The sequence below is a fragment of the Neophocaena asiaeorientalis genome, unplaced genomic scaffold (genome assembly GCF_003031525.2).
Source record: "Neophocaena asiaeorientalis asiaeorientalis breed wild unplaced genomic scaffold, Neophocaena_asiaeorientalis_V1.1 scaffold197, whole genome shotgun sequence".
In the NCBI taxonomy this organism is placed as follows: Eukaryota; Metazoa; Chordata; class Mammalia; order Artiodactyla; family Phocoenidae; genus Neophocaena; species Neophocaena asiaeorientalis.
This window is the reverse complement of record NW_020174703.1, coordinates 7,501,818-7,573,906: the sequence shown is the minus strand read 5'-3', so window position 1 is coordinate 7,573,906 and position 72,089 is coordinate 7,501,818. Positions and strand designations below refer to the sequence as shown.

General features: G+C 36.1%; 1 protein-coding gene and 1 pseudogene across 1 annotated transcript; both read right to left on the bottom strand.

Moving 5' to 3' along the window:
- Positions 1-4,867: 4,867 nt before the first annotated feature.
- Positions 4,868-8,561, bottom strand: LOC112409258 (elongin-B pseudogene; annotated as a pseudogene).
- Positions 8,562-12,484: 3,923 nt separating this feature from the next.
- On the bottom strand, positions 12,485-50,718 carry ZPLD1 (zona pellucida like domain containing 1). Its single transcript, XM_024759289.1, has 10 exons — positions 50,613-50,718; positions 35,324-35,544; positions 31,832-32,013; positions 30,349-30,421; positions 26,254-26,351; positions 23,505-23,585; positions 19,665-19,836; positions 18,497-18,605; positions 13,077-13,106; positions 12,485-12,660 (listed from the first exon to the last, which is right to left on the bottom strand). The coding sequence occupies exons 1-10, from the start codon at positions 50,716-50,718 to the stop codon at positions 12,485-12,487; spliced, it is 1,248 nt and encodes a 415-aa protein (XP_024615057.1).
- Between the last annotated feature and the right edge of the window lie 21,371 nt (positions 50,719-72,089).

Sequence of the window (72,089 nt, the reverse complement as noted above, 5' to 3'; positions counted from 1 at the left end):
GAACATAGCATGGATGAAATGAAATAGTTTCTAAATTTATATGACTTTTCAATAGTAGAAAAAGGTGGTTGTGAGGATTTGCATCTTACAGTATACAATGATGACAATTGGCATAAAATTAAAAGCTTTCAATTACAAGCAAAAGATGATTAGGTATTTTCTGTTTATGAGATCTTATTATTCTAGCATGTATATTTTATTCCATAAAGTCTGAAGATGGGAGTTTTAAAATATCAAATTATATTTATTGCTGGCTTAACCTAAGTCTTCACTGTTAGGCTTAACAGTTACTCTCTCCAAGCACAGACAACTTAAAGTTGCAATGCATATGTTTCCACATGTAATTATACTATTTTTATTAAAATGTTAATATATTAGTTTGATGCATGAAGCAGAAAAAATGCCAGTTACATTTCTTATAGGAAATTAATAAAGCACAACAATACGGAATCTAATGGAAGTTTAGAGAGATTACGATTTGCCAAAGTGAATGTCAGTCTCCCAGCTTCTTGTTCAACATTCTTTCTAACATAAAACCAATTTTTACTGCTTTGCATATTACCTGAGACCCTGGGTACAACTTACTTTGTTATTGACCACCAGATGTCCAGTGTTGTTGAGGATATTATGCACTGCAGCTGCATCTGTCAGATTCCATCTTGTTCCAGATGACCAGGGAGAGGGTTTTCAGGCCTCACTGGCCATATAAAATCTAGATCTCTGAACAAGGCTGTGAATTAAAATACACTGAGAGAGTAAGTACTAACAATAAAAGACAGATATGGGTTAAATCAACTTTTATTTTCTATTTCAATTAGCCTTCTTTTAAATTGAAATTGTTTTCTAATTAAGGATTCTTTTATTGGTTGTATTACATTTATATGTACAGCCCCCCACTCCTACCCCCACACACTTACATGCATTTTTAAGAACCTTAGTTTCCTGAGAATTTTGTGACTCAAGGAAATGAATGCTTCTCTCATAGTAAAAGGCTCAACCACCACATAGCATAATCACATGACTTGAAGGGAAATCATTATACCAAAGGAAAAAAAGTTCCAACAGAAAGAAGAAAACCTAGGTCTCTGTGCATTAGGTTTACTGAAATTACAGACAAGCAAATGCTCATGAAAGACGGTGTATTTATGTATTTTTCCCATAGAAAAATAATGTTGAAATTGAGAGCTGTGTTCTTGCAAAGAGACTTGGCATAAAAGTAAGGCTAGCTTAGGCCAATGATATCATTTTAAAAAAGCATAAAATTCTTCCATATATTTAATACTAAAATTCTGCTCAGAGTCCAATAAAATGAGCATAAATATCCTATACACACTGATTATACAAGAGGGCACTCTACTCTATAAAGGCTACACGCTGCACATAAATAAAACCGTGCTATACTATAAATCAAAACTACTTAAAATTAATATGCTAGTTATAATAAAGTTTAAACATTTAATTAACAATATTTTTGCTTGCCTTCTTAGAAATTTTATGATTTGAATGGACTGGGTCACTTAAATTGCTGTCTAGGGAAGTTTGAAATGACTCTTTTTCTCCTCACTGGATTCCCCGTCTTGACCCACATGATCCCGGCTGTAAGATTCTGAGACTGCTCAGCAGACTATAGCGTAAGAGAAGGAAGCACGGTTAAGAATCCACATGCACTGGCTCCCCTGGAGGAGGTCAACCAACTAAAATTAAAAATCAAACCTGGGTCAGACTTAGACATGATCTGGGCTGGTGTAAAATTCCACGGGGAGAAGAGACCCCAAAGAGGAATCTTCCAATACTGGTGACACCTTTGGTCAGGAGCACTGCAGCTCATAATTCTAGTTTATAGCAGGACAGGACCTGGTAGCAACTGATAGGAGTAGAGGCAGAGAAAAGCGCTGTGCAGGCTGTCAGCAAAGTGAAGAACAAGTCAGGGATTAGAACTGAAGTCCAGTCATGAGAGGTGACAACAGGAAAGAGTGCAGCCTGATGGACACACAGATGTCCAGTGAGTTCCCAGAGATCCAGAGGCAATGAGTCTGAGAAGTAGCAAGACAAACTTAAGACCCTACCATCATGACCCTGATGGAGAAGGGGTCCCTATTACTGCCAGGTTCCTTGGCTCCAAAATGGATCTGTAGTAACCTGCAGTTCAGCAGCCTGAACCTCTAATGTCACTCAGTGCTCAAAAATCGAGTTCTTGTTTTCAGAGTGTAATCTTGGTGGTAGATAAACATTCTTTCCAACAAATAAATTTGGTAATATACAACACATTTACAGTAGTGTCTAGAGCTTTAAGTTTTTGAAAAAGAGGAAAACCTTCTGAACTTGGTCCTTCTACTTACTTATTTCATACTTGTTAAATAGTTTGTTCTTCTCACTCATCTCATCCCACTAAGAGCATGAAGGCTGCTAAAGAAAATACATATAGGAAGCTGGGGGGTGTGTTTGGAAAGGAGGAGCAGTAGTCGTACTCCTCTACCTTGACTCTATGCTATTTGGGGAGCTGTTTATGGTTTGATTATATGTGTAAGGTCTTGAGGCTTCTCATTTCACTTTTTGGAATCTCATTTACTATCTCATTTTATTTACAACACTCTAACATGGATACAGAAAGAATTATTATTATCCCTGTTTTACAGATTAGGAAACTAACTTGGAGTAGAAGTGGTAAATGAAATCTGTCTTCAAAAACCTGAGGCAGAGATCTACCCGTGCTCAAGTCCTTTCACATAGTAGATCTTCAAACATATTTTCTGAATGAATGGGTGAATAGATGATTTTTTTCCACTAAAGTACTATTTTTAGGGCACAGGTAGGATAAGGAAGAAAAGTGAAGTTACAACAGGGCTGAGGAATGAGGTTAACAGTAATAGCTAACATTAATGGCGTGCTTACTCTCTGTCAGTCATTTAAGAAGCACCTTATACTCATTTATTCCTTAGAACAACTTGTGAAGGTAAGTAGTAGTATTTTTCACATTGAACACATGAGGAAAACACAAAATATATTTCAGAGCTGGGATTCAAACCCAGGTATGCTGACCCACAGTCCATGCTCTTAACCTCCCACACTATGTAGAAACAAAATTAAGTCAGAAATCACAATAACGGCCAAGAACAGGTGCAACAGTGAGGAAATGAGGATAAGTGGAAGCTCTAATATCTACCAAGTGCCAGGCCTTTCCATAGATTATCCCTAGTCCTCAAATTAACCTGAAAAGTTTGTATGAGAATCTTCACTTCATAGGCAAGGAAGCTGAAGTTCAAAGAAGCTAAATGACTTCCTCAAGGTCATACAGCTAACAAGTGACAACTGATTCAAATCAAGTCTTTTTGATTCCAAAGCACAGGGTTTTCTTCTATATAGAATATTTCTAGAGACCAAATCTACACAATCTAGACCACAGAAATCTTCCATGTCCTGGAGCATTCTCTGTCCTTAAGGAATATGGTACAGAGGAATTCAGGGATGTTCATGTCTTTGACCAAAGAACCATCTTTCTCGATCTGGAATGTTCATCCCTTCACTAAGCATATAAAATACTAAACATAGATAGTAAACAAGGAGAAATGAGGGAGAAAGTACACCACTGCCCAGCCAGGTCAGCTGAATCATCCCTGGTGATCATAAATGATGGATAAGTGTAACCATTTGGGTCAAAGTGCTATACATAATAGAGGATTTCATAATAGAGGTGTATTTCCAGCTCTAGACACTAGGTAGTATGGCTCCTTCTTTCTGTTTGGGGATATACAGATACTTCCATATATCTGTGGTGATCTCTTTTCAGCTTTCTGGAATTGCCTTCAGTCTTATTCCAGAGCAGTGGTTCTCAAACTTTAGCATGCAGCAGAATCAACTGGAGGGCTTGCTAAACAGAAAATAGGGGGCGCCACCCCCAGAGTTTCTGATTGAGTAGATCTGGACTGGGTTCTGAGAAACTGCATTTCTAACAAGTTACTGGGTAAGACTGATGGTGAGGGTCAGGGGATCATACAACTAGGACTAAGGTTCTAGAGTTATTGTAAGTTTCCAATTTATTTCTCTTTACTCCAAACCAATGCCGGCCATAAGATATCAGCTCTCAGGAATAAGCAATCTGTTTTACAAACAATGTGCTCAATTCCTTGACTTCAAGGCCCCCAGGAAGCTCTATGTACTGATTTGCAGAACTTCTGCATTTCAGAGTCAGTTCCACATTTTCCCAGAGCATAGAAAGCACAAATAAAGATGATATCTAAGATAAAAGTTAAAAACAATAATGCCTATACCTTTGCAATTTATGCACAGGTCCTCAAAACTCAATTTCATCCTACATGGTTTAGATTCCCCGGGCTAGCCCTGCATAATCAATATAATCTAGAAAGCTTCACCTAATCAATACTATAGAACTTGTTCATTTTTCTGCCAATATCAGATAGAAATAAGGTTTTGCTCATGTTTTACAAATGAGTTTTTAAAAAAATTATTTTCATAACTTCACTGTGAGCCTTAGACTTCTCGTTGTCAGAGCTCAGTTAGGGAAAGCTGTAACTGTTTCATTTGACAGCTCCTTTGGAACAATTATTTAATGTGAGCATTGTTTAAATGTGAGAGGAGAATGCATATATCTTGGTGTGGTTTTAAAATTTAGCCTCAACATCTTACCTTCCATTTACATTTAAAACAGCACATTATTCTTTGCTTCTTGGCTTCCATTTAGAGTTAGCACAGAGTTCAGATATTGGGGGAAGTCATTTAAACTGAAGAGCGAAAGATAACACATTTTTCTTTCTTCAGATGGGATTAAGAGAATAACCTCTCTTTTTTTTTCTTTTTTGGACACCCAAATATCTTTTAAGGGGGGGAGGGGCAGTGGGGGGAGGGTCTCTCACTGCACATCTTGTTCATTGCGGCTGCTTCCTGAGTCCTGCGGCTTCATCACATGCGGCAGCTCGGGTGGGCTGGAGAAGGGCTCGACGCGTAGGGCCTCAAATGCTTCATCTGCTCAGAAGGCTAGTCCCACAGTAGCTGGGGCCTGAGGCCCTGATGTCTGGCTGGTGAAGCCACACTCGCCATTCAATGTCTTACCGTCGTCCGGAAGCTTGTCGTCCTTGTACAGCCGCTCGCTGCTAGTCCAGCGGCCGCCTGAGGATGTCCTCGACGATGCGCTTCAGCTCGAACACGGTGCTTGACTCCTTGGTGTCCGTGAATATGACGGTCTTGCCAGGAACGCAGCCATCGCAGCGGCTACTTCTCCCTCTAGACGCTCCAGAGCAGCCGTGTTCCGCCCCCTTCCCAGCAACCCGGGCGCTGGACCCAGCATGACCCGCGCCAGGGCGGCCCCACCCCGCGCCCCCAGGGCTCCGTGATTCTCTTAATCCCATTTAAAGAAAGAAAAGTGTTGGTTTTAAACTGAGGCAAAATGTGATCCCTTTGAACTCTACAGCTGACAATTTAGGAAAAACCACACAGTCTTCAAGGCATTATTTCAAACCCTCTGGGTATGTACAAAGTTACTTACACTGGTTGCCATTTTGAGGAAAGATCCCTCTTTGAGGAAAAAATTTAACTGAAAAGAGTTCATAAATTAGCGCGGGAAAGCTGCTACAACCTTTCTCCTCAAACCTGCAGGAATTCGGACCTTATAGCTGTACTTACAATGGAGTCCTGGCCACCCTTTCCAGGGGATACTGAGTAGGGCATGGAGGGAATGCCAAGAGTCTCCAAAGCAATTATCACTGTTCTGATGAGGTGATGGGGTGAGACGAAAATGCACAGGAAATGGTTATTTGTTTACTTCAAAATATGAGTAGTGTTCAACTAAGGGGGCTAATCTGGAGAATTTCTGTATCTGTTTCATATGCCAGGCAGTGACATTATACTTACTATGTACAAATAGCATTCATTACATGCAGCTTTTGTCAACGCTAAAGGGCAAAGGAAAAACAGATTATTAGTAAAAAAAAAAAAAAAAAAAAAAAAAAACTGGTATGTATTTTTTTCCTCAGGGTGAGAGGGAAAATGCCTGGATGTTGTTTTCAAACACCCCAGCCATCAACTCCAGAGAGCATGGACGAACATAATTTTCACTGATGACAATAATGAAGATGATAATGCTTTTCAGCATTTCCCAGAGCATAAACTCGGTTTAATGTGAGCCTGGCTGTATGACCATAACGAATGCTAGTGATATGGGAAAAACAAATGCACAAATGAAAAACAGTGAGTCAGATAGCTCATTCATTTCTGTCAATAGAATCCAGAATTCCCCAAATCTGCTTAGTGTCTGCCATTGTATAATCTTAAGTGCATTGCACACCATTTGCATGTTGAATAAAATGTTAGAATTGCTTTGGAATAAATAAAGCAGTTGCATTCCACTGTCTCTCAGAAAGATTTAGATTTTTGATTTCTTCCTACATGCTCATTAGATTAAGTGCAAAGAATTTTTTTTTCAGTAGATGATGTAAAGTTGAGAATTGATGCAATTATGTCAATAATATAGACAAAACACTTTCCTCAACTTCCAAATTACCAGACCACTAAAATTACTTTCTCATTTAAATTATCTGGATACTTTCTCAAAAAAAAAAAAAAAAAAGGAAAAGAAAAAGGAAAACATTCTAGAGATTAGTAGTATAAGAAGATTAATATCAAAACCAATTATTTTTCCTAACTGACCATAGTTAACTTTTCTATCAGTTTCCTTCGTGTCTTTTTTCTGTGTGAGCTCATATTATGTATACAGTTCTGTATTCTGCTTTTTTCTTTTCATGTTATAGCATAAGCATTTTCCATTTGGGTAAAGTCTTTTTATAACTGATTTTAGTGTTTACATATCATTATAGCACAGCAAAGGACCATAATACATCTAAGAATTCTGTATTTGGAAACATTTAAGTGGCATCTAATATTTTTTATTAAAAATAATAGTGATAAACATCCTTGTACATAAATCAATGTATCTCATGTTTTAAAGCTGTGAGTAAATGATGACATGACTTGAGTAACATAGGTTTAAGTCAGATCCTCTGATGATAGCTGGGCACATGGACACCCACAGTACATTTCTGAGACACCTGTGCTGGTAGTGACTAAGTCTGGCAAGTTAAATAATGAGAGAAAGTTTCCTGTGGCAGCTTCCAGGAAATTTCCTTAAACTATTGACGATGTGTGTATGTCCTTTGCCTCTATTTTTGGACCTTTCTCCATTTTGGACCACAAGACAAGGGCTACAGACCAGGGATGGTGAAGTGTGAAATAAGAGAAATTCTCATTATGGATCCATTGACAAACTGGAAAGAAAGCATTAAAGTTTTGATAAATCTTTTAATGAGATAGTGAATCACCTGTGTTCCATATTGCGTTTTGAGAGTGAGGGTGATGCAAAAACTAATTGTGATTTATCTTTATAGAATTTAAGAGAAATCACTGGGTTCAGTTCTCTCTCAGTGGGCATTCTGCCATCTCATTTTATGAACAACAAAATATATGTTAGCAAAACAATAGCTTTTAAAATAAAATCAGTTCCAATTCCCAAGTGGTAAATAATTTCTAAAGTTAGAAAACTACACGCAAAGGGAGAAATGGCTTCACGACCTGTATAACTTTGAGTCAGAGTTGCGTGAAATTGTCAAACCAAAACTCTCCCAGGATCTTCCAGTGTTAGTTGATTAGCCAAATGAGCAGGATTATTCAGTAATAGATTGTGCTTAGGGCATTGCTAACACAGCTATGCTCCTGATGAAAACTAACCTCAACATTTGATCCAAGTTCCCTTTGACTAAACCTCCATATAATGATATAACTTCTCTTTTCAACACAGAAAATGAAAGGGAAAATTGAGATAATTATGTTGGCAATTTAAGTAAAACAAAAAATATCCAGATACTTGAGGTAAAAGGGAATTGGAGGTTTGAACTATGCAGATAACAATCTGAGTTCTCAATTTCACTTCGCCAAGAATACAAAGCATTTTTTAAATGAAGTTTATTGAACAGAGATTTCCAAATATTGTGTCTAGTACCCAAACCAATTCTCTCCTTGCTATCTCAGCAAAAAGTGGTATTAATCAAGGCAATTTTAGTTCTCCTATATTATTCAAATTTGTAAAGATCAGGCAAGATATTCTCACAAACATGAAAGTATAACTTATATTTATCCAGTTTCCACTTCCTTTGAGTTTCTGGAGGAGACAAGTCACCATCATGAGAAACATGGGTAACAGCTACCAGAGATTTGTTTTTGTCTTCTACCAATGAACTTATGTCCTCTGAGAAGCTGCCTCTCCTCCCAGGGTTCAACACTTTCCTTGTTGCATTTGCCCCCTATTATCTCTGCTTTGCTGTTTTATGCTTTTAACTGCTTCTGGCCTGTTGTCATTGCTGATGACATCACTCACTCCACTCCTTGGCCACCCGCCCCCTCAATACCAACCCTGCAGGATGTAGGTCCAATCAGTACTTTGATGCCAGGCCTCCTTCTGCCCTGTTTCTCATGATAAGGAGAGATAATTCAGCATAATTTCCAAGCACATCACTTCCCACCCACTCATAGCCCTGTCTTTTCTCTGTTTGATCCATATTTTTAGCTAATATGAAAGAGGACCCTCTGCTCACAAGCCCTTACCTCCAGACATTAAATATTTCAAAGTAATTTCAAGAGGAGATTATCAAATTTTGTAATATTTTTATTTATTCATTCCCTTAATATGGCTGGGTTCATTAGGACGTTTTATATTTTAGTAGTGTGACACATAATAATGGTGTGTTTGCAAGTTTACCAGCTGTGATGGTTCATTTTGTGTCAACTTGACTGGGCCACGGGTTGCCCAGACATTTGGTCAAACATTATTCTGGGTGTGTCTGTAGGATGTTTCTGGATGAGACCTAACATTTGAATACATGAGTAAAGCAGACTGCCCTCTCTAATGTGAGTGGACCCTATTTATTCAGTTGAAAATCAGAATAGAACAAGAAGTCTAACTCTCCCATGACTACAAGAAATTCCTCCTGCCTGACTGCCTTTCCAACCGGGACACTGGTTTAGTCCTTCCTTTGGACTAGAACTGAAATAAGAGCTCTACTGGGGCTTGCGCCTGCTGGCTTTCAGTCTGGAAACACATCACCAGCTCTCCTGTGTCTCCAGCTTGCCCACTGCAGATCTTGGGACTTGTCAGCCTCCATAATACTGAAAGCTAATTCCTTAAAATAAATCTCTTTATATGCATACATCCTATTAGTTCTTTTTCTCTGGGGAACCCTAATACACCAGCCAATCCTGGTACTTATTTTGTTTACTACCCAAGTATATACTTTTCTAAATTACAAATTTGGATTGTTTTGTATTAGATGTCTCCCCAACTCGTAAATAATTGAGGAACTTCATTTTCAAAAGCAATTGATCTATGGTCAGCTTCCTGTTTTCCTTATAAATATAAAATGAAAGCAAATGTGTGCTAGCCTAATAGCCTCTATCATCTTGACAGAAGGCTCTCCATCCTGTTACAGTTCTCTCCTGCCAAGTGCTCTGAGAATCCTTCAAACTACACCTTGTGTGTGTTCACAAGTGTCTCCCATATACTTCTTCTCCTGCTCTTTTCTCACTTCTAGAAGTTCACTGCCTTACATTTTCCACAGCTAACAATGCCCCTTCATGAACCATCATGTCTGTGATGCTCCCAAAGCTAAGTGCCAATACCTGAGGACCCAGACTAGTACTCAGTTCTGTAAGATTGGATTCTCCCTGAGCGAGGAAAAGGATTTCTCCTCAACTCTTTGTCGTATTCCAAAACAAGGGGTGGCAGTCAGACCCTGACGGAACTGTCATGAGAGACTATGCAACTCTGGGCAGAAGCTGAGCTCCTGTCTTTCCAGTTTTTACTTTCCCCTCAAAGTTTTAAAAATCATAGGCTCAGTTTTAGTCAGAGCTCAGACACAAGGTAAAGTACTTCTTTACCCTCAGCTGGTCTCATGAATATGCTCCCAACACAGGGCTGCGGAAGTTCAATGTGGAGAGGGCAGGCTTCATCTAGCCTAGAGCTACTGCCCTTCCCTGCATTAGGCAGCTTATTTTAAGTTTAACCTTTCTTAATGTTTGTGAAAGTAGGAATAGAATGGTGAGAGTAGGATGGAGATATATCTTAAAAACAAAATAAATTTTTAAAAAATCAGTTTTAAAGATATCACTTACAATTATTTTATTGAACAATGAACAATCATCTTTTACATGTCATCAGATCTTACCCCTGAAATGCAAAAAACAGTTTGAGGTATTAAAACTGAAGGAATATTTGCACATATTTTGTAAGGTTTTCACACTATAGTAACTGGAATATTCAGTATAACTAAATACTACATATAACTGCAGGTTTATAAGAACAAAGCTATTTAAAGCAAACCTGGTTTGTCTCATTATAGCTTTGGACATCCCACTTATGTTATAAAGGTGGCAAAAAATAATATGAGATTTAAGTTACTTGCAAACTGATATGTGCATTATTCAGTTTTAGAAAATGGTGTATAGAATTTAACGGGTTAATAGCTGAAACAGTAACTATCCCCAAAGCACAAAAATCAAACTGACAAACCAGTTTCAATGATATAATGTACTATTCACAGGATTTAATCCTTGGATCAATGGCAATTCACTTAAAGTATCTAAAATAGATTTACCAGAATATTTCAATACTATCCCTGTACATGGAGGGTCACATAAGTAGCATGGTCCATATTTTTTTCTGTAAGGTTTCCCCCTTTAAATCTGTAAATAAATTGCTAACACTGATAAAGTTCAGAATGGTCACTTCAAAGTTATTTTGAAGTAACATGAGGAAGAGGAGATTGGCTTTTTAAGTGTTTGTGACTCTGTTATATTGAAGAAATTATCAGGAGACTTTTCAAAACCTATTTCCCTCTGACTGTGTCTATACCTCGAAAGAGAAAGTTGAGGCAATTATATAGCTAATTAGAGTAATATAAATACTTTCTTCTGAACTATTCAGGCAAATTGGAGAAAAGGTATTTTTTTGATTTGATGATTGATTTAATTATTAACATCAGAGCATAGACACTTCATTTGAAACAAATCTAAGCTTGCATAGTGATTTGCATGTAGTATAGTAAAATTAAGTCCTGAATAATAGGTCACAAACGTTGAATAACAATTAGTCTCTACAGCAATTTCTACAGTTATAAACAGCACTTCTAGTAGCTGCACATGCTAGGTTCTGGTGTTTGTCATTGAATTGTTTTATTTGTTCCATTGTGTAGATAGATTGAACAAAGGGAAGCTTGATTTTTTGGTAAGAATATAAGCTTAAAACTTGGCTTTTTAAAATTTTTTGCAAAACTGATAAAAAATAAAATGCTTCTTGCAGTTTACTATTAAAGGAAAATACTGTTTCTTCCATGGCAATCATGATGCCTTAAAGGAGACACCTGCAAAAGTAGGCCTCCTCCAGACTATGTGTTTTGTCTACATCAGAAATTTGTAAGAAAAGCGACATTTTTTTCATGGAGACTCCAACAAAATTCTGCAAAAACATTTAACCTGTTTCCTCTTTGTTCTAGGGTAAAAAAATGGAACTTAGGTTTTTAAAAACCCACATAGGAACGCTATGCTTGTGTGTGGGGATGATGTCCTCTCCCACAACTACTGTTTGTTTTCCCATGTAATGGTTCCTGAATTAAGAATAATCTTTGCAGTCTGGAAGCACAGCTGCAGTAGCAGCTGAGTGGTTTACTTGGGAGCAGAGGGAACACGTGTTGATGTTCTCACTTGAACCAGGAGAAAACTGATCACAGATTCTTCTATCAAATGAATAACGACCTAGTGTCAGTATGCTTTAGAGGTTAACGACTATTTTTAGTGTTTGCTACACAAATGGATGCTCCCTCCAGGTTAGGATACAATACCCAAGATTTGTATTTTTGTTTTTCAAATGAATGTTTTCAGACACGGAAATCAGCCAAAAACATAGGAGGTCATAGAATGAGAAATTAAATCTCAGGTGTCCAAATTGGCTGGTCCAATTAAAACCTATCCCCAAGCTGCAATTATCTGGAATAAAACAAAAAGCAACTTTCATTTCGGGACCACATATGCAAATCTAATTGCCATCACAGTAGATTTTAATGCTTAGGGGATAAAATTGCAACAAATTTATTTTTTTCCCTATGGTCACCTTTTATCTATAAAACCAATAATCAAAAGAAAATTGAAATGAAATGAAACAATGATGGATCCTGTAAGATCTAAGTCCTGAATGTTGTTTGCTTATTTTCAGTATACCCACGGGTGCCATACAAACAGACCTGACCACAAACGTAAGTGACAAGAGCAATATTATCAAAATTCTCTCACTATTGTCATACTAACAAGCTACACTGAAGTCTATCAAACCTACAAATATCAAATGCTGGCTGGCATTCAATTCAGATAGAACACTGACTGCAGTCCTGTAGAGCCAGTGAAGCCTTCTCCCGAGAGCAGGGGCCTGTGACAGTCAGTCAAAGACTGGGTTTCGTATGCCGTTCAATACCAAACTGGTGGGTGCTTTCCTGTGTAGAAGGGCCAGTAAGCACAGGAGGAGGGAAAAGCTCATGACTCCCAGAATGACCATTCCTGATATCAGTGCACTGGTGATGGCGTTCAGCTGGAAATGAGGTTCGTTTGGAGAACCTGCAAGTAATAAACACACACAATGGGAAGGTCCAGTAACAGATTTAACTCACCTTATCCCAATTTAAACCTGCAAAGCATCTGTCATCAGTATCTTATAGAATAATGGCATGAGACAATTATGCTACAATTTATTTGACTATAATTCAATTCAATACCCAAAGGATTGTATGGTTTAGAGGCCTGGTATCCCCCAGGCAGCCAAAAAAAGTCATCTATAAAATGCTCTAAAAATTGACCAACAGGTTGCATATGAGTTCAGAAATCCTCAGTGAACTGTTATTTAAAATATAACAAGCTTGTTAAACCAGAGCTCATTATTTTTAGCTGATTACAGTTTTGTAACTGATCACCAAAAAATACTTAACATTTAAAAAAATTATACTTTAATTTTCAATATATGTTAATTATCTTACCAAGCTGTGAATTGTTGGTTGGAGTCTCATCTGGGGGGAAGAAAAGAAAAAGAAAAGCAATATTGTGTCTCCAAATATTTATCTATGTCTGTTATAATTCTATAATTACTTTTTACTTATATATCCCCTCACCTTCACCCACAAGCTCCCTGGGAAAGGCAATAACGGAAGTCCCGCTAAACCGTCTGCTTTCTCATTTCCTGTTCCATGTGTCCAGGATTTCATCATCTATCTATTCCTCCAAGCCCACACCCTGCCACTGCCCTGGGCATACAAATAAAGTCGTAAAACATACTGTGCTGTATTCTTTCCTGCTGACTTTGCTTCATCATTATCTCTCCAGTCAGGTTAGTGGGGGCAGTAATTGTTAACAGCTATTACATTTTTTAGAGCCCTATAACCTGCCACTTATTATTCTGTTATAGAGAAACATTCATTCTTTAGTGCCACTCTATTTTAAGTGATGCCAATTTGCCCATTATAATCTGCAAAAAACATCAAGTTCCAAGAAAATAAATTCATACTTAATAACTAAATGAAAAGAAAAATCACTCCTGAACTTGAGTTGCAGTTTTATTTGCATCTGTTAAGTAAAAAACTGAAGCCATTGATTTTTTACTTTTCCCTGACAAACATAATAGATGCAATGAACACATTCACTTGGTTTCCCAGTTTTTGTTACCCATTTTGTAATCATATAGCAATTAACCCTTGAGCATACACAATGGGTGGATATTTGTGTTTAAATACATGGGTGTATATGTGCCTGTGAGTGTTTGTTATTTGAACCATAAAATGTGTACAGTTGGCTTTTTGATTCTGGAGTATACATACTATTACAATTAATATGTGTGTAATTTCATACAGTTTACAAAGTGCTGTCTCATATGTTATCACATTTAATTCTCATAATTGCCATATGGTTTAGATATTATTGCTACTCCCATTTTACAGATGAAGAAACTTCCATCTGTCATAGCCTCCATGATAATGTAAACACAGGCTTAAATAAAAGGTCAGTTTCAGAGTCCCTTTTCTAAAATAATATAAACTAGCAAGTGTGGAAATATTTTTAGTAAAAGAGATAAATATCTCAAACTATAAAACTCCAGGATTAGTATTTGAAATAGTTGATGGGAGAACCTGGTGAGATATTTATAAAACATCTGATGCCATTTCTTTTCAGACATATGGGTCTTGGCAGAAATGATGGTTCTGCTGTTTGACCCTGAAGTATAATGTCCAAAATAAATAGAGCACTCATTCATAGGATTCTTTAGAATGGTGCAGTGCATTGCTATAAGACAAAAAGAAAAAAAAAATACAAATTTTCATTATAAGACATCCTTAGGAAAATCCTAACCTCCAACCAATATGATCCTACAAGGACAATAGCTTCTCATGGAAATAGACGGGATGTATGCACTGTGATTAATTCAACCAAAAGATCTGTGTGCCCCTTTCCCAAAACAAGCTGCCTCACTGGAACATGGAAGAGAATATATAATGCTATAAAATTCCCTTTTAAAAGTTATTCTTTGCTTAGGAATTACATTTATTTGCTCTTAAAAAAAAGGTTTCTATTAAAGAATAGAAAGTTTCCTCCTATGTATCCCAAATTAAGCAAAAGTTCTATGATTGTACGCCCCCACTATTTTCTGCAATTTCAGGTTAACAAAAGAAGTCAGAATATCCACTCCTCTCTTACATTACCAAAGTGCTATTGTAAGAACAACATCCCAGCTGTCATCTACAAGGACTTGGCTGTGGACAAAATCTCTGTGTGGGGACAAAGATGCCAAATGAGCCACATCAGCTGCAGGCTCCAGGACTCTGAAAAACTGAAAGCATCCTACCTTTGGTAGATGGCTGAAATCAGAGTGTGTAATATTTGAATATTGTTTGGAATTGTACTCGATACTGAATAAACTTAGAATAAATTTATCTGTTATCTTCTGTTTCTGGTATCCTGCAGTTAGGATCATTGCAATTAAAAGAAAATCAAAGAACTGTCTAGAAAAGGAGGTAGTGATTTTTCAGGAGCTTTTTGTCACCACACACTTCTGTTTTTCTCTCACACCGACTTGGTCTTATACACATGTACACTAAAAGAAACCTTATGGAATTCAAACAGATTGGAATTCTAAACTTGGTGAGCTCTTCAAAAAACATATAGCTAGTTGAGGACCCATAGGAGGAAAGTGACAGTAGCAATACCACAGCTATTTAAAAGCCAGAAGTGGAAGATAAATTGTCATTCTCTGCTTTTCTCTCAGATAAGTAGCTGAAATAAATGGAAAAGGTGAACATAAGTGCAAAGATATATGCAGAATGAATATTTTTCCTTTCTAAGCACAAACTATTTTTTTAAGTCTTCAATTTACCTATGTGGTAAAATGAACCACATATTTCAGGTTGAGAATCTCAAAACTTTTTACTCTCCACTGGGTCATGTTCGTTAATAGTCTCTCTCTACAGTTGAATTCTAAGATTCCCCAAGGGCAAAGACTGTGGCCTGTTCTCTATTTTATTCCCAGTTCCTAGCAGAGTGGCTGTCCCTGTAGGGGCTAAATAAATATGCTAGAATGAATTATTCAATGAAACTCAGTGACACTAGTTGGAGAAGAGTTTGGCTTGAACTTCTCCACATGAATTTTTGTAAAAAAAAAAAAAACTAGGTATTACTATTTTCCAGTGATCATACCTTTAAATTTCCAGGATTGTACCCCATGATAAGCATTTCCCTACCGAATAGTTTTAGCATTTCAGAGCTTAAAATAAGAACATTTCATGAATTTTGAATTCTGAGCATATGAATATTTTCCTAAGTCAACTAAAAAAAGGATTAACAATGTTGGGTAAAAATAACCACAACAGATTTGACTTCATTAAAGTAAAACAAAACAAGACAGAAGTTCTGAGGTTTAACAACTTATTAAACTTGATCCAAGCCAGATGTCTAGGGGAAGGTGTGGTTCAGTGAGTAAACAGAGCAAAAATTCCAAGTATCAGAGAGCTTTGAAGAGAGCAAATCAAGCCTGAAACTGGACTTGTCTATGAAAATCAGCCATAGGATCTGCAGAGATAAATTCTAGCTGAATTAAGGTAAAAAATAAAGTAAAACTAAGAGAAGAAGGTAGCCCTGGTCATTAAGCTGGACATTAAATTTACATAGAATTTGCCTGTGAATGACTATAGCTTGATTTCTGAGTTGTATTTGTATGGAATTTAAAATTAAAAAATTTTAAGGATATTATAGTAGTATTATGAAATCATTGTAATACATGGTCCTCTAGGCAGTGAGGCCACCATGATATCCAAAAATAAGGACCATTCTACTGCTATTTATCAAAGTTACAAAACAAAAATCCACAGAGAGTGAGAGAGAAATGAAGGAAGGTTAACCATTAATTATCCTTTGCGGGCTTTACTGGTGGAGAGACCAAGGTGACTAGGAGAGAACCTTAGTGCATTGGGAAATAAATGTCATCTTTGAGGTGGAAACAAGTCGAAATTGGAAAGGAAGAAATCCAGGCATGACATCAGAGGTATTGTTATCAAAGGCATTAGCTCTTTGAGGTTTTAACATATATATTTTGGATGACTAGATGTGATGTGAAAGAAACCTATAAACCTGGATAGCTGGTGAGCTACAGTAGGATTAGAAACTGCTCCTTGGTAATCTTTACTGGGATTTGGAGATCTTAATAATTTTGGTCTGTTTTAAAGTTATATTACACTAGTAAATTATTTAAAATTTGTAATATTTAAATTTGATTTCATCCAGGTAAGAAGGAAGCAAAGAAGTTAAAAAGGAGGAAAAGTCATCTACTCAACATGGACAGAGAAATGTCACTTTCAAGGTTCTTTTCTTATGGCAAACTGACTCCAGATACGCTCCATAGAAATAAGAATATTTTTTATTGTGCCTACCCCAAAGCATTCCTAATTATTGGCAGCAAGAGCTGAGTTTCCATGCAATGTAATTCTATGAGCTATTTCCGACAGCTAGATAGAGATAAGGACTGGGCCTCTGACAAACCACAAACTAGTCATTTTCAAACCATTCAAAACATACCAAACCCTCAGGGAGTACAGACTAAGTTTGAAATTTTATATTTAATAAATTTCTGTATTATTTAAAGGGTCTCTTAGGCTTTTTAAAAAAATACTAATATGTGTACACAAACACAAAGGAGTGAATAATTAAAGCAATTGTCTGTATTTTTTAGGTCAAAATGACTTTTGCTTAATCACCTCTTTCAGACAAAACTTTCTTTTCATTGTGGGACAGAAGGTGTGGGAGAAAAGGTAAAGATAATCTAATTGAAACATAATAATAGCCTATGGCTATTATAAAATAGAGAAAAATTATTAGCATATAGTCCAAATCAGAATTCTGCTTTCCGTTTTTAGACAAATTTAGAACCATAGAGTTAGAAAGAATCTGAAAGGCTACTTTTTCAAACCCTTTATTTTAAAAAGAAAGAAAGAAATGTTTGTCCAGAGAAGTGGAGGAAAATCCCAAGTTCCACAGTTCATTAGGACAAAAGCTGGAACTAGAACCAGTTTTTCAGACTTCAGTGTGTGTTGTTTACAATGCATGTCTGTTTTATCCAACTGATTCTGGATATCTCCAGGTTCACGCTTGTAAAGCAGTATCCCTTTGGAGAGTGTGTGTGTATGTGTATATGTATGTGTACAGACATGCATGTACAAATATTTGTATACATGAAAATGTATTGTATAAACAATTGTGTCCATTAGAGTCATGAGCACAAATGAGTGCACTGGTGGGTGTATTTACATACTACTACAATTCAGGATCCTGGGAGGGAGCAAATGTTATTCAAACTAGCAATTTAAGGAGATTTAATAGGACTATTTATAAAGATGGAGGGAGTTGACAAGAGAAAGTCAAGTTACCTAGGCTATAGGTTAAAGGGAGAGTTTCCAGAACTCTTGAGAGTAGTTGAATGGAGAGAGTTGTCTGGTGGGAGCTGTGTGGACTTCACACCCAACCTCTGACAGTGCCACCTATTGGCCAAGTCCAACCAGAAACTACTTGGCAAGGCAGCTAGGGGATGCAGTTCACAGAGACCAGTATTCAAGGTCAGAGAGAGGCTGGGAAGGGCAGAGTGGATCCGAATGGGCAAATGAAACATGTCCAGCACCATATACTTGTGTGTGTGTGTGTGTGTGTGTGTGTGTGTGTGTGAAGGGAAATGTGGTAAAGAATATTTTCCTAAGTAAGTTGAATAAACAGGAAACTACCATGAAATTAAAGTTGTCTAGCAGTTTATCTTGTTTCACAGTTAATTAGTGCTCTTTAAGAATCACTTTGAGTTCTCCTTAGAAGCCAAAGAACAAGCCATTTTGGAACCGTCTATTACTACACACAAAAGGAGGAGCACTCTTACCACTCCGAGTAATGATGGGCCCTGCAGAAAGGACAGCATTTCCAGAAGTGCTCTGGGGGCTCCAGGTGGTCCTCCTCCCCGCATCTCGCCTTTCTCTGTGGTCGCAAATCTAAGGAGTTAAGAAAACAAATGAAATTCCACACCAGCACAAAATTGTTTCTTTATGACCATTTGGAAAGCAGATTCTCTTAGAAGAGATACCACATGTTTAATTTTATTCATTTACTTCTGTGCATTTATTTAATTACTTTGCATATAACTGCTACAGTATTTCTTATCCTGGCTTGGGCCGCATTTCTTATTTCCTCCCATTGTAATTGTGCATTGCCTCATTAATTTACATAGCTCAATGGCTCCCCTGAAAAAGAGCTGTGTTTATCAAACTTTTCTACTTTTATTTCTCTCAAGGCTTTAATAAATCTTTCCCTGAAATGCTGGTCAGCACAGAGCCAAGGAAATGTGGAATCTCCATTTAACCCCAACTGATATAGTTACTTAGGACTAAAGCAACTAATGATTGTGAAGAAATGCATGAATTAGAGCACACATATAAACACATTAAAGCTATCTCAAATCAAAAAACATGACTGCATTTTTCTCAGGTTAATATTGCTGTAACACTAGGGGGCCTACTGTCTAGATATTCTACTCTACTCCATAGCCCTACTGAAGGACTGGAAGTTCCCTGGTTACTCTGTTTCATGTGTCTGTGACTTTGACCATCCTTTGGCATGGAATGTCTCTTACACTCTTGATTTTGCCTCTTTGGGGTTCATCTGTCTTCAAAGTCATATCTCTTCCACTGAGCCTCCCAGCCTCTCCTGTTTCATCTCTCTCACAACGATGAATAATGCCTTTTACTACAGCCCATATATATGCCTGCCTTTGCACCATAACATTTTGTCATATTTTATGCCATGATTATCTCATGATCCTAAAGGATAAGCTAACTGAATTCAGAACTCATTCATGCATCTCTGTATTACCAGCATAATGCTTGGCACAAGGCGGCATTCAATAGATCTTTCCTAGATGAATGAAAAAATTGTACTTCAAACTATTTGACCTGATGCATATCCACTTTCTATGTAGAAATTAGTTCCTAACACTTGATAACTTTCAGCTTAGATCAATTCAACAGTTCAGAATAAAGTTGCTAAAAACATACTGGCATAAGGAACGGGCAGTCATCAGCTCTGCAGAGCTTGGTAACACAGTGCAGGAAGACAGTGGACATTTTCTGATTCTTGTGTTTCACGAATCGGAACACTTCAAAGGAAAAGCGGCCCTGCTGGCTCCTGCCGTTTTCAATGACGGTGGTTTGAGGATCTTTGTCACAGCTACACGTTAGAGAATGTGAAAACGATATTATTGGAAAGTACCAACCTACCGTGACTTGTAAATTAATTTCTGCAGTATTAAGAGTACCCTATTACATTAAGAGCTAACAAAATTATGCCATGTTATCAATACTTAATAGGAGAATAAACTAACTCAACAGATATGTAAGTGACTTATATCACAATATTTAAGCAGACCAGTTTCTGATTATAATATTATTATCAAATTTTAGAGGAATTATACTTTCATATGGTTCAAAAATCCAAACACTATAAAATATATATAGTAAAAAGTCTCTCCCCACATCTCTGCCCTTGTCCATGCTCTCCCATGTCCACACACAAATCTGCCCGTGGTGACCTCACATGTTACTGCAGCCTCACAGGGCATATGCAAATAGAAGCAGAAGCAATACATTCTCAATGTTCCCCGCTTCTTAAACAAATGATAGCATACTCTCTATATTATTTTGTACCTTGCCTTTTTTTTAATTTAACAATGAATCTTAGAGACCTTTCCATATCAATATTTAGAGAGCCTCCTTCATCTTCTTCCACAGTTGTACACTATTTCATCATGCACACGTCAGAATTTATTTAACCTGTGTCCTATTTATGTACTCTTGCATTATTTTGAATCTTTTGCATTTTTACAAAGTAATAATGAATAGTCTTAATACATCATTTTGAACATGTGCTGGGTTATCTATATATCTGTAGGATCATTCAGCAGATTTTGCCACATCTATAAATATTGTTGCATTTTGTACTGCCCCAGTAATGTATAAAAAATACTTATTTCCCTCAGAGCTACATCAACAAAGTATATGTATGAAATTCTGGATTATTCCCTATTTGGTAGGAACAATAAACTATCACCATATAATATCAATTCACCTTTTTCTTAGTGTGAATGGATGTGTGCATTTTTCATATATATTAGAGTCATTTGTGTTTCTTTATCTGAAAATTGTTTATGTTCTTTGCTCAAATTTTTATTGTACTGTTGGCCTTTTCCTTAAGATTCCTATAAATTCTTGGTTTTTAGGAAGAGTGCTTCCTTCTTTGTTACATAAGTTGTAAATTGTTTTAACTTTGTTGTTTGGCTTTGGACATTCCTCCCAGTGTGTGTGTGTGTGTGTGTGTGTGTGTGTGTGTGTGTGTGTGTGTGCACACAGAAATTTTATTTTTACATAATTTTATATATTTTATTTTATTTTATGTTCTTTGCTCAAATTTTTATTGTACTGTTGGCCTTTTCCTTAAGATTCCTATAAATTCTTGGTTTTTAGGAAGAGTGCTTCCTTCTTTGTTACATAAGTTGTAAATTGTTTTAACTTTGTTGTTTGGCTTTGGACATTCCTCCCAGTGTGTGTGTGTGTGTGTGTGTGTGTGTGTGTGTGTGTGTGTGTGTTTGCACACAGAAATTTTATTTTTACATAATTTTAAATATTTTATTTTATGGCTTCTAGTATGTGGGCTAAACAGGATTTTCCTTACTTCAAATTTCTAAAGATATTCTGCATGCTTTCTTCCATCACTTTTAAAGCTGTAGTTTTTACATTTAAATTAATCTATTTAAAGTTTATCATGGTATAATGAGTGAAGTACAGATCCTATGCTATTTTTTTCCTTAAGATTATCTACTATCCAGCACTATTTTTAAAAATCTCTGTCAATCCCACTGATTTGCATGTTACCAAACTCTGTCATATAGTAAATTCCCATGTTTTGGATCTATTTTTCAACTTACTATTCTAACTTTTTGTCTATGTGTCTAGCCTCACATAATATCATACCCCTTTAATAACTTTAGAGCTTCTATTAACTGTAATATCTGGTAGAGCCATACCCTCCTCATTTCGATGTTGATTTCCCCCTTTCTTTGGCATTTTATGGATTTTTTGTTTATCCCTTTTTTCTCGATTCAGTTAGCTTGTGATTCTCTGTTCTTGTAGGTATGCATTTCTCCTGGCTGTTTCTGGGACCTATGGTAGTGGGACCCCTCAGCAATCACTTTTCTTCCTTGTTTCTCCTGCCACTTCTTCCTACTCTGCTTCCTGCCAGCCTTTTCCTGCTCTGTTTTGTCTTGATCTTAACTGCTTTTATCAACACTAACACATATTTTGGAATTTCTAGGTTTTCTTTTCCTCCTTATCTCACTGAAAATGGCACTTAGGGGACTTTTTTTAGTTATCCATTTCAGTCTCTATAGTTTCCAAGAAGAAAACTGAAAGAATTAAGCTGAAGCCATAGTCATACCAGAAGTCTGATGATCTTATTCTAGATTATCAATATGTAATCATTATAGAAATTTTGGAAAATAAGAAAAATGTCAAAACAAAATGATCCACAATCTCACTGTGCATAAATAACAAAGGTGAACCTTTTGATGTATTTCCTTATAGTCTTTTCTATCATGTATTACATAAATGAGGTGTGTTGTACAATCGTGTATGCTAATTCTTTCATTTCATATTTTAATACATTTAAATTTTAAAGAACCACATATTTCTAAGATAGAAATATCAAGAAGACAGAAGGGGAAGAGATAAAATAGAACCAACTATTTTTTTCTATTTTATAAATAATTTTATATGATTATTATGTCTGTATGAGCTCTCAACTTACTGGTTCTCCACAATTCACCTACCCATTTCCTTACTGCTGAACATGCAGTCGATTCTCATGTTTTACTATTTTAAATAGCACTGATAGACAAGAAAGTCATAAATATTTTAGAATATGCTTCCCATTTCACAAAAGTAGAATCAAAGGATATGAAATCTTCTAAGGTTTTTTGATACATACTGATATTTTTTCCCAAAAATGTTAACCAAATTAACACTTCCAGCAATAGAATATGAGTGTCAGTTTGATCATACCCTCTGAGTATCATCTTAACGTTGATTAGCCAGTAAAACTTATTCTTCTGGTTTCCCATCATATTACTCCCATCATGTGTCAATAAGTGGCAGTGATCAGAGCCAACTGCATTTTATAAGCATGATGAGAAGCCATTGCTTGGCTTTCAAGTCTGTTCCCCTGTCAGATAAAAATGCTGAAAAGGAACTGAGATGATTGAATGTTTTTATGATCAATGTCCCCCTTCCCCAAATGTAGATTACATTCACTCTATCACTGTCTATTGGGGAATGAAGTTGAAGTTATTGGCTCTGATAAAAAAGGAGTGGTAGGCTGTATTACACTTTCATATTAAATACTGATAAATTAAGAAAAGCAGTTTGGGGTCTAAATTATCTAGCCCATTACTTTAATTTTATTCTCCTTTTGACATACCATGAGACAGTCTAGTTTTGGAAAAATAGTACCCTCTCACCGCCTTTCTCATATTGTCAATAGTACCCTAGCCATGCTTTTCCTAAGACAGTGAAATATTCCCACATGACCTAAACATTAATAAAACATCTTTGATGGAGTAAACTTACTTGTAACTGTCATTCAACAACAGCCTTATCAGCATTTCATGTTGAAAATTGTTCTCCACTTTTATAGTTCCAACTATATAAGGACTAAAAGTTCAAAATGTAAAACTTTAAATTTAAAAGCTATAAAAGTACTCTATAATTTGTTTATCTGACTTAGCTTTTCTATTTTAATTATCTATAGTAGGGTTATTGCTATCAATACAAGACTTAGACACTTACCTAAGGAAGAGATCATATCGAATATCATCATTTGGGTTCCCTGATGGGGTCGTGTAGCAATAATCCATTAAGACATTCCATCTGCAGGAAGAGGTAAGAATAATCTAGAGTCAGAATCTCCTTTTGGATATTAGTTACTAATCCAAGAGAAGTAGATATTGACAAACATCTTATCCCAGGGAACATAGTTTTATATTATTTGCAGAGACTTCTTGTTTATTAAAATTTTCTCCTAAACTCAAAGTATTTAAAAGTCTGCAACAAATTGCTGTCACACATCAAGAATCACATACAACCAAGAATAAAAATGCCAAGAAGACAAAAAGGGAGAAGGTAAAGTAGAACCAGATTTCTAGAGTGTACTAATCTCTTCCGGATGCAATGTTTAAATAATAATATATGAGAAACCCAAAATAAACTATTTACATGCTACAGTTTTTTTATTAGGGCAGAAATGGATCTTTACTTTTGAATTTCCTTTCAATTTTGATCATTCTGAATTTTCTAAGTGTCAAATGAAACTTGATTGATTTTGTTATTTTGCAGAGATGTTTCTGGAGATCGTTTTATATAATTTTGGCCCAGATTCTTATGGGGAGAGTTCTTTTGTTTTTTAATAAACTTTTATTGAATAGTAACACACATAGAAAATACATGAATCATAAGTGTTCACAAAATGACTGCATCTGATTAATCATCTTTCAGATGAAAAACATAGAACATTCTGGTATCCCAAAAGCTCTCCCCATGCCCTCGCCCAGTCACTACCCCTCCTTCTTTATGGGAAGAATTGCTATTTTCCAATTAATGACATAAAGTGGGTGTCACCCTTTAATCCTTGTAATTTGGGGTTTTTTAAGATAAATGTATTTATTTATTTATTTATTTTTGGCTGCGTTGGGTCTTCATTGCTGCACACGGGCTTTCTTTAGTTCCGGGGATCGGGGGCTCCTCTTTGTTGCGGTGCGCGGGCTTCTCATTTCAGTGGCTTCTCTTGCTGAGGAGCACGGGATCTAGGCGCACGGGCTTCAGTAGTTGTGGTACACGGGCCTCAGTAGTTGTGGCACGCGGGCTCCACAGCTCAGGATCAGTAGTTGTGGAGCACGGGCCCATTTGCTTCACGGCATGTGGGATCTTCCTGGACCAAGGCTCGAACCCGCGACCCCTGCCCCGGCAGGCGGATTCTTAACCACTGCTCCACCAGGGAAGCACCCTTGTAATATGCTATTACTACTTATTAGCACTTCTTTTTTTTTTAATTTAGGCAAATACGTAAAATATATGTATTTTTACATATAGGCAAACCAAAAAATATAGGCATTACCTCCTAAACAAAAAAATGGAATACATGATTTGATATACAGTTTGACAGGAGGCAGAACATTTGAAATCATCCCTCTCTTGGAGAATCTGAGGTCTATGGCTTCAGAAGGCGTGGCGATTGTGGGTGGGTGGGCATTCAGGTGGGAAGAGTAATGTGAACAAAGGTGTGAAAGACCAGAAGGGACTAGGAAGGTCCTGGGTTCATGTGGAGCGTCAGGTGGGAGGGCTGAGATGCGAGCAGCACGGAGACACTGGAAAATCTGGACAGGAGTCTTAGGTGCTGACATTTTTGAGGGAGGAGCAGCAGGATGAAGGAAGGTTACAATCCCCAGTCTGGCAGGGATGTTTTGGTGTGAATGTGCTAGAGAGTGCAGGAGGTGGTTTGAGATGCTGACAGCTGGACCAGAGGGTGGCTGCATGGGTGGAAGAATAATAGACATAATAGGCGAGGTACTTGGGAAGGAAAACTGAAGAATAAGATGGGGTGGATTCCTGAGAAGTTTTTTGGACATTTAAGGTGAGGTTATGTCACCTTAACATAGGGTCGAGTTTCCCATTTTGGAAACTGGGAGAACAGTGGTTCCACTGTTATTCTTCTTTTCCTTTAAATACGTGTCTTTTCCCTTGATTAATCTCACCCCATTCTGACTGCTCTCTTGTTTGGAGTGATAAGGATAGATATCAGACAGAGATGGCACTAGATCAGGGCCAGGAACACTGGGTAGGATTTGAGCTGGCAGAAATAAAATGGAAGGGTGTGTGTGAGGCAAGAGGGTGGTGGTGGAGAGAGAGTCTGGTCAGAGGCAATGGCATAAGCCTTGCTATGTTTGGCAAAAATGCGTAGCCATGGATGGTGAGAGTGAAATGTCTGTACCTGGTTAGGGCAGGAGACGTATTAAAATCCCTAGGGGAGTGGCCTCAGGCCTATGCCCCTAACTACATTGTTTTTCTTTTAATTAATTAATTAATTTTAGCTGCGTTGGGTCTGCATTGCTGTGCACGGGCTTTCTCTATTTGTGGCGAGTGGGGGCCACTCTTCCTTGCTGTGCGCGGGCTTCTCACTGTGGTGGCTTCTCTTGTTGCAGAGCACGGGCTCTAGGCGTGTGGGCTTCAGTAGTTGTGGCTCACGGGCTCTAGAACACAGGCTCTGTAGTTGTGGCGCACGGGCTTAGTTGCTCCGTGGCACATGGGATCTTCCCGGATTAGGGCTCGAACCTGTGTCCCCTGCACTGGCAGGCGGATTCCCAACCACTGCACCACCAGGGAAGTCCCCCCTAACTATTTCTTTAAGAGCCATTGTTTAGCATTTCTAAATGGAATGGCAATGGCAATATTTTTTTTAAAGTGAATGAGCTAACTTTATGATTCATGAGGCTTTAGGCAGCCAAAATGTTTTAACCAACAAAAGATAAGGGTTTGAAAATACCTGCCGTCCAGATTAGTGGCTTGTACAGCTGCAAATACTTTGGTTTTCAAAGGTAATCCTATACTCGGGATAATTAACTGCTGACTGTAGGTTGAATCCTAATGATGAAAAAAATAAGCAATTAATCCATCATTACCTTCCCAACAGCACATTTACTTAAGACAATAATGTCCTATAAAAGAAAAGGGGGCAAATCAACATCAATTTACAGAACCAACTCCAAAAAGGACCTAGTTAATCCTCTAGTTTTTGGCAGAACTGTTCTTAAATCATATCCAAGTAACAAATTCATGCATAAATCTTTTTGTGTCCATAGTTTACCATTTATGATGATTAATGTTCAGTGTATTTAAATTATAAGCAATGGTTACTAGTCGAGGTTAGTATTTAGTTTGTCTAATATTCAGCTATCAATATTCAGTTTACTTAAATTCATATTCCAGTTATTTAAATTATATTAGTGGCTAATATTCAGTTTATTTAAATTATATCTGCTTCAGTTTAAGCCCTTTGCCATTGGAGATGTAAGTCTTTACGCTTTAAATAATGTGTCTCATTTACCCAAAGTCACTTATCTGGCAATTTGAAATTACCAAAATTTAATAAAAAAACCTAAAAAGAGACCAGTATGGTCTCTGAGTTGCCAAAATGCATGGCCTGGAATTCCTGTACTAGATTACATGGTAAGGACTTATAGAAGGGTGTCTTAGGACTTCATTTCTACCTTTTACCCTTAGTTTAGACCAATTCTGGAGAGTTTATTTATATCACTTCCCAATCTACAGTCGATGAAAGCAGCAAATTAGAAATTGAGAAGTGACAGCTTTAATTTGATAGTAAAGAAAAACAGAAAAAAATGTGGAATAAAGAAAAAACTTCTCAAAATCTAAGCTGTCAAATCATTTAGCATGGAGGCAAATTGTTTCCCCCAAATTCAGTAACTCTGAAGATAATGCTATTTCATTGAATTTTTAAAATTAAAACAATAATAATTTGGATGCTTCACTTTTGAAAAAGTTGCATTCATGTGGAATATTTCATTCTCAAATAAAGCCTGATAAATGAGGGATTATACGCTGTACTTATTTTCTATATTTCTGTGATAAATGATAATAGCTCCTCTAACCATTTCTGATAGGTAGTATTTTTATTTCGTTATCTTTCTGGCTCCCTTTTCCAACTTCTCTAAGTTATCCACATTTCATTAACTATACAGCTCTTTCATCTTGTATTTGCATCAATATTGCCCGGAAGAATGCTTACTTTTTTTTACAAGTAGTATACTACAAAGTCATTTGCAAGTGATATGACTCAGCTGTGGTTTAATCATGACTTATCAAAGTTATCCTTCTAAAAGGTTATCTTTTGATTTTATTTTGTTTAGTTGCCTTTACTCCTGTTAGTACAATATTGTCCCTAAAATCAATTATATTTATTTTACATTTTTTCCTCAACTTTAAAAATAATTCATAATTACCATAACCCAGTTTTAGATTTACTCTGTTTCTTTACCTGCTCAGAAGACATTATTAATTAGGTACAATTCAAATTCACAAGGTCATCTTCACTTTCAGTTTCCACAGAGGAGAAAACTGACCTATTTATACCATGTAAAAATAAGGTCATAGTTCAACTTGAAGTAAACTCCATATATTAAAATCACACAGTCAATAAATGTCATTATTTATTGTAAGTAAAATTTTCCTAAGTACATTCACTGAATCCCAGAACACATAGAAATAAACAACTGCACTTTTTCCTACCCAAGTAACTAACTATAGAATAAGAGCAGTAGGTATGTAATATAATTTTCATCATTCCTAAGGGTTAGAAATCACAAACTTTGCAGGTAAAATACGGCTCCTAATGGTTGTAAAATAATACTTAGTTTGAAATGCTGCAATAAAATTACATTTGGGTAGCTAAATGTTAGTGTTCCAAATAAATAATAAATATGGTTTGGGATCAATTCGTCAAAGTATACAAAATTTTTTTCAGTATAAATTACTAGTTTTTTAATGTCCTGTAAGTTGGCAAAATACTACAATGGTGCCATGTTAAGAAACTAGTTTGGGGCAGTGAAGCTCTCCTGTATGATACAGTAATAATGGATGCATGTCATATACATTTGTCAAAACCCATAGAATATATAATGTGAAGTATTAACCTAAATGTAAACTATGGACCTTACTTAATAATATGTCAGTATTGGTTCATCAATTGTAACAAATATGCCCTATGACCCATAATACAAGGTGCAGATAACAGAGGAAGTTGTATGCAGGCACTGGAGGTCTATAGGAACTCTCTGTACTTTTTTTGGGCCCGAACCCGTGTTCCCTGCAATGGCAGGTACACTCTCAACCACTGCGCCACCGGGGAACCCCTCTCTGTACATTTTAGGTCAACTTTTCTGTAAATCTAAAACTGCTCTAACAAAATTAAGTCTGTTAATTTTTAAAACACTAGTTTGTAGGGAAGTGGTTGAATTTTATTAAATAACTGGTTAGTAAATAACTTTTACATTTTAATGTATTAATTCAACCATTAGTAATACTTTCATTGCAAATTGATTAAAAATGAGAAGGATTGGGCTTCAAAAAAAAAAAAAAAAAAAAAAAAAAAGGATTTTGGCACTATGTATTTCATTTATATTCTGATATCAATTACCTTTTTACCATAGAATTAAAATCTTAAGGTTATCATCAAATTACACACTTTTATTTGGCGTTAAGATTCTAGAAACTCTTTGAAGGATTAGGTCTAGTTAGCAACAGGACTATAATACTCTCTAATGATAAAGGAAAGAGCTTAATAGCAAAGCTCTCTTCAAATCCACACTTCTAAATTTTGATTTTCTGCTTTTCTGCTGAGAGAATAGTTTAATTTCACAGAAAACAGTGGTATCCTTAAATGTCATGTACGTTTTTCACTTTTTTAGGATCAGGAATTCCCATCTTTGTTTCACTCAATTATAACTAAGATTGGATCCAAACCATTCATCGCAATTCTACCTGAGGGACCTTACACGTATAAATTAACAGAAAGGTTCCAATTTAAAACTATTGCTCACAACAGTAATAAATATCTGGCCATACTGGGAATGAATACTGGCCCATATTTGCTGAGTATTGTAAAACCAAGTATCTTGGCAGCTTCTCCTTGCAGAAGAAAGTTCAGAAATGACAGAAAGGCAATCTCCATTCCAACACATTTTAATTTGTTGTTTAGAACTCTGTGGTGTCAGACTACAAACTTATAAACATGATTTTTTTAAATGCCTTTGGAAAATGTCCTACTACAATATTTATAGCACATTATATTCAAAGTATAATGCAATGACTTTTAAATCAGTTGCATGAATTATAACTCAGTGCCATGATGACATGAATAATAATGTAAAAATCAGATTCATAATTTACAAAAATGTTGGTTGATAGATTGAAAATTGATATTTAAATCAGGAATTAACATGTATGAGTAAAAATTTTTAATCAACATGAAAATATCATTGTGAGATTAATGTTAGAGTTATAAATAGAAATTCATGTATTTTTCACATTTTTGCTGCCACTGTCGATATTTAAATGACAAAAGTTTATACAATACTGTGCAGTCAACCCAAATTATTTCAGATGTGACAGAATTGACAACAGCCAAAACCCACATTGAAAATATTAACACATTCATCACCAAGCATCGTGCCTTCAAGTCAAGTACCATTTGGACTTTTCCTATCTTTTTATCACAAATATATTATTTCCAAAATCTTGACCCTGACTATGGCTACACACACACACATACACACATAAATAAATATATATGTATAAATGTAGATAGACACTTGGAGTAACTATGCAGAATCACATTTATAAAATAAAGTTTAAATCATATACCAACTTCTAGAAAATAATGGAGTTTTTAGTATACTTTTATCACTAAGATATATGAAAATGGTGGTAAAGATGAATAAATGTTACCAAAGTATAACAAGGTTAATGTGGCTTTTGCTAGATTTTTATATAAAAGCCATTCTCGTAAATGGCTCCTCAGAAGAGTGAAAGAGAAGATAACATCCTTCGCCCATCAACTTACGTTATAAAGGAGCAGGTTCAAAGTGCTGACAAATGTACCATTGTTCTCCCTCACAGAAATAGCAGCTGAGGACCTAAAACAGATTGAGGAAAAGGAAGGCATTGATGAGATTTTAAAAGTTTCAGTTATATCTTAATGTTAGATTTAAGGCAAAAAACTCTTGAGTAATCCTGACATACTTTTAACTAGGTCTGTAGTGTGCATACTGTTTAAATTACTGAACAGATAAATAATCAAACAGCAAGAGGGACTAAGTAAAGACAAACTGTTCTTTATGATCTTTTTAGTTAAATAAGGAACCTTTTTTACATTTTTTATTACTTACATGAAACTTTTGCAGAAAAACCTCATTCCAAAGAAAATTGAATCTGATGTAAATACATTTTCATCAATTCCACTTCAATAGAAGTTTCATGAGATCAGGGACTTTGTTTTACTTTGTTTACTGCTGGAACATTGCATGGCACGTAGCACGTGTATAATATTTATTGAATAAATGAATATATTTCCATGTGCATTGAAGTTCAGGAATGTATTCAGTGGGAAAGTTGAGGGGAGCAGAGTGAAAGACTATGACCTCCTTCCCTCTGCACCTGTATCCTTTTGACTCAAGGCCTTTCTTTTCTTGTTTTCCACATCAAAATCTTGCTTTTGACCAAGTTGTTTGTCATCATTGTGCCATTACATCATCTATGAATATTTTTTACCTGAAGCAAAATGTGTCCTCCACATTCCCTGTGACTGAGATTAAACAATAACTACTTTTGTGATAGAAAACCCTAGAACTGGAGTGGGAAAGTTCTTATTCAATCACCCCATCTTGTCAAAAATATTTCACAAATCCATATGGTTATATTGTAACGTGGATGTATAACTGTCTTGGAGTATGTGCTTTGGGAGTAATGAATGAATACATGACTCTAAACAAAAGGCAATGACCGCAGTCCATGTCTGAAGCTCTTTGGCTCTGGGTGACACCACCTTTCCTGGGAAGCATCAGCAACTGTGCAGGTGACACCTCAGCAGGAGGCATGGAGACCTCAGATTCTGGGCAGCAGAGTCCACCAGTGAGAGATACGGCAGAGAATGAAGCTAAACAGGAGCCAAAAATGCAGTGACCGAATGTTCCACACACTGGAAACAGGACAGGCCCTTCTGGTGCATAAGCACCCAGGGTTCTTGGGTTCTTGGGCCGTTCTAAAGGGAGCTAGGAGAACCCCAGGCAGACATCTGATTAGTTTGAGCCAATTTTAATTGGGGGGAGATTAAAACTGAGCTGTTGATATGCATCATGACAATAACACTTACAGATGGATAGAGAGGTAGATAGGTAGGTAAGTAGACAGATAAGACCTTATATGGTTTCCATGAGATTGAGTTTAGCTATTCACAACAAATCCTACTATCTTTATAAGTCCCTCAAGGGTAAAAATGACTCAAACCAAAAGACAATATGAGAAAACAAGAATAAAATGCGACTTACGAAGCAAGCTGGGTATTATTAACCAGGTATTCCAATGGATAACTACAACTAAATTTGTAAAGAAGTCCAGGTAGGTAGCTGATGATTGTTGGTGGGTCTGGAGTATCAATATATCCTGAAATATTTCCTATTTGTACTGAAGTTGCATTTCCATAAGCACTGACTCCAGGAATTGTGGATACCTGTTAGAATGGTAGATCAAGCTCAGTTATTAAATAGTTACATGTAAATCTAGGCATTTCATATGCAAAATAAAGCATGTAGACAGATCATTTCTAGGGTCTGTTGCAACTATAACATGGCATGGTTTTGAGATTATACACATATAATGCTACTTATAAGTGATCATACGTCTTTTTCTTCTTCTTCTCATAAAGAGGGTGATTTTATTCTTTTTTAATTAGTTTTTATTGGAGTAGAGTTGATTTACAATGTTGTGTTAGTTTCAGGTGTACAGCAAAGTGAATCAGTTATACATATACATATATCCACTCTTTTTTAGATTCTATTCCCATGTAGGTCATTACAGAGTATTGAGTAGAGTTCCCCGTGCTATACAGTAGGTCCTTATTAGTTATCTATTTAATATATAGTAGTGTGTATATGTCAACCCCAATCTCCCAATTTATCTCCCCCATTCTCCCCTGGTAACCATAAGTTTGTTTTCCACATCTGTGACTCTATTTTGTAAATAAGCTCATTTGTAGCATTTTTTTAGATTCCACATATAAGCGATATCATATGATATTTGTCTTTCTCTGTCTGACTCATATGTGTCTTTTAACTAAATAAAACTTCATATAACCAAAGACACTATACTCATATTTCATAAATAAGAAAGTAGAGAGACTACATGTCACTCGTTGTGCTACAGCAAGTAATTTGAAAACGCTCATGGGTAAAGTCCAAATTCCGTGGCATGGCCTAAAAGACCCCTGTTAATCTGATCTTGTTTTCCATGTTAGCTTCACATCTCCAGGCTCCCACTCTTGGTTAATAATGTCCCAGCCCCAAGGCCCTTGTTGCTCTGGCCTTTGTGCATACTCCTCCCGCCTCCACTCTCCCCTCCTCACCATGACATATCCCACTCCTCCCCTGGATCTCATCTTCCCTGGAAACTTCTCCTGATACACCCCACAGCTTCTATTCATGCAGTCACAGTGCATGAGCAGTCTGACTCAGCACACCCCCATCCATAATCAGAGCTCTTTGTGGGCAGGAGACCCTCCTGGTCTTGTTTGCCTTTGTCCCTTCAGCATAGCTCAGTGACACCAGCATCTTGGGGTCCTCGAGATAAATTCTGAACAAATGAATTAGGGTCACAAATTTTCTTAGGGTCGATCTTCTCAGGGTCTTCCTCTGTGGTACATGGAGATTCTCATCCCCTTCAGGACAATAGTTCTTAGCTGGGTTGCGGAGGGATCATGAACTCCTAGAATTTATATAAAAATATTGTCCATGTGTATATTTTCCTGGGACTGATTAGCTTTCATTTCTCCAATCCCACTAAAATTTAAGAACCAGCATTTCAGGAATAATCAATAATGTTCTTGACCTTCATAATACAATTGAGCTTCTCCCACCATGTCAAATACAATATGATGCTCAATTAATATTTTTAGCAGATATTATGGAGACCAGTAACATTTAATTTTCAACAATAGAATACACTTTATACATGAACCTAGGAGCACATGGGCAAAGCTGAAGCAATTATCTAGCTGACTCATGAAGAGAACCAAAATCATTATGAATGAAAACATTTTGATTCTAATCCAGATGATTTAGTAGTCTACTTAATTTTTCCCATACAGGACTATCCTTGGAGCAAACTCCAAAGGTGGTGACATCTAAGACAAAAATAAAAAACTAAGTGATTCTTCCTCTCTACACATCGCTTGCCTGACTGGCTAGCTAAATGTGCAAATTCTGTCTGCGAAAAAAAATTATATACATATATTTATATATATATACACATGATATATATCTCAATTTTTATACCAGAGTAATTCAGCTCTAAAAAAAAAAAATGAAGGTACACACACGAACACGTATACACACACACACACACACACACACACACACACACACACACACACAGGCTTTGTCTGGCATTTCTCCCAAATTGTTTTTCCAGCAGCAGGGTAAGACTGAAGTCAAGAGTAGAAAGCTCCTTGAAGGAGAGGCCTTGGGCGACCATGGGAGGAGGGGCAGGGCTGCTGCTCTCCACAGGGGCCCCCTCCCTCCACACGGAACCTTGGATGTGTAATAATCAACCTGAATCCCTCTCCCTCACTCTCCCTTAGGCCCACTTCATAACCTCTCTGCACACAACCCAGAGAGATGAATAAACGTTTTCAATAAAAAGAGTCAACAATACTCAAGCTGTAGACTTGGAAATGGTCATGGGCACAATATTCTAACTGCCCTCCAGGAAAAGATAAAGGAGATTCAAAGAAATCTCCTTTTCCTGTCTCCTATCTCCCACCACGTCTTAAAAGCCCTGCCCTTAGAATAATCAAGCTTTTCCCCTTAATCCCGAACAATAATTTATCAAGAGGAAAAACTGATCTCTCCTTCTTCACTGGGCTAAGTGGTCATGCTCATTGAATCTTCTTTTTGTCTTTGCTAGGATTAACCAATAAGACTATATTTAAACAAGCAAAAGAAAAAATAGTGCTAAATGAATTTTAGTGTAACACCCCCCAAATCACAATATTTTTACTTCAATTAATTTTAATTCCCAGGAGAGTGAATGCCTCTTTCAATTCTATTTTTGGTGTTCAATGCATGCATAAATAAATGAATAGTGTAGACTAGTGGTTCTCATTCAAGGTGGAAATATTTGAAGTGGTGTTTTGATTTTCACAATGACTGGAGAGAGCGTGCTCCTGGGATTTCATGGGTAAGACTGTGTATGATAACATTTTGAAATTCAAAGGACAGTCCCACAGGATGAAGAATTTCACACTGGAAATGCTAACAGCCCTCTTTTACAAAACAGTGGTGTGGATCATTCAGTGGTAAACATGATACCTAGAAGATTCTAAGTTTCTCATACTATATTTCATCTTTCTTCCTGAATGAGGTCACTAAGAAGCAATAGGCCAAGTGATCCATCGCCAAACTCACTGGAATATAAAAGATACTTCCATAAAACGCATGAGGAACATAGCTAATTATCATTAGATAATTAGATAATAACTGTAGAGACATATTCCTCAGTGTCACTCACACAAAATAATGTTGGTTAGAGTAGCACAGTTAATCTCAGGCCCTTCAACCACCAGCTACAATAAACAGAACCACTACTGGAAAATAAAATTGTATGATTGGGAGCAGAAGCCTCAAACAGGCAAAGGAAAGCTATTTGTTCAGTTTTATTGGAATTTTTTCTCGAAAGATAGATTGGGCTTCTGATTATTTCATGAAATTGGGAGTTTTTTTAGTTATGATCCCCAAACCTAGCACACAATTTCACACTAATCTTACCACTAAATTGTTTCCACAGCCCTCCAAGGTGCTGAGATTGATGATGAAAATGACCACTGCAGGAAAGGTGTTGTTATTGATGAACCCCCTGCAGTGGGAATCCCCATGCCTTCCGTTCAGTGCCAGGTCTGTTTCAGAATAACCGGAGAAAAGTACTGTGCAAAAATTAATCTTCATTGTAATGGCCTGGACCCCACAGTAGACACTGATGTCTCTTTCAGCTGAAATAAAAAATAGAAAAAAACAAACAAATCATGAAAGCACAGCATGGGGTCCAAGAAAAACTTTACCATCCCCTGAGGTATTTTCATCCCCTTGGCCTGTTTAATTCATTCCTATACTTGAATACACCATAATCCAACGTGAAAGTATTAGGAAAAATAGTCTTTGATTTAGTTATTTCAGGAGAGATCTTTGAGTGTAGAGATTATAGTGCATCTCTGTTTCCTTGTGCCCGGTACACAGTGGATGCGCATTAAATGTTGATTGGGTAGTGTAAAATGATTCGAGAATTGAGTGGAAAAAATTAGGTCACTGAGGAAATTCAGAAGAGAGTAACTGAATTATTTAGATCACCTGTCTAGAGTAGTGAGCCTCAGTACAAATGATGCATTTTCTCAAGTGTAAGGAAGAAGCAGTTAAAATCCATCCTAAGCCAAATTGTTGAGCACTTTGGTGTTTTGTAACCCATCTTATCCAGGATGTATAAACAAAAGCCATCTATCCAGATTCCATTTTATTTTATTAAATTATGCTAGAGAGGAAGAGAATGAAAACTTATCTGTTGATATTACAGTCAGACATGCAGTCTACCCTAAGAAAATTTTGCCAATGACTATGCCTGAATAAAAGCAATTAACTAGGCATGAAAATGTAAATACACAATTTGCAGTTTTCCATGATTCCATGAGTTATCAGTGATGGGATCCATTCCAGGTCTATAGACGTGAGCAGGCACACACACACGAACACACACACACACACACACACCAACCCCACACACAAGATTTTCATGTCTCTATTTAGTTATTTTCTGCATGTAATGAGGAAAATATATGTAGAAAATGGAGAATTTGGCTGTTGCTAGGTAATTCCCCAGTGTCAGAAGCTTTCAGTTTTATTGGTTTTGGTAACTGTTACAGATTGAATTGTTTCCCTCCCTCCAGAAAAAAAAAAAAAGATACATTGAATCTTAACCTCCAGTACCTCAGAATGTGGTAATTAGTTTAGATGAGGTCATACTGGAGTAGGCTGGGTCTCTAATCCAATATTACTGGTGTTCTTCTAAAAGAAGTATCATGTGAAGAGACAGAGACACAGGAAGAAAAATGCCATGTGAAGACAGAGAATTGGAGTGACACATCTACAAGCCAAGGAACAGCAAAGACTGCCAGCAAACCACCAGAAGCTGGGAAGAGGCCAAGAAGGATTCTGTCCAGAGTCTCAGATGGAGTTTAGTCCTACTGATACCTTGATTTTTAACTTCCAGCCTCCGGAATTGCGAGAAAATAAATTTCTGTTGTTTGAAGTCACTCTGTTTATGCCACATTGTTACAGCAGACTTAGGAAATTAATACAGTAAGCTTACTACTTTTTACCACTCTTATTTTTTACCACTGAGATAAAGAATTTGAAACATACATCTGGTTTTCAAAGTGTGAAAACAAACAAAAATGGATTAGGCTGTTCGGAGAAATCATCTTGATTGTTCAAAAAAGGAAAAACAAGCATAATAAAATATTTTTTTGGTAAATGATCTAAGTAATATGTAAATGTCATTCATGACTTTTTGGCATAAAGTTAATTTGCTTAAATATATCCGTTCTAATCTATGGGTAAAAGTGTTTAACGGCATATTTCTTTGGAGTGTTTATTCTGCATACTGGCTTTTTGTTGGTAAAGTGGGTCATATTTTGAGGATACGAATCAATCAAAATGGAAATTTCTATATTTGATTATGATTTTAAACTCAATACAAAAAAGAAAAATTTTTTTCATAGCAAAAGACAGAAAGATGGAAAATCTTTTTCATGGCCAAAAGGCAAATATTAGGCTGCTTGGTAAGTAAAACTCCAAGCAATATTCCCCTTGTAGGTGGAAAATAAAATGATAACCCACAGATGAAGCATACTGTGCCAACACAGAAAATAATAAATACCACTTAAAATTGGGAGAATATCTCCATTAGCTTTCAACAACATTAGCTGTTCAAATGCAACTATAATTTTTAAATGATGCTCTTATTAAAATAATGAGTTAATTTTAACAAATGTTTGAATGTTTCAAACATTCAAACTTCAAATTACATCTTAAATCTGGTGATTTTTCTCCATCTTTATGCTATTGCTTGGTCTATGCCATAATTATATTTTCCCTAGAATATTACATTAACCTCCTAACTGGTTCCTTTATTTCAACTCTTAATGCCCTCTGATTAGTACAGCTGTTAAAACGTGAATCCAATCATGTTACCTCTTTGCGAAGATCTTCAACAGCTATTCATTTCACTCAGGCCAAAAGTCCAAATCTTGAACCAGGTCCTCAAGACTCTGTGATCCACCACCTGCCTACCTCTGCATTCTCATCTCCTCTCTACTATCCCCCTTGCTCCCTACATCTGTTTCATTGAACTCTGTTCAGTTCTTTAAATGTATCACACTGAATCATAGAGGCCAGCATAGTGGTTACCTCTGAAGGAAAACTGTCTAGAATAGGGGAAACAAGGAAAATTTGGAGGATGATAAAATTGTTCTCTATCAATCTGGGTGGTGATAACATGAGTGTATACATACGTTAAAATTTCAAGCCACACCCTTAAAATTGCAGCATCTTATTTTATATGTTATTCCTCAATAAAATACCGTATTTTAAAAAGCCTAATATAGGTTACACATGACCTTCAATCATTTTTTTCCCCTCCGTAGGATGCTTCTCCTATTCCCAATCTTTGTCTGAGGAGCTCCTACTCATCCCTCAGGTCTCGGATTTCATTGTCTTTTTCCCAAAGACTTTCCTGATCCCAAATCTAAATTATGCTACTCTGTCTTATGTTGTCGTATTGACTTGGAATCATATATGTATTTGTATAATTGTCTTCTCAATAAATTGAAAGTCCCAGAAAGCAGGAAGCTATGATATTCATTGATGTACTCCAGTGAGTAATTAATTAATTACTCACATAAAGTATGGGGCAATAGACTGCACTAAGGATGTACAAAGTAGTGGTCCTTTTTCTTAAGTAGATCACAGTCCATAAGAGGAGGTAGATGTGGCCCACATTTACAGAAAAATTGGACAGAGAACCATGGGGTGGCATTGAAAGAGAACCTTACCCAGACCAGTTGATTAGGAACAGCTTCCTGGAGAAGATGCCATTGAACTGAGCTTTGAAGTATCGGTAGGAGTTAGCTACAAAAAGGAGTGGGAAACTTACAGCACAAAGGGGACAGCATGAATGATGACAGAAGTGTGAAATAAATATGCTCAGGCTGGTTAGGAGCTGGACAGTTCATTTGAATTTAAAAAGCAAGGAGGAAATGGTAGGCAATAAGGCCAAGTAGCAAGCACATAGGCAAGATCACAGGAAACCTTCACATACAAATGAAAATGGTCTCCGTAAGGTAGCAAAATGTCTACTTAAATGTGAAATCAAATTCTCAACTACTAGACCGTGCACTAAGAACTCTTTATGCCTGGGAAAATAGAGAATGAGTATCATTGCATTACTTGGCATACCCTAAATGTATGGAAGTTAATACATATCATTAAATATGTTACAAAAGAGGTATCACTACCTTAACTTAAACCAACTGAAGATTTTAGCTTCCTCACCTTTGTTTGAGAATTAATTGATGCCTATGCTAGCTTAACAATGGCAGTGATTGCTTTGTCCAGACATAGTGCTCTCTTCCGTTTTCTGCTTTATAACTGGAGACTTGTAACCCCTGCAGTGGAACTGAATTTGCTACAAGCTGATCCCACTTGGAGAAATGATAACAAACTAAAGACTTTACAGTGTAAGAAAGGATCTGTTCAAATCCATCCTAACCTAGCTTTCTAAAGACTTTTCACTGTCCCTTCCAAGGAACACATTTTTCCCTGGTTGTAGATACTAAAGACATCTATTCAGCACAACTTTTCCATTTGTGAGGCTTTGAGGGAAACAAAAATGCTACTTCAAGTTGCCAAAGAGCAATTTCTGCCAAAAGTAGAGAAATTTTTTTCAGTTACTGAATAACAGTTGCTCTCAACAACTAATTTTTTTTAGCCTTTTTATTGTCCAATCCCTGGCCTGAATTGTAATATCCCTTTGAACAACACTGCAGTATTAAACAATCCAATGAATACAAGCTAATGACAAAAAATAATCAAGGAATAAACATCTTTAGATGTTTGGTTTCTAGTGTTTTCTGTCTAAAGATACTAAGTATGTCTAAAATGGTAGGCCTACATACAGAGTTTATGTTCAGTTATGCTGCCAAAAGGGTGATTTTTCCCCTGATATTTAACCAAGCTAAGTTATTCATAGAAAATTTAAAAATGCAGTATTCAATTGAATTCAGATAAAAATAAAGAGATGTTCTGCACTCTTACCTACCAATCAGGCAATGAGTTTGTCTCAGATTTTCTAAAATTATGCAAATTTAAATATCCTGTCACACTAAATATCCTGTCACCATCTATTTCACCATGTACAAAAACATAGCCTGATATGGGGTTCATAGAATATGGTTACCATATAAATGGAGTAAAAAGGGAATGGATCCAATTCTGTATATGTGAATAAAAACATCACTCTACCTATTTATCTCCAAGAAAGTTCCATTCCTAGAACACCTAATATACTTTTCTCTTTAGACATAATTAATGACAATATATTCTCAGCATATGATTCACATATTTAACAAATATATCTATTTTCTTTTTCTCAACAATTCCATACTCAACTGGCTTACATCCAATTGCATCCAGATGAGGCTAATGATTCCTAGTTTTTGAAACATGGAATGATTTTTTTCTCATCTCAATACTATTAAGTTTGAGACCTACATTTCCTTTCAGTAGTGTCAGAATATTTAACATGTTCTAATTATTACCTGGATTAATAAGGGCACAGATCAATGCAAGTATTCAAATAATTTGCACACATATATTCTGCAACACAAACACTCCAGAATTGAACTGAACTCAGCACTGCAGTGCAGTGGCTCAAAATGTTCCTTCACTATTGACCTGAAAATGTAAAAATCTGTATGAAAAGCAATTCTGGGTGTCAGTGTAGATTGTAAAAAAAGGGTGGGGTGCACAGGAGTTGAACACACAAAATCAGTGCCATCAGTTTTACACAAGCTAGAGGCTATTTGGTCCTATTTATTTTCAAGATCTAAACTACATGCCACTTCATGTTAACAAAGTATCCAAAAAAAGCATTTGTTTATATACAGTATGCTAGTCTCTGTGCTAAACTCTAAGGATAAAGACATTAACAGGACTCCTTCATTTCAAGGAACTCATGGTTGGGTAAAGGACACAGAGAAAAAAACAGACAATTGCAATGCAGTTGATAATGATATGATAGAGGTTTGAATACCACGTTATATACAACCATGCCTCGGTAGGGCACAGCTGTTTGGAAGGGATTGTTGGGAAGAAATGAAACAGTTCCAACTGGCTAAATTTTATAAGAAATTGATTAGATGATGGCATGAAGAGAAGAGGATGTCAAACTTATGGTCAAGTTTCTAGCATTAGTGACTGGGTGGATTATTCCCTGAGATAAGGAATACAGGAAGGAAAAAGATGATGAGCTCAGTTTTTGAGAGGCTGAGGTACACATGGGACATTCAAGCAGAAATATACAGCAGGTAGTTGGAAATAAGAGTCTAATATTTAGAGGATAGAAAAGAGTAAGAATTATAAATTTGATAATCACCAATACTCAGTACGTCAATTATAAACAATAATAATAGATGAAATACCCATTGAGAGCACTCAGGTAATAGAAATGGGCTGAGAAAAGAAAAACAATTTCTAAGGCTTCTTTTTATAAGACTTCATTTTTCCAATGATATATAGTCATTCTCTTCCGCTCTACCCCACATCACATTAACTATGAGTCTGCAATATCACCTACATTATACCTGGAAGTGGATATTTGCTTTCCCACTAGATTATGAACTCATTGAAAGCTCTGGGTTTTCCCAGCGTGCCTAACAAACATTCAGCAAGTGTTTATTAAAATATGTTTAATTAAACTCTTTCACAAACAGCATGGATGATTTCTAACTTTTCTTTTTTTTTTTTTTTTCCGGTACGCGGGCCTCTCACTGCCGTGGCCTCTCCCATTGCGGAGCACAGGCTTCGGACGCGCAGGCCCAGCGGCCACGGCTCACGGGCCCAGCCGCTCCGCGGGCATGTGGGATCCTCCCGGACCGGGGCACGAACCCGCGTCCCTGCATCAGCAGGCGGACTCCCAACCACCGCGCCAACCACTTCCTAAAAAGTTAGGAAGCCCCTAACTTTTTAATATCAACTTTCAAGATTCACAAAGAAAACATGTGCTCAATGATATAGGTTCATCTTGACTGTTCATCCAGAACTCATATTTCCTATCTGTACTCTGCCAACTGCCTGAGATGATTCTTGTTTTCAGACTTTTACAGGAACATCAAAATTCTCTATGTCAGATATTTTCTAATTCAACACACTAAATAATATGAAATTAATACATTTTTGCTATTTGTTTAGGTATTTAGCTTTTTTAAGTGCATTAGTCTGGCAATTAATTATCTTGCCTTATTATTAATAATAAATTTTTAAAATCATTTCCCCTTAACAGCAAGGGATTTGCTAATCCCTACTGTCATTAATAGCAAGCAAGTGCGTGACAGCCAGTTGGGGTTGGCATAAACACTCTGGTATGTAACAACATAAAGCTGGCAAGACATCATGAGTACCACGCTCCAATCAGCACTTCTTATGAATATGCATTATACAGAATCTTATTAAAATGCAGATTCTGATTCAGTAGATCTGGGATGGGGCCTGATCTTTACATTTCTCACAAGCTCCCAGGTGATGCCAATGTTGCAAGTGAAGGGGAGCAGAATATGCCACCCCAAAATATGCCTCTTGGGCATAAGGACTACCTTAAATTGATTATTTTTAAGAAACAGCAGGGATTTCCCTAGTGGCGCAGAGGTTAAGACTCTGCACTCACAATGCAGGGGGCCCAGGTTCAATCCCTAGTCAGGGAAATAGATCCCACATGCATTCTGCAACTAAGAGTTTGCATGTCACAATTAAGCAGCCCTCGTGCCACAACTAAGACCCAGTGCAACTAAATAAATAAATAAAATTTTTTTTTTTAAAAAGAAAAAAGAAATGGCAGACATAGGAGAATCCCTGAAAACAAATGGAAGTTACTCTTCTGAAAGAGACATTTACATTTATAAGGGAAATCTCCATTTGTAAGTGCATCTCCTTCTCTGTACCAGGAAGGAAGAGGGGAACTAAACCTCCAGAAACTCTTACAAAGGAGGCTACAGACCTAAATCTGCATAACAACCATACTCCTGTTTACTGTGATTTACCTGATGACCTCCCATAACTGGCTTCCCCACCACCACCATCTCTTTTGTCTTTAGCTTGAGATGGTATTTAAGGTAGTGGCTTGGGCCATTTCAGGGAGTTACTCCATTTTCCTGGTACAGAAAATATAGGAGTAATCCTATGGAGTGAATTACTCCATGGAGTGAATCCTATGGAGTGAATTACTCCATGGAGGGATTACTCCATGAATATAGGAGGTTTACATGTTATTAAACTTCTATTTGTTTTTTTCTATTAATCTGTCTTTTATTATAGGGGGCTTCAGCTAAGAACCTAGAAGGGTAGAGGGAAAATTATCTTTCCTCCCCTACACAAGTCTCTTAACCAACTGAGTTACTTAGTCATAACTATACATTTTGATTGGGCAGGAAGTAATCCTTAGGTGGGTTCTATCAGGTGGGATTAAGCACTCCCAGAAAACCGTATGATTTATAGGCTTACAACAGGGAGAGATTTGGATGAAAAAGGGACAGGAAAGAGAGAGAAACAAATTGTAAAGGGCATGGGTGTGTGACTGAGTCCCTTCCTTTTTGAGGAACTAACTGGTTTGAATTACAATGAAAGAGGGTTGTGAAAGGCTTTGCGAGACTGAACCCAAATGAGTCTACTTTAGTGCTCAGGTGGCAATGTGTGAAATAAAATTGGGAAGAGGGTCAGTCTTCTCCTTCCCCACCTCCACCCCATGCTACAAACCATAGCGGTTTAATAACCAGAGGAGCAGGACAGTTACCTCAAATGGCAACTAGGCCCTGGGCACTCCTCGAAACAACTGAAAGAGACGTGTGAGGCTGCGTGAGTCTATTGTGAGCAACTGACGGCTCTGGGCAGTTCAGATGCAGGTATTCCCATGAATATGATTGCACCTGGATCCATGGGCTGGTTTATACACACTTAAAGGTAGCATTGGTTTAAAACTGATTGTATGAACCAAAACCTATTCAGTATAATAGGAGGAGTCTTTTCTGTATGCTGAAGACTGCGCTGCTTTGTAGTACCACAGAAATCTCACCTGGAAATAAAGGGCACTCATCCCTCAGTATCCATGGGGGATTGATTCCAGGACCACCCTTGGATACCAAAATTTAAAAGAAATCCATGGATGCTGAAATCCCTTACATAAAATGGCATATGCAGTATTTGCATATAACCTATGCACATCTTCCTATATATTTTTAATCATCTTTAGATTACTTATAATACCTAATATGATGTAAATGTTATGTAAATAGCTGTAAATACAATGTAAATGCTATATAAATGTTTGCTGGCATGCAGCAAATTCAAGTTGTGCTTTTTGGAACTTTCTGGAATTTTTTTTCTGAATATTTTCATTGAGGTTGGTTGAATCCACAGATGTGGAACCCATGGATATGGAAGGTCAACTCTAATTTATTTCCTGGACTCCAAGAGATATTCCAAGACTATATAATCTTAGCAGATTATAAAAGTAATTTATATATCATTTTAAATTCTATCTCTATAAAATGAGAGTAGCAATATTTGGCACTACATAAACTTAAAATTGCTTAGAAAACAGATGTTATATTTGTTGTTTTAACACAATTTTTAAAGTTAATTCTCCTCAAGTTTTTATACAATATTGAGCAAGAAGTTTAAAAGGGGTATTGATATTTCATCTACCCAAAATACCAGCAGCTGATGAAGAATTTAAAGTGGATTAGGAATTCAGGTTTCCCCTCTGTATTGAACAGGTTTCTCACCACCTCAGTTTTCCCCTTCTGTTTCTCATTAGCAAATGCAAGCTGTTGTCTGCAGGGCTGAAAGAAATGCATACGCAGTCCTCCATAAACTTTGCAGGCTTCTATTCACACTTGCTAGAACTAGAAGAGTTTGGTCATCTTTTTCAAGCAGAAAAAAGCATATAGGTTTTACTTATACAAGTAGAGGAAATGAAAAATCCATGCAATAAGGAACTTTGTTATTAAAATAAAGAAGAACAATTCAGAACTCTGAATTGTTCAGTCACTGAACTTGATAATTCCTCTTCTCTCCACTGCACTTTATCACTGAAGGTTAATCAGGATGTGATCTGCAATCGCTGTCTCGATCAGCTCTTCTGCCTCATCTGGTGTAGTAATTGCAGTCACAGCTGCAAAGCGAAAGCAGGTATCCTCTTCACAGCTTGGAGACCAAAACACTACTACTATGTAGGAAGGCAGCAGAATTGGCCTTTCTTACCTACACAGAGAGACAGAACGTATTCCCTGGGATAATTATTCCATAATCCACTCTTACTTTGTCTTTGGGCACAGAACAGTGCAATGGTTAAGCAAAGCCTAACACAAAATCAGGCAGCTCATTTTACTTGACCTGCCCATGAAGTCTATCACTGAAATAGGTGATTCTCTATTTTATTTCCTGGGGAACACTGGTACTCATTGAAATATTAATAAATATTATCAGAGAAAAAATTTCCTTAGTCAAGCTGGTCCTGAAAAAGCTAAACAAATTTTCCTACCATATGATTTTTCAAATTCTTTAACGTAGCAGTTTCCATTGTGATTCTCCATTTACACATAATTTTAAAATTTTAGTTTTATTGAGATACAATTGACATACGGCATTATATAAGTTTAAGGTGACAGCATAATGACTTGACTTACACTTATTGTGAAATGATTACCAAATAAGTTTAATTAATATCCATCATTCGTATAGATACAAAAAAAAGGAAAAAAATGCTTTTTTCCTTGTCATGAGAACTTTGAGGATTTACTCTCTTAGCAACTTTTAATATATTTTAAATATAGCATACATCAGTGTTAACTATAACCATCATGTTGTACATTACATCCCCAGTATTTATTTATCTTATAGTGTGAAGTTTGTACCTTTTGACCACTTCGATCCATTCTCCCATGCCCCCACCCCTGCATCTGGTAAGCACAAATCTCTTCTCATTTTCTATGAGTTTTGCTTTTGTTTTTTAGATTCCACATATAAATGAGATCGTATAGTATTTGTCTTTCTCTGTATGACATTTCACTTAGCATAATAACATTTGCAGTCCATCCACGTTGTCACAAATGGCAGGATTTCCTTCTTTTGTGTGTGTGTGTGGTATTCCATTGTGTGTGTGTGTGTGTATGTGTATCTCACAACTTTATCCATTCATCTGTTGATAAACACTTTGGTTGTTTCCATGTCTCAGCTACTGTAAATAATGCTGCAGTGAACATAGGGTACAGATGTCTCTTTGACATAATGATTTTGTTTCCTTTAGATATATACCCAGAAATGGAATTGCTGGATCATACGGTAGTTCATTTTTATTTTTTGAGAAATCTTTAAACTGTTTTCCATAATTGCTGCACCAATTTACATTTCTACCAGCAGTGCACAAGGGTTCCCTCTTCCCACATTCTCACCAGCATTTATCTGTTGTCTTTTTGATGATAGCTATTCTGACAGGTGTAAGGTGATATCTCATTGTGGTTTTAATTTGTATTTCCTTGAGGATTAGTGAGCACCTTTTCATGTGCCTACTGTCCATCTGTATGTCTTCTTTGGAAAAATGTCTATTCATTTGTTTGCCCATTTGTAATTGGATTATTTGGTTTTTGGTATAAATCATTTTTTAAACTTAGTATTCAAGATTCACTTTAAGGCATCATGGTTTGATGGAAAGAGCTCTAGTGTTATATCTCTGACAATTGCTAGCTTTGCAGTATTAGAAAAATTCTAATCCTCAATCTCCATATCATAAAGTAAAAATTAAAAAGTTTTGTAGGTTTATTGTAAGAAACAAAAGAGAGAATTACATAATGTGCCTAGCATTCTATACATGGAATTTATTCCTTCTTAGCACTATTTCAAATAGAATATAAAATGACAAGTCATAAAATATTGACTTACGTTTAGTTTCCCATGGCTGGTTAGTTCACCATAAAACAATGTCAGGCCACAAAGTTTCTGGTGTCATTAACCTAATCTCTCCTTGATTGTGCCTTTATCATTAAAGACTTCTTTAGAGGCTTGAAAGTTTAGGCCGACCCTTACATATACCGTCTTCTAAAAGAGGGGCTGGTTCCAGAAGGTATCCATTAGTTGCAGAGGCCAAATGCATTTATCTGCATGTTTCACTTTGACCAGATAATTCTTTGGTACTCTAAAAGTCAACTATGGATTGCATTTTATTCTTGGAAGAACATAATTATAATGTCAGTTGGGCATGAGTCTATTCCCTGCTACTAGCTTCGATAGGCAAGAGTTAACTACCTTTAAAATTAAATGGTATCCCTTTAAATTTAAAATGAATTAGGCCATGGTGGTTCCCTTGGCTTAAGGATAAATGGCATGGAAATTAAAGAAAATAGTTCTAATGTCATGAAACAGCAAAGGTCAGATAGGGTGAGATGATTACTCTCATCATTATTAACATTACTTTGCATTTAGATAGCTCCTCTCCTTTGCCAGACTCATTCTCATTCTAGCCCATTGCTTAGTATCTGAGCAGCTTGTGGAGCTCCTTATGACATCAAGGGTGATCCTGATGCGGAAGAGAAGCCACAGGTCAAGAGGGGAGTGAGCAATTAACCTTCAGGCTTTATTTGCTCACTCTGGTCTTTTGCACACAACCTGCAAAAATGGGCTTACTTGAAAAGACTACCCATATAAACTTAAAGCCTCTCATGGAACTTTTGATTTATCTGAATTTTAGGTTTTTTTAATATAAATTTTAAATTGCAACAATGTGTGTGTGTGTGTATAAATTTGGAAAGTTTGGATATTTGTTGTCTAAGCCCAAAAGTACTAAAAGTGCTAACATGCGTAAGGACAAATACAAATTAAAAATAAGAGTTTTAATTCTCCCTGTTGAAAATAAAGGAAGAGACCATTTATATCAGAAAACTTGTAAGTACTTTCTCTTCTCCTTGAAATGTATATAAATCCTTTTGAAAATTAGATAGGACTTTTGTCAGCTTTATGATGCAGGGACGTCTCAAGGACTTGGGAACCATCTCTTAGAAATGTAAGCATCAAGGAAAATAGTATCCTTATCTCACAGTCTGGGGAGGGTGGGAGCCTCACTTCTGAGGGAGCCTTGCTCCAAATCACAAAAGTACCTCCTTTCATAAAGGTATGAGAATTTTATCTTCCCTCTGGAGAAAGCTACTATACTAACACAGATGGTCACCTCAATTACCAGATAAATTCAGGATGAACTATACATGACAAATGGTGCTGTCAAGTCCTCTTACTTGAGAACTAATTATTATTTATTTTGAAAACATGTATGCAATGGGTTGCCTCTGCTTGACTATGTAAAAGAGTGAGATTCCTTTCTGTCTTTGCAAACTTTTAATGAATTGCCTGTGTTGAGCATCACATTCTGGTTTAATGCTTATTCAATGATAAATGTGTTCTCATTTCTACTATCTTTGTGGAAAGAATTTTTGGGTTGGGAGAAGATTTTGTTTTTGGTTATATTTCCCCAAACATGACTGCGCTTTTAACTGGAATAATGGATTCAAGAAAGTAATAGAATACCGTCAGCTGTTCTCAATCATAATGCATATGAGACTCATCTGCAGGATTTAAAATACAAATTCCCAGCACCATATTCAGAGATTCTGACACTACATATCTGGGGGAAAGCAGTGAAGTCCACACTGAACAACTATCTCAGGTGATTTTTGACGCCGATGGTCAGTGGGCACCATTGTAAATGGAAGTTTTAACATAATTTAAAAATTTTACCATATGACAAATACTTCCTTTTGCTGTCCTAGTCACTCCTTGGCTTATTTACAGGTTTTATTTACCTTTACAGGTATACTACATCATCAGCTAGTTCCTCTCTGCCGAGCAATCTTCTTACATTCTGGCCTTCTCTTTTATCCATAACAGGGTAAGACTTGACTACGCTTCCCAGGCCCCAGCCAGGCCTCTGGCCCCTCACTCTCTGAGGGCCTCTGCCTTCCACTTCAACCAAGAAGATGAACATAATTAGCATCTCTCTGCCTCTGTCTTTTATATCTCTTCTCTCCTAAATCAAACAAACAGCTGCCGCTTTTCCAAGGTTAACTCCTCCACCTGTACCTTTGATCGCTTCCATATTTTCTTTCCTCATTACATCAATTATTTCTTTGTTAGTATTCCTAGTCTCTGAATACTTTCCCTTTGCTCATGTAGACTCAGGTGTCTCTAGTCCTCTAATCCAAAAATCTCCGTTCTCATTTAAACTGCTGGCTCAGTTTACCCTCCCTTTCTTTCACCACCAGGGTTATTTAAATAGTAGTCTATTTCCACAACTTTCCTTTTCCTACCCCTCATTCATTGCTCACTCACTGCACAGGGATTCAACTCTCACACAGCTATTTTTGGTTTCAACCTCTCTCCTCGGACCCAGGTCCATATTTCCTACTTCTGAGTAGAGGCTGCCACTCTACTCTCTAAGAGCACTTCAAAGTCATTATTTTCGACCCCAAACTTCCTTTCTAAAACATGCAAATGCCCTATACTTTTGGCGTCAGTTAACAGTATCAACATCCAGTTATCTAAGTTCAAAACAGCCTCTAGCCTTCTCTTTCTCTCACTTCCCAAGTCAAATCAGTTCTCAAGTTCTGGGGAGTCCACCACAAAATACTGCATCTCTTAATAACTGTCTCCTTCTACTGCTTCCATTGTCACTGCCTTTGTGACATTTCTCTCTGCCTCTAGTCTCTTCTAACTTGATTCTGTCCTTCATACTTTCCCCAACGTCTGCTTTCTGAAACAAAATGTGACCACATCAAATCCTTAAAAAGGTATGTTTAAAAAGATGCAATGGCTCTTCATTGCTTACAAAATGAAGACAAAACACTTTTATTACACAAATAATACAAAAAGTATCCTTGCCAAAACAATTGAACCTGAATTTACTCAAACCTCTAGCTCTCATTAGTTGACAGGTTATACAGGAAAAGAGAAGCATGTTAAATGACACATAAGAGTTACAGTCAACCAGATCCAGAGTGTTGGAATTCTAAGAAACAAATAACCAAATTATTTAAAGAGATAAATGGCATTTTAGAAAAGCAAGGGACTTCTATAAATTAAGACAGACTTAAGAAACACGTCAACAAATGCACCATGTGGATTTAGAGGCAAATTGGCTGAGTATAAGATGATATTGAGTAATTATCGTTAAGTTTATTAGATATACAAGTGTAATGACTTTTTTAAGTTCTTTTCACTTATATATATAATGAAACATGAATAATGAATTTATTTTTAAATATTTCAGAGATGGAGGTAGTAAGAAGGAGAGATAAACAAAATTTATAAATGTTGACAACTGATGAAGCTGTATGATTACTATGAGTGCTTTTTTACTAATCTCTACTTTTGCATATGTTTGAAATTTCCCATAGTAAAAAAAAAAAAAAATCCTATCATTTGTGGTATTCAAAATCATTAAGAACCCTGCTTTAACTTATCTTTGTAAACTTGTCTTTGGACATTCCGCATCCTGACCTCCTTATTTTACTAAACCTGTCAAGTACTTTCATACTAGGTCTGGGCTCATGAAGCCATTCCTACATACTCTTGTCTTTATTCTGGAGCAAGCCCGATTACCTTTCCTCAAATAAATTAGAAACGTCACATGATTTACTATTCAAACATAATCGCTCTTTCCAGATACAATTAGAGAAAAGATTGGGTTCAGACTTACCAGGAAATCTACTGTGGAGGTTGGTGTCACAATTGTAGCCATTGAACTGAGCAGACCCTGGAAGCACTCTAATTGTTAGAAGCAAGAGCAACCATATCCGTTCCATTGCAAAACCTAGAAAAGAGTTACGTTTCATGTTGACATCACCAGCCTTCACTCTCACTTGCTGGGAAGACTGAGGCTGATCTCACCTCACTGTTGGATAGGCAGGCTGTCTACATCCATGCAGGCAAAGCTCATTAAAGACCTAAGGATTATCAGAAATAATTATCAACAATGAGGCAGAGATTTTGGCTACAATATTTCAAAATTATTTTTATTCTTTGACTCCAGTTTGCAAGCGTGACAAAGCTAGGCTTTTGTAGTAGAAGAACTAAGATATAAATCATAACATTTGTGAAAGAAAGATTTTTATTATAAATAGGAAGAACTCAAACCAAGTATTTAGCAGATTAGAACAGCATAGCTAGGCAGACTGACTGATTTGGAGGCAATGCTACCCTTTAAAGTACCAATATCCATAGTCAGAGGGATTTAACATTCAAGAGTTGATTTTCAGAGAATTCTCAATTCTCTCAATGACCAAATAATGTCAAGAAAAATTTCCTCTCAACAAAGGAATTCCAGGATACTACTACTTCTCAAAATCAATGGTTTGTATATCATTTTCCTAGGAAACACAGGAATAAAGCAAAAGGGAGAACAGAAAAATACTACGTGTAGAATGACATCCTGGTTTCTCCAATGGCTGCTCATTGGTGGTTGATAATTGATACAGAAGTATGAAAACCTTGAATTCTTAGGAGAGTGTAATGGAAATTGTCAATGCGTGTTGAACAAATAAATATAAATTGACTTTAATACTTAAACTCCAGTCAGTCTGGTATTTAATTTTTTTTTTCCTTTATGGCCTTTTATTGTCCTGATAAAGCTAAAATATCTTCCAGAAGTGCCCAACTTATTCTCAGAGCATAGTTTGTGCACTGGAAAAAAATCTTTTGGGTTGGTGGTTTTGGTCTATGTATAAAAAACAAAAAGAAAATAAAACTGCAAATGGCTTATTCAAATAATTTATTGCATTTTTAAAGCTTTGGGCTTGGGGGAAAAAAATGATGTTTTAGCTGTCCTTAAAGATCTGCCCTTAGATGATCAATCAAGTCTTTAGCAAAAGGAAGGAAATACATCTTGCTTTTGAATCGTCATTTTAGTAGAACATGTTTATGGTGAACAAAGTCACTTTGGTGAGGATGTGGGAAAGGAAAGCATGAGTTTACTCCCCAAAATGGACACAAAAACTATTAATTAAATAGAAGCTTCCTTCCTTACACACTATAACATACCACTGAGGCACAAACCTAGTCACTTTAGGAAGAACAGCCATGTCTGGTTAGTTCTGATCCGCTAGGACACTCCAGAAACAGAAGACTCACACAAATGGCTGACCCAGACCCTGTGGTCTCTCGGCCATGCCTATGACTTCAATGTCTAGCTCCTCAGGTCACTCCAAATAGACGAAGACAGCCTTGCTGTTTTGGAGTCTTTGGAAGACTTTTAGGAAAGACAGCAGCTTGTGTCTGAACGGTACATCCCATCACACAAACAGCAATGCAATGCCCTGCCGCTTCCTTCTCATGATGGGTCCCATTAATTCCTAGAAGGCACTGGAGACTCTAGACTCACACTGTTGTCTCTCAATCTAGAGAGACAACAGATTCAGAGTCAGGAATTTTCAAGAGTGAGTTATTTTTATTATTCAAAAAGGCTTTCTAGCTTTTATATTGTCTCACAGGAGAAAAATAATGCTTATTGAGTGGATGCTGTATACAAAGAAGGCAGTGTGTTGCCAGATCATTTACCTATAGTCTCTCATTCAAATCCTTATAAACACTGGATGATACTGGAATCACCACTCCATGTACAGAAAAGGAAAAATAAGTCTCAGGATGCTAAAGTGACATGGAAAACAAGTGGGATTAGAATTCAACTCCAGAACTTTCTGATAAGAGCTTGCTGCACAAGCTACCTAAATATCATCTGTTAGTAAATAAATTTCATGTTATTTTGGTTGCCATTTATCATCAGTTGTTTTCTTTAGCTTTTAAAATCGTGTACCCTTTATTAGATCTTTTCATATAAAAATAAACAAATTCTTACATAGTGAATGCAATTTGTTTAATAGATGTATTCAATAATATGGGCATTGTGAGGAAGAAAATTATTTTTTAAAAAGGGAGAGGAGGTCCTGATTGTGGAAACAGTGAGAATTATTACTACAGACTAAACTGGACACATCTATGTTTAGCAAAAATGGTTAAGAAACACGTGCTACTTGAAATGGACCACTAATAGCAGTAGTAAAGTCTTTGCTTTACAACATTAGATCAGATCCGAGGTTGTCCAAAAGACATATCTTACACTTTGAATAAGACTTAGAGCTCTGTCATGGAGATTAAAACTCTTAATAAATATTTTTTTGACAAGAAGAAGGTAGAGGTAGAAGGCAGCTTGCTTTAACAAAAAAATCCATTGATTTTGATATCAGCAGATACAAATTCCCCCTCAGGCATTCTCTAGATTTAGCATTTGAAAACCAAGATGATGATCATAAGACTTTATAAACTACAAACACGTAAAGAACATAGCACAGTCTGGACATAAGGCACTCTCAACCCCGTGGAGAGGGATGGTGACAGGGTCTGTGCTCCTCTGACTAAGCCGCATGCTCTGGAGCTAGACTGCACAATACAAAGGTGCCCCAGGGGCTAGTAACAGCCCTGATTAGTTGCATCACATTATCATATTTATAATGTTATTTGTATTGGTCTATGTTTAATATTATGGTACGTTAAGCAGGGGAATTTTGAAGGACACCACAACTTTTGTATAGGCAGTATCCACATTCTGATCCCTATAACATTGGCAGTGCTCATGGCATTTTCAAGACTTTGGGAGTTAATGAACTATTTTTTGTACACTCCCCATCCTCAATCCTATCTCCATCATTTGCTCTGTACATAGAAAACTTGACTATCAACTCACAGTAGTAGCAAGCTTGGAGATGTTACTTGCCACAGTTTCTAGAATTTTTTTTCTGAAATGGGAGTGCTTGGGGTTTGGAGACTGTGTTGAGATTCTTTACGCTCATTAAAGCATAATGTCTTGTTTGCTCAGACTCCCCAGCTCCTGGGCATGTGCAATTCTAGACATGTGTACTCCAGTCTCTATCTGGCTTAAAAAACTTAGTTGAGCTTCATGTCACAAGGTAGAACCCAGTGTCTGTGGTTTACCCTGGGATGACCTGAAATGCTTGCTGTCCCATTGTGGCTCCAGCAAACTCTGATTAGAGAACCTGAGCAGAAGCATTTCCCATCTTCTCCACCATCACTAAGTGCAGCATCCAATGACCCTACTTTGGTGCTTAACAGTGTTGTACAAGACTGTCTGACATGGTCAATATTACAAAACATTAGTAACACATTCTTAGATAACAATGACCTTGAAGACATGTATCACAAGGTTTTTGTACATCTTTCTTAACTCAGTACCTCCATAAATTTAAATTGATTGTGATAGGGGAGGGAGAGGATTGTATGTATAACATTGAATTTTAAGGAATTCAAAAGTGTTGATTTTAAAGAGACACTTGCATCTCTTAAACTGGTATTGAGGCTCTGTGTTTTATACTGAGTGATACAAAGGAAGTCATATGCTGAGTGACTTACTATCAAATGTCAATATTTCTCATATTAAGTTCTTGTTTTAAAATAACTTCTTCTAAAATATGAATTTCTACTTTATTTGCTTAAGATTGAACTTGGAGTCAGAAAAACATAATTTCACTTTTAATTCTCACTCAGTTTTATATAAATTGAGATAGTTCTGTCACACTGTTCTCTAGATTTTATACATTTAATAATCTTTTTTTGACCCTCCTTTTATTAAGATCTGTTAAGTGCCAGATTCTGTGCTATGTTTAATATTCAACTACTAACATAGATTTAATTTTCACCCATGTTACTAATGTGGAAACTGAGGTCAAGGTTTTTAATTGACTTGTCCAGGGTCACAGACCTAGTAAATGACAGAGAAGAATTCAAAACTAAGCTTGATCTTTGGAATTATTGTAATACTCTGTTCGACTTAATTGGAGTTTGTCAAATAAATCAAATTAATGTCTTGTTAATTTTCAGAAAGTAAATTATATTAATAATGAATTCTTAAAATATGCTTTGAGCTAAGTGCTTCAGATGATTGAGGCAAAATATTTTTAATATCTACATACTTGTCAGACTTTATTTCACTTATTCAGAGTGCATAAAAATATTATTATTTTCACAAATTGATTTAATGATACTGCCAGTGACTGTTAAGGGCTGATTATGCACCAGAATGTTTTTTTAAGCACTTTTCTAACAATATTTTCTAAGTATATTTTCTAACCATGATACAGGTAAACTATTCTCCTTATTCTGAGATGAAAAAACTGAGGCACAGAAATGTTAGGGAATTTGCCCAAGGTTAAACAGATAACCAGTATGAGAATCAAGATTCAGTGTATATACCATATGATCCAGGTAAACTATTCTCCTTATTCTGAGATGAAAAAACTGAGGCACAGAAATGTTAGGGAATTTGCCCAAGGTTAAACAGATAACCAGTATGAGAATCAAGATTCAGTGTATATACCATATGATCCAGAAATCCCACTCCTGGGCATATACCCAGAGAAAACCATAATTCAAAGAGATACATGCACCCCAGTGTTCATTGCAGCACCATGTACAATAGCCAGGTCATGGAAGCAACCTAAATGTCCATCAACAGAGGAATGGATAAAGAAGATGTGGTACATATATACAATGGAATATTACTCAGCCATAAGAAGGAAAAAAATTGTGCCATTTGCAGAGACATGGATGGACCTAGAGACTGTCATATAGCATGAGGTAAGTCAGAAAGAGAAAAACAAATATTGTATTTTAATACATATATGTGGAATCTAGAAAAATGCTACAGATGAACCTATTTGCAAAGCAGAAGTAGAGACACAGCCATAGAGAACAAGTGTATGGACACCAAGGGGGGAAAGGCGGGTGAACTGGGAGATTGGAATTGACATATATACAATACTATGTATAAAATAAATAACTAATGAGAACCTACTGTATAGCACAGGGAACTCTACTCAATGCTTTGTGGTGACCTAAATGGGAAGGAAATCCAAAAAAAGAGGGGATATAAGTATACGTATAGCTGATTCACTTTGCGGTACAGCAGAAACTGACACAACATTGTAAAGCAACTATACTCCAATAAAAATTTAAAAAAAAGATTCAATGCACAATGACTCCGGAAACCACCCTCAACTATTATATGGCATTGCCTTCCAGAAAATGACCCTTACAACAGTACCTCAAATGGAAATTTGGAGATTACTTGGTAAATTTAATCAATATTGATTTATTCCTACATTCATTTATTAAATATTATTGAATGCTTACACGTGCCTGGTAGTGTCCAGGGGAGCTGAGGTAATGCAATCAGAAAGAATTATTTGCATAGAACTTACATTCTAGTGAAGGAAGTCAGAAGAAAATGAAATCTATAAGTGGAATACAGAGTATATTTACAATTAGTGCTATGGAGAAAAAGTAAAAGGAATGATAGGAAATTCTGGGGCGGAGGAGAGGGAGTTTTGAAATTTTAAATGGTCAGGGATATAAATCAGTCCATATAAATAAAGCTCGGGGGAAAAAAAACAACTTCATTTATGAACTACCACATCTACCTGTGTTTAATTTGTACTGCACTTTTTTTTTTTCTTTAGGCATTTCCCAAATAAAACAGATTTTCAGTGCATAAATTATTCTCTGGGAATAACTTGGACACTTTGAACAGACGCATTAACCTTTTCAGATGAATAAAGTTGGCTCTTAATACCCAAGAAAAGTAATTTATTAAACAGCACCCCTGTGACATGAGAAAAAGTGAATCTGTTCAAAACTGCTTTTACCTACTTTTGAGAAATAACTTTTGCAGAAACAATTCATCAAAATTTCATATTTCTTTAATTTTATTACCTTCATATGGGCTACTGTGTATGATACTCTTCTAGTTGGGAAGAAAAATAGAAAATTCAAACCAAAAATCATTTCTTCAAATATTTAATTGTATATAAGACATGCATTTTTTTTAGTAAACTAAAGCAAATTGTTTAATCATACAGATTTGCAAAAATATGGAATGGGCTCTTTGGCATCAGTGATCGCCCTAATCCTCTCATTCTCAGCCCTCCTGTGCATTTACTGACCTGCTTCTCTGCACAGACTTGCTATCCCCTACAGGGGGCTTAACCTCTTTCCTGGTGCTTCTGTATGACCCACCCAAGCCTGCTTCTCAGAAGAGTTCAGAAACAGTTCATTAAGCTTTAAATGACTGCAAATAGTTTGAAGAGTTCCCAGGCAAGGGGAGGAGAAGAAATGTACGTATTTTAATAGTGATCAAAATTTAAGTTGAAAGAATAAAGCCCTACTTCAACCTTCAAAGGAACCAATAGGACCCAGGTAAGATCTGGGGCAAAAAGGCACTGAAGTCGTATAGGTAGGCAGCTGTCTTGCTCAGTCAAGTCTCACGGTGTTACATGATCTTGCTTCTAGAAAAAGGACATATTAGCTCACCCTCCAAAATGACCAGTTTTACCGTGCTGGAGACAATGACTATTTAATGAAGAAATCTGTTTTTTGATCGGGTATCTACACTGAAGCTCTATGTTCTTTATTTCTGTGTTTGCACTGGGACATTAGAGGCAAATATATATTAAAATGAAAATATAAAACTTTCATCAGAAATATCCATTACTATGTACATACACATTCTTTAACATAGAATGTCCTTGTCTTGCTAAACAAAGAATAAAATACACCGTGTACTTTCAGAATAATGTCTCAAACAGAGAAGGAAACAGGTTTAGTCATCAAGAAAACATTCAGAAATTTTATGACTCTAAAGATATTGATGTATACTATGAGGAAATATGAATGCTAAAGGTTGTTTCTAAGATTAAAACCTACTCCAATTTTCTCTGACACAAAGTGAGTGCTCATTTATTTCCCTTTCCCCACATTTCTCACCTGTCTTTCTGTTGAGGGTTTTCTCAAGTAATCTATAGCATTTAAATGATCTACAGTGTTTAGTTTAGAACATTTATTCTAGCACCTTAGTTTTTGGGGTACTGACAGATTGAACTAAGTCACTCTAAAAGCTTTTTTAAATAATTTACCACGTTCATTTTCAAGATACGTGTACATTTTATTCTTCTGAAGTATCTTTGAAGATATGTTAGTACATTGACTTCCTTCATCCTTTCATGAAGTACAGTGATAACAAATTAATAATAAAGTGATAATTTATTTATCTTAAATGCCCATTTCGCTCTAATTAATTAAACAATTGACTCTTAGTGTGATCATTTCAGAATGAAAATATTTCTCAATAGAGATGACGTACAAAATACATATGAGCTGGCATAGCACAGGAATCAGCCAATCAAAAGAGACACCATGCTGACATATTCTGGCTGGATATCAACCCACCTCCAAAAAGTCAAAGGTTTTTGCATGGGTACCAATAACAATAAAGATAACTTCATACTTTGGTCAACTCTTACCTAAGAACACAAGAGCCCCTTTCTATTAGTACTCCACTATTTGATATTCCTTGGTTAATCCATTCATTTATTTATTCATTCCACAAATTTTTATGAGCAATTTCTAAGTATTAGACTCAGGGCACTCGGAATCAATCCAGTGATGAGCAAAACAAGCATGGTCCTTACCCTCACGGAGTTTAAAAACTAGAGAGAGGAAAAGTCATTAATAATGGCATACATTAAAATATACTTAAATATATACCTGGTAAGTGCTATGAAAGAAAATAAAGAGTGCCTCAGGAAACTATAATACGTATTGACAGGAGGATGTTTCTAACACATTCAGAGGGATAGCATTCTATTGAGCAGTTAGGATCTATAGCTAGCTCATATAGTCAAAATTACCCTGGAAATTCCCTAAATTGCCCGTCTCTATGTGGGATTCCTGAGTAATATAACAATATTTTGAATGAGTTTCCTCCTGATCACTTCTGTTGTCCCACAGCTCTTGATCCTTTTAGGAAGATGAAAATAGAGCCTATATTAAAAGAAAATTGCCTAATTCTGACTTCCAAACAGCCTTATTTTAACTCAAAGCAGAGAAAACTGCATAAAGATCCATGGTTTTTGACTACTAGAGACCAAGAAGATTTTGGTTCTCAAACATCTGGACTTTAAGAGCCAGAGTTGGAAGACTGAAGAGTTTGGAAGCCTAGAGTTGGTACTAAAGTCCACAGAGAAGGTGTGAGATATGACAGCCATGGTGGACACAGCAAGGGCAGTGATGCTACCTAAAGACCAAACAGATGATCATTCCCTACTAAGGCCAATTAGGACCACATGATGACAAATGGACAAAATACCCTCATCAATGCCAGGGCAATAAGTATTTTTTTAAGTAGCTAATGTATAGAATAATTACTACTTTTTATTTTATTTACATAATTTTTCCTTTTTTTTTTCTTTAGTTACTCCAACATCTTAATAGACTGATTCACCCATGTGGCCTATAGGCATATAGGTAGTGTATATAAGTCCATGCCACTCTCTCACTTCGTCCCAGCTTACCCTTCCCCCTCCCCGTGTCCTCAAGTCCATTCTCTATGTCTGTGTCTTTATTCCTGTCCTGACCCTAGGTTCTTCAGAAACATTTTTTTTTTTTTAGATTCCATATATATGTGTTAGCATACGGTATTTATTTTTCTCTTTCTGACTTACTTCACTCTGTATGACAGACTCTAGGTCCATCCACCTCACTACAAATAACTCAATTTCGTTTCTTTTTATGGCTGAGTAATATTCAATTGTATATATGTGCCACATCTTCTTTATCCATTCATCTGTCGATGGACACTTAGGTTGCTTCCATGTCCTGGCTACTGTAAATAGAGCTGCAATGAACATTGTGGTACATGACTCTTTTTGAATTATGGTTTTCTCAGGGTATATGCCCAGTAGTGGGATTGCTGGGTCGTATGGTAGTTCTATTTTTAGTTTCTTAAGGAGCCTCCATACTGTTCTCCATAGTGGCTATATCAATTTACATTCCCACCAACAGTGCAAGAGGGTTCCCTTTTCTCCACACCCTCTCCAGCATTTATTGTTTGTAGATTTTTTGATGATGGCCATTCTGACCGGTATGGGGTGATACCTCATTGTAGTTTTGATTTACATTTCTCTAATGATTAGTGATGTTGAGCATCCTTTCATGTGTTTGTTGGCAATCTGTATATCTTCTTTGGAGAAATGTCTATTTAGGTCTTCTGCCCATTTTTGTATGAAGACGAAAAGACAACCCTCAGAATGGGAGAAAATATTTGTAAATGAAGCAACTGACAAAGGATTAATCTCCAAAATATACAGGCAGCTCATGCGGCTCAATATCAAAAAAACAAACAACCCAATCTCCTTCATTTATGATTGCTCATTTCCTACCACACTGATCACGTTCCTCATCTTTCTATCCTTGAAACTTCCCAACTTCATGCAAATTTAAAGTTCCAGTCCCTATACTTCTCTTGTCATCAGATTTTCAGCTCTTCTCTCTCTCCTCACATCCAGACCCGTATTTCCAGCCTAAGTATTCCATATAGAAGTCCTATGTGTGTATCTGATGCAGTACACACAAACCTTAACTTTTCACCCAATCACATTTTTCTCCTGTATTTTTAGTCCTATGTTTCACTCAGTAACTCCAACTAGAGTTTTAATAGTTATTTGCAATTCTACTGTTCCTACCCCTCACATAGATGCCAAAGGCTTCACTCCTGTTATTTGCAACTTTACTGGAATCTTTATTTAAGCTCCTCATCAATTCCTCAATCTGACTCCAAACATTCCCTATTAGTTTACTTTACCTCTTCCTTATCCACCCCCACCTCACACAATATGGTCTAGCATACGCTCTTATCACAACTTCCAGAACATGTCATGCTTTTGTTTGTTTTCTTTTTCTCATATGCAGTCTCTTCTGCTCAAATGCTCTTTTTCCCCAGGAATATGTCTCCTTTGTGGAGACTTTTCTGATTCTGGCTCCCTCCTGAATTATTTCCACTTCCAAGTTGCTTCAAACAGATTTGGTAACCTGCTAAGTATTTACAATTTGCTGCCATCTGTATTTTGACACTGGCACCAGGTTTAAACTAAAGTCAAGCACATCTTTTGCTCCAGAGCTGCTAATAATCCATGACATAGACTGCTCTTCTTGATTTTTTCAGTTGAAGAAACTGATTCTCCTTGCTTTTTTTTTTTCCCCAACTCTAACACTGACCCCTTACCATTCTAGTAGAAAGGATTTTTTTGTTTGTTTGTATTAATTTTGTGGCTGGAACTCAGGCCTACTTGAAATGTGATAACTGTGCCCACTAAGATCAGGAGAATGGCAAACCTGAATGAGCCAATGGAGTCGTATGAGGCCCCATGGGGTAGGCTGGAGCCACCTGGATTTATTTCTACCCATTCAAACACCTGCTTGTATTATGATAGCTGGTTTTTAGGAGATCAAAGGAGCTGGTGTGGAAATGTTGTTTCTATGACTGTGCAGCACACAAACATTATTTAAATGTTCCCTCAACATGCGCATATATCCAAAGCCCACTGGAGCATCAGACGACAATAGGAGCTGGTACCATGCCCACATTGTTAGCCTTGCTCCATTATGATGGAAATAACCGGCAAGGCAGAGACAGATAGCAAGGAAAGAGGTAAGGTGCACTGTGGCACAGGAGACACAGTGCCTGTAACATAATATTTGAATTTCCAATTTTGTCTTGAAAAAGCAAATCAATCTGACCATGGCTCTACAATCTCCATGGCTGCAGGTGATTTGTCAAAAAGCTCCTCTTCTATCTCTATGGAGATAGACAGACCTCTAAGGCCACATGAGATCTTAGCATTGAGATTAATCCCCCATGTGTGGAAGGCAGAAATGGGTAAAATAATCAATGTGCATGGCTAGCAGGTTGAATGCCAGAGGCCAAAGGGTAAATGATGCCAGCAAGCAGCAATGCTTCTGGTCATTCTCCTCCCAGGATCCTGTTCCTGAAAGCATATTGTGAGTGTACTTCATGGGATGATTTTTGTAACATTCATTTATCAAATATTTTATACTATTCAAAGGACTTTGATATGTATCCATTTATTTAGAACTTACATCTCTCCTGTAACGTCACAAAGCATTAGAACTGGAAAATTCCTTAGAGATCATTTCTCCAACATCTGCATTTACTAAAACCCAAAGAGATCTTAGATTGCCTAAAATCCTATGAGTAGTTAGTAATACTGGATCCTACACCTGCTGATTATTCACTCTGTAGCTTCTCCCATAACTCTAAGGAGCCACCTAGGCAAGAATTTGTTCATCAGATACTTTATCAATTTTTATCATTTATTTGTTTATATAATTACTATTGATAACCATTATTTAATAGTTATTAAACATTATTTACCAATATTACCTTTAAATTCTCACTGCAAACTTATAAGTATTATAATTGTCCCCATTTTACAGGTGAAGAAATTGAAGTACAGGATAGTTAGATAGCTTACTTTAGGCCACTCACCTGGGAGATGGTAGAGACGGCATCTGAACCCAGATTATCTGGCTACAGAATCTGTGCTCTTAAACCTGCACTATACTATCTCCCTACCATCCCTTTCCATACATGAAACATGAGGAGTTAGGAGAAGGGGGATGAAGAGAATATTGACTATGACTGAATAGTTATGACTGAATAGTTAACACCAAAGCAACTAAATTTTAAACCAGAGTTATCTTGAAATGGCAGGATTAAGTGTTCCCTGCCATGGACAAAAATCAGTCTCTTGCATAATTTGAGTTCACTTAAAGAGAAAGAACAAATCTTCATTTGAATGTATCCAAGATGCAAACTAATTTTAAATACAAAACCTTGTACAGAGATGTACATTTTCCATGAGCTGTTCACAGCCAGGTTTTCTTCTCACAATTGAATAGATTAGTATCTTTGGAGATGAGATCTATATTATCAAGGTTACATTCTCAGATGCTGAGGCCACAATGGACTCAAACACAGTCTTGAGATGTGAAGGGTCCATGTAGATATTATTTTCTCATAGTTTTGTTTTACTTTCTTTCTCCATCCATCCATCTATCTGTTGTTGTCGTGATGGTGATTGTTGAATCATTTGGTATTAAGTTTCAGACATTTTGGCCCTTAATATTTCAGCACACATCTCATAAGAAAAAATGGATCATCTCTACATAACCACAATACCATTACCAAACTTAAGAAAATTACAATTAACTCATAATAGCATCCAATATCAATTCAATATTCAATTTTCCCCAATTCACCAAAAGTATATTTTATACCTGTTTTTATTCCTTAATCTGGGATCCAAAAAAAGAGACCAGAAAGTTAAAACAAATAAATGCAAAGGTTTATTCTTTGCATTTAAGGTGCGACAGCCCTTTAGTCTCTTGTAATACAGAAAATCTGAGCACTTTACGTTGGTAAGAATTCTATGGTCCCACCAGACCAAAAGAATGTGAGAAAATGCAAGATTCTGTCAAGATCAGAAATATTTAAAGCTAGATGAAATTCATTCAAATATCTTGAGTCCATAAATACAAAATTTAATCAAATATTAAGAGCTGCATGACTGCGATTACAGAGAGAAAAACTGAGTTAACATGTAACATGAATCTAAAGAACATTAGAAATGTGGATTATATGGTCTGGAAAAGTCATGTGGGCTATAACAATTCTTCTCTAATTTATCAAGTCCTTGTATAGGCTGTAAATAAGGTTATGTTGCATGATGATTACTAATAAGAATCTACCCATTGTCCCAGTCAAAACCTCTGGCTAATAAGCAATTGCAGTTAGCTTAGAAGATAAGTGCTTTCCATCTATCAGCAACTATTAACCCCACAATTATGTAGGCATAGACGTTTTAAAGATAATCAAAAACTAGAGAATCATTTTTCATGTTACAGAATCTATGCATGCTGGTATTCTTAGTAATTCAAATGTGTTAGAGAATGTGACCTACTTAACTAACAGTTTTGTCCTTTTATTTTGATTTGAGATGTGTAACTGAGTAAACAATTTAGACTTTTAAGGTAAAATTGACATGATTATATATATTATTGAGATAGTTAAGAAAATGTAAGATTGAACAAATTTTAAAATCTATTTTTAAGGGCTAGTTAAATAATTTATAGATGGATTATTATAGCAGATAATTAAACTCCTTCAAACATATTAAATTGCCTTTTATAAAAATTTATTATATTCAATTTCCTATTCTGTACGTCAATTAACTACTTGCATATAAAATCAAATATTTCTCAAAAACCTGTTAAAAAATGACTATCATAGTCTGCTTAGACTTACAGATAAATAGTCAGAATTTGAGCTTAAAACCTTCAAAAATAGTTAGGTTTGGTCATTTATAGTTTTAATTTAATGTTGATCCTTAAAAAATTCAGAAGATATTTTTCAATTACTCAAAACAGAACAACAGGAAAACCTCTCGCTAAACACAGAGTAAATGGTTATTTTGCTTCAGAAGCCATAATAAAAGCTGAGCTAGAATCACACCTTTAAATGCTAAAATCATATACCACACTTTGAGATGCTTACACTCAGAGTTACAGGGGAACTAAGATCAAGTGTAGGATACCAGTTTGATGTTGTCTATCTCACGCTTACATAAAGTCATAAATAAATTCATTGACTGGAATAACAGGAAGACTGAACATGCTATTTAAATTAATTGTGTTTCTCTTTTTTGTCCAAGATTACATAGTTGAATTTGTTGATGATAAATGCCAGTTTGATGTAACTTCACTGAATGCACAGAATATGCATTTCTGAATATGTGTTTCTGCCCTCTAAAAGTTTTTAATCAAAAGGCAAACACTTCAGCTTCATAATTACATTATCAACATTAAAACTTCTAGAGGTTAATTTATGGAGAATATGTTTATGACCTTGGGATAATGAAAGATTTCTTAGGAAAAAACATTGTTGTATCATCATAACTTATAGGCTGGGCCTCCCAACAACTTCCTTCTAGAGGCTTACTGAGATATTTTTGTTTTCATGTTGCCCATTAATTCATATAATGTGACATTTATGCAACACACACTAACATACCTTTGCATAAATATAATCACAGGCTTGGGCTCTGGTTCCCATTTCGTCACTAATTGTCTGTGTTCTTGGGGAAGTCACATAATGTGCCTTACCCTCAGTTACCTCATGTGTGAAATGAAATGTTTGGCTAGAAATGACTGAGATGACTTCCAGATATAAAGAGCCAGTGAATGCATGATGTTTTAACAACTGTAGCAGAATATAGTGATAACTTTCCCAGAGACTTCTTTCTAAAATCACCTCCCTTATCAGAATTTAGGTTTTACTATATCAGGAAGATTTAGAGATCTTCTACTGCTTTTTTAACTTTGTCTATGACAATCAATTAGGTGGCAAATGTTGCATCTAGAACACCCTCATATCTATCTCGTCATTTTTATAAGAAATAAAACCTGTAAGAGGTCTCACAGCCTAATCTCAATAGTGTTAAAAACAAAATGGCAATAGCCCTTTCACTTTTAGAGCAGCTCTGTCCTTCCACAGACAAAAATGGTAAAATTAAAATTACATGAAAAAATATAAATAAGTTGTTATTGGTTTTATACTTTTATTTATTTCTCCTTGCATCTATGTTTGTTTGTTTCTCAAAGGTCTCAAGAGCCTTTAGGAAGCAATAATCACAAAATAAAATAGGCTGCTCTTCAGACTACTTTGGTAAATAGTCTATCAAGAACAGTATGAAAACCAGAGCTCATCATAACATAAATGTCTCTGACCCAAAGAATTACACAAAAGGTGTCACCCAGTAATACATACTTAACTGCTAAGTGAATTTCAAAAGGTGTTTAGTTTGGTCCATTCATCAGATGACTCCATGAAAAAGATAAAATAGAAATGGTATTTGAAGAAAAGTAGGGATTAGATCTTTCAAAAAGTTAAATAATCTCATTTTCTCCTACATGCAATATTTGAAAATCTATACAAATTAACTGTCTTCACTAAACACAAATCAAAGCAATGGAACAAAGAACAGTTTTGTTTTCAAGCTATCTGCACACCCCTTGAGGGTTTTACTGACCCCCCTAGGAGGATGCTATAACCCACAGGCTATGCTGAAAATCATGGGTTTAGATTAGAAAAACCTTTTTAAATAACTATTGTGCTAGTATATCAGTTTAGTGGGTCAAGAATAACATTTCTCATGAAATAGAATAGTATGGGATAGTATAGGATGTAATGGAATAGATTATTTTTGTAAAATGTTTATGTGCTATACATGTATGGATGGATGTGTGTCTACTAGATCACAATGTAAAATATCAGACTGTGAGTTATAGTCAAAAATTTGAAACCCACCAGTTTAGAATAAGGTAGAAACATGGTACATATGAGCTAAATGTCCCTACCCACAAACAAGTTTTGACTGGCCCCACAAAAGAAGCAAGCAAAAGGTTAATAATAATATAATCTATGGCTAAAGAACAGGGAGTGGGCCAGAGGAAGATCAAACTCCTAGACCTGCTTCATTGCACCACACTCACTAGCCACGTGAACCAACTCATCATAGAGATGAGCAGCACAAAATAAGACAATTTAAAAGTATCAATATAAATATCACCGTTCAAAACTTCATGTTCAAATCTCTAGTTATCTCTCTGCTACATGAGTGAGATTCACACAGTCTGTGGATTTTATATAAGAAATCATAGACTATTTCCCTCTTGCTCTGTTACACTATCAGAAAGCTACTCTTTGAAAGTAGATGTATGCTAAAAAAAATTAAAAGATCATTTTAACTTTTAATGGAAATAAGAAGGTGTGTTTAAATTGAAAAAATCTAAAAAAGAAGTCATTTCAAAGCCAAATAAAAAATGTGGGGTTAATATTTTGTATCCATGGCAGAGTTGTCTGAGTTAATGTGAGGAGTTTCAAGAAATACAGAAACACAAATCTCTCCCTCCAGCGATTCTAATGAGTAAGTATCCAGGGTTGAGAACCACTGAGACAGAAGAATAAGGTTTTGCTACAGCTGAGATTCCATTTATAGTTGTCTTTTTTTCATTGGTAAGCAGATTTTTTTTTTCCTTCACCATGGCTACACAACATGAGTCTGAAAATAGAACCTCCAAGGAAGGACAATGCTACCTGAATCTACAACATGGCAGCTTCTGTCCACAAAAGTCAGCCAATCAGCAACATAACACATTTATAAAACTACAGAAAATGAGTTAAGGCTAAGTTTTTGTTGCTTTGATATAGTTCTGACAAATAAAGTGAAAGATATTGAATCAGAAGCAAAACATTTATAGGAAAAGAAGTAAGGAATTTTCTTTCCTACTGAAAGACTATATCCTCTTGTGTCTCTTCTCTGGTCAAATGAAGTAGGATTTTACTTTCCCTTAAATAATCATGACACTTCACACCATGGCTGATGAGTCCTACAAATAGGCTGCTTCATCTTATGTCCCTGCTCAAAATCTTTCATCATTTCTAACACCTTCCAGGAGAAAACCCAACTCTACATGACATAGTAAGAAAAAGCTCCCAAGATGAGATTCCTACTTACCCATCCAAACTCCCACCCACAACCTACACACTATACTTTGTATGGTTCCCAAAGATAAGAAGTTATTTTACACATCCATGCCTTTGCTCACTTTACTGACTTTGTCTGGAAAGCTCTTCTCTCCAACTCCACCCTCTCCCTACAGGAACATCTCTCCATTCAGCCTTTCAAGAATCAGCTCAAGCACAGCTCTTCTTTGAAAATATTCCTCTATCAAGACAACTGTTCTTGTTTGTTGAGATATTAAATTGACCACTGACTCTTCTGTGTTCCCACCAGAGTCTGTGCATCATTCTATAATAACAGTTCTAAAAATGTTTTACACTTAGATCAAGGTTTATCAAAGTCAGCACTACCGACATTTTAGACTGAATAAATTCTTTGCTGTAGGATTTTTTTTTTTTTTTTTTTTTTTTTGAGGTTTTTTTTTTTTTTTTTTTTTTTTTTGCGCTACACGGGCCTCCCACTGTTGTGGCCTCTCCCATTGTGGAGCACAGGCTCCGGACGCGCAGGCTCAGCGGCCATGGCTCACGGGCCCAGTCGCTCCACGGCACGTGGGATCTTCCCGGGGCATGAACCTGTGTTCCCTGCATTAGCAGGTAGACTCTCAACCACTGCACCACCAGGGAAGCCCTGCTGTAGGATATTTTAACAGCATTGTAAGATGTTTAATAGCATCCTTGGCTTCTACCCACTATGTGCCAGAAGAACTCCGCCTCAAGTCATGACCACTTCCTATCTCCAGATACTGCCAAATGTCTCCTGCAGTCAAAACCACCCCAGTTGACTAAGATGTGCATCTTTGTTCTCCCCTAATAACCTGTAAGTTTCATGAAAGCAAGAATGTTATTTTCACCTTTGTATTTAGGACTTAGCATAGTGCCAGGTCCACTGTAGATTCTCAAGATATGTTTGTTAAAGGAATGATTATCTTGTTACAAAAGGGATACTAACACACTATCAAAATGTAGAAGATCAAGCATATCGACATCTATCCTGATCATGATAATGCTTTGGATTTTTTTAAGGATTACATCACTATTGAAATTAAAAATTTCAATATCATCAAAACATCACTTAAAATCCTCAAATCCATCCACCCATCACTAGAAATCATTTGTATTGACTTTTATGTGGTTTTAATACAAACGAAAATGAGATTTGGGGTCTAGAACTCGACTTGAAATTATACCTACGTATATAAAACTCTCGGAGTAAAAATTGCTTGAATATAATTGGTTAAGTGATTCTGTTTTTTAAAAAATGCTCAGCTAGTATTTTTATGTTCTCTGAATAGCTTTAATTAATTACTTCACTTTTTAAAAAACGTTCAGGGAGTATTTTTATGCCCTGTAAATAATATTTTCAATTTAAAAAATTTTTACAAACTAAACCCCATCAAAGTTAAAAATAGTCCCTTCCTAAGTCTACTTTCACTCCAGTAACATTGATGGAACACATTTCTATGATAGAATTGATAAAGCAAGGAATTTTAGAAGCTGGAAATACATTACTTTACTTTTAAATACTTATTCTAAAGAAGTTCCTAAATAGAATTGCTGTGCCAGAATTCAAATATGTGAGCCCAAATATGCATAATACACAAATACACATAAGTTTTTTAAATGTATATATTCTATGGATAATGATTTAAAATCTCTAGAAGATTGTTTTAAAAGCTATCAATTATTTTAACTTCTTATATCCAAATTATTATTAATTACATTTAAAATAGAAAGAAAAGTTAGCCATGAATTCTTTCCAATTTCATAATATATCTTATCTAGAGATAAATTATTTAATTTGAAAGTACAATTCATGTAATGTACAAAAGATTTTCATTAATGATGGTGTGTTCAAAAAGAGACAGTGTGGTTATATGACCTCTGGCTATTTATCAGATAAGCATATTTGAGCAAATATCGTGTTTTAAATTCTAACTATTTGACAATAAGTGGTCTTCATTCTTTCTTATTTTCTCTAATGATGTAATTTCATATTAAATGACTATAATGTTATTGAAAGTTTAAAGTCAACCTTATTTTATAGAGAATCTTAACTTTGCAAATAAAGCCACCGACGTTTTCATTTGGTCTCATTTGGTCTCAGTTCCTTTTAACCAAACTAAAAATACCTTGTGTATTCAGCATCCGAATTTTTCACGCTCACAGCAACAGAAATAACAAAACGTCATATTAATCTATCTTTAACGTCATTGTTTTTGAGGCTTAGCAACTGCTTTTTTTCTTCTTCTTCAAAGTTTGGCTCTCTATATTCTAAATGATTTTTGGTCACTTTAAAAAAATCCGTAAATATCCAAGTATATAATTCTGGTTTTTATATTTTTTGAGATACTAGTACATATAACCCACTGCGAGTTCTAGAAAACTAATACTTTAAACCAGGGCTCAGTAAACTATGGCCTACAGGCTGAATTCTACCTATCACCTATTTTTGTATGGATCAGGAGCAAAAGCAGTTTTCACATTTTTTAGATGGTTGCAAAAAGTCAAAAGAAGAATAACATTTCATGAAAAGCCAAAATTATATAAAATTCAAAAATTCCAGTGTCAGGAATTCCCTGGTGGTCCAGTGGTTAGGACTCTGTGTTTCCACTGCAGGGGCACAGGTTCAATCCCTGGTCAGGGAACTAAGATTTTGCAAGCCACTGTGAGGCGTGGCCAAAGAAAACCAAAACCAAAACCAAAACCAAAAACTAAAAAATAAACCAAAAAAAGTCCAGTGTCTACAAATGAAATGTTATTGAAACATAGCCACACTCAATTGTGCACATATTTTTCTAAGGCCACTTTTGAGCTACAATGGCAAAGAGAAGTAGTCATTACAGAGACCCCAAAAGACTGAAATATTTACTATCTGCCGTTTACAGAGAAGTTTGCAGACCCTGCTTTAAACAATTAGTATATGACTATCAGACACACAACATGTAAATCTGGTGAATAGGACACAGTCCATTTCTGAGGGAATTTCTTTCAGCCAGTATCATTTTCTCAATAACATATTTTTCTATAAACCTTGGTAAAGGCCATTGGTTATTAGCAATAAAATACTTACTATGATATTCTTAAAATATTTGGAAAAGTACTATTGAACTAGTTGAATTGATCATTTACTCTTTTGAGGTGTTCCTTTCTTCACCTCACCATTGAAGTCTTGAGAGTTTGGAATTCCTAAAAGTTCCCAGTTGAAATCAAAGTAGACATCTAATAACAATCATCAATGACTCTGAATCTGTAAAACTCAGCCTAATGTCTACTTTACCATATCTTAGTAAAGCTGTTATGCCTGGCTCCTAGCTATACCATTTTGTAATGAAGACAAAACACAGCAAACCAGATCAAGTTTAATTTATAGTCTTAACCCAGTTTACATTCCATCTTAAATACGGGAAGAAAAAAAAAAAAGCCCACGAATTTGGTAAATGAACCAAAAAACTGAATTCCTTGCAAGCAAACATTGCTAATAGGTGTTTAAATGATACAAAAGATTATCATTCTCTACCAGTGAACTTAATACTATTCAAGCTTTTGAAAAAGCTACAAAAACATGAATTGTCAGTAATTCTGTTTGATGCCTTAACTAAATAGATAATATTCTGAGCATCTGCTCATGGTTCAAAAGTTACCTTTAAAATAAGATTTCCTAGCAGAAAAATTCAACTTTTATTGCCTCTGCACATTACTATAGCCCTTCTTTTAAAGGGGGGAAAAAAGCTTTAAAAGTCTTGAAAGGAATGTAGATTTAATATTTTGCATGATTTCGATACTATATTATGTGACTATTTAACTATATTTTATTTTGAGGATATTTCTGAAAATCTCTAAAATGAATGGACATAGAGCATATTTCTAGGTTTTTATATTTTGCTAAGCATTATAACAATCAGTGAAGAAAAATCAAAATTCATTTAGGGACATTTAAAAATAAGTAGGAGCAATGGTTCAAATAGTAGTTCTAATATGTGCCTCAGAAGAAAGCTAGTAACTGAAAAATAAAATAATAAAGAGATATTTTCTATTATGTATTAATATTAGGTTTTTAACTGAATTCAACTCCTTTGTTGTTACTACCAAACTTATTTAAACTGACAGTTTAGAATTGTTTTTCTTTGGCCCCTAAAACAAATTATAAGAAGCCAATTTAGAGCAGCAAAATAAATAATGTCACACTCCCGAGAACCAAAAAGATTATTATCTCCAACACATGAACCTAAGAAGTGAGGTCTTTTTCTTAACACCACAAACAACTGGTTTTACCAAAGGCAATCTTGGAAAGAAGGAGCCTTAGAGATCACCCAAGAAATGGAAATCACAACGTTTCCTCTAAGTCATGGATGACTTCTCCCAAGTTGTGTGAGATTCCATGTCAATTCAAACAATACGAGGCTCATCATTAAAATAATTTTCATTTAAAAGAAAAATAGATCATAATTATCTTCAATTATCATATAATCTCTGTAATTAGAGATGATGCCATATTCAGCCAGCTTTTCTGGTATGGTAGAACCCTGATAAGAAATCTCAAATATAAATGCCTGTTTGCTTCCACTAATGGAATATTTGTGGGCTGAAGCTGACTGGTGACAGACCGTGGATGGGACTGGAGTCTGGAATACAATGGTGTGGCAAACCTGTACAACATTTGACCCTCAAGCTCTA

Coding starts and splice junctions, on each gene's coding strand:
- ZPLD1 (XM_024759289.1), bottom strand. CDS start 50,718: ATGGAACGGATATGGTTGCTCTTGCTTCTAACAATTAGAGTGCTTCCA. Junction 35,545..50,612: donor CCTCCACAGTAGATTTCCTG/GTAAGTCTGAAC, acceptor TTTTTATTTCAG/CTGAAAGAGACATCAGTGTC. Junction 13,107..18,496: donor GCCCATCATTACTCGGAGTG/GTAAGAGTGCTC, acceptor TCTTCCCCCCAG/ATGAGACTCCAACCAACAAT.